Source organism: Dermacentor variabilis, unplaced genomic scaffold (genome assembly GCF_050947875.1).
Source record: "Dermacentor variabilis isolate Ectoservices unplaced genomic scaffold, ASM5094787v1 scaffold_12, whole genome shotgun sequence".
NCBI lineage: Eukaryota > Metazoa > Arthropoda > Arachnida > Ixodida > Ixodidae > Dermacentor > Dermacentor variabilis.
The window spans coordinates 38634851-38706939 of NW_027460280.1; the positions used below are offsets into that span (position 1 = coordinate 38634851).

The following is a 72089-nucleotide window of genomic DNA, read 5'->3' on the forward strand; positions in this document are numbered from 1 at the left end:
GGGCGAAATTCAAAAACAACCTTTTTGCCTTATCTACTAATAATCAACCTATTATTTCGAAATTAACAGCAGTTTTCAAAGAACGCTTTATCCGTCTTAACTGAGCGTTTTGCTTTACCCCTTCCACCTTCCTTTTTTGCTCGTTCTGAGCTGCGCTACTAGACTAAAAAAGTAATGACATACCAACTCGCCCAAACTGCTACGCTTTTGTCCCATTAAAGCCGTGCAGTTTGTTTTCACTGGCGGATTCGCACCGCAAACTTGCATTATGCAGGCCGTTAACATTAATGACGGCACGCTATAGCTTGCGTTTCGAACGCCTATGCCGTGGCTATCGCAATAGTGTCATGTATACTTTAACTTGGCTTCCTGCGCACCACTATTTATCCCGGACAACAATATCGGTTTTATGTAGTGGTTCATCAAATAGTGGATCATTGCAAACCTTTGCGAGCAGAGAACGTCGCTGCATTACTTCAGTATAACAACAAACTGACTCTGCAAATGAATTGGCCGTTTACGTCAAGCGCTTCACAGAGGAAGATAGCGTGTGAACGCAATAACGGCAGCGCGAGACAGACTGATTCGAACTGCACGAACGGCAAGACAATATCCGGTTCCCGTGTCGCATTGCTAGATTCAGCGACATGGCATTGTCGCGTCAGCCACGGGGCGCGCGCACGGACAAGGCCTTCCCGGACGCCAGCCGTACTGCCAGTGCTTCTGGCAGTATTTATTTATTCACATTTTCACTTGCACACAAGACGAAAAGCCAGGAAACGCTCTCTCCGCAACCGAAGGTCCGAGCTAGAATTTTGGCTCGCGCTGTGGGACACGGACAGTGTTGACACCGCCACGAGGGAAATGCACACTACTGCCAATTTAGGGAGGCGCATCTTGGGTCGAGAGTCCAAACACAACAGGAACCAAGTGCAAGCGGCTCCGCGGCGTTGCAACAAAAGGGGCTCTCCGTGCAGGGAACGCTTCCTGTTAAACGCTACGCAACGTCGTCGGTAGCACTGGACGGCCTTTGCCGAGACGGGGCAGAGGGATGGTCGGTTCCGCCCGATTTGTCGGCAGGTCTCGGTGCGTTCTTGTTGGGCTGCTTGCGGCGACGGCGCAAGAGATGCACCGGGCGGCGGCCGGCGGTGACATTGGCGGTGACATCGGCGGCTTCCTCGGCCGCGTCCTGGGCCGACGTGGCGACGGCGAGCACGCCCACCCACGGCGCGAGCGCAGCCTCGGTCTCGGCGCTCTGTCGCGATAGCCAGGCGGCCAAGTGCTGAAGCCAAAGCACGTTGGTCAGCGGCTTGAAGCGGGCAGCCTGGTTGCTGTGGGGTCACCACAACGCGAGGAAAAGAAGAAAAAAGTGAACGTACAAAGTCCATACAAGGCTAACAAAGAGGATGAGATGCAGCCGAAAAGACTTCGAAAAGTCTGCTCGTGCAAAGCGGAGATGTGGGCGACCTTTGCAACAGAAAAGTATACTTCTCCGCTGAAGTTATCAGCGAGGTGACACACACACACACACCTAAATAAATAAATAAATAAATATATATATATATATATATATATATATATATATATATATATATATATATATATATAGAGAGAGAGAGAGAGAGAGAGAGAGAGAGAGAGAAGACCTTACAGAAATACGGAGCAAAGCCAAAAGGGCGGGTAACAACATGGCCATCTAATAAGGAGACTGCCGAAAAAAAAAAACGAACAAATAGCAATGAAAATCTCACAGATAACCTATGCCTGTTCCAAAAAAAAAAAAAATGCACTCGTTGAATTCACAGGAGAAGGCGACACATGCGGCCCCATATAATAGCGGTGTAAAAATATCTGCCTCGATCCCCCTTTTTAGCGCACCAGCAACTCTATCCTCACGTGAAGAGACAAAAAACTCAAATCAGTTCGAACTGTTACTTGAAGCTAAAGCATTCTTCAACGTTGACACAGTTGGGTGGCTTAAGAGGACGCTCTTGTGCAGCTCATCCATACACAAAAGTGCGTGGTCACAAGTGGTCAACGTAGAGGGATACAGAAAACTTAGCCTGCGCTCCATATGGCACTTGTACGAGTGAATGAAACTGGTATGCCCGATGCCAAATACGCATAAGCTAATGCAAATGCAAGGTGCGTGGTATAACTTCTTTATACGTGATTACGTAACAGCGCTGCCTATTCTAAGCTGCTCTGCAAAGATCTCGACTATGAACCAGGCCCCAACGCAGTCGCTGCAGACGTCATCTCTATCTTTCGGGAAACCAACATACGCTTATTGTGACATGACAGAAGGAAGACGTCACTGTTGATACGCGTCTCCTTCCTTGCGTGCTGTCAAAATAAGTGCCGCAAATTTCCCGGAAAGTATGAGTCATCTAGCTCAGTTGAAAACCGTCGTGCGCCATCTCTTGCCAACAGCGAGGCAGTCCAAAAGATGGACGACTTGCCTCAGTCTGGAAGCCATCTTTTCGCACACACGACTCTCTTCTTCACCCACGACGAACTCACGGTGGCGGCTCAGTTCAGTGTACTCCGGTCTTCCGTCTGCGTCAGCGAGACAAGCGGAAATAAAAACGCACACGGCCAGCGGCCATAAGGAATTCGAACCGCTCGGGCGAAAGTGCGGGGCGTATTTGCCTCTGTAGAACAAACGATCGGTGCAGGACCGCACCCTGGAATTATTGTCGGAAAGGGTTTTGAGGGGACCAATGGCGGCTATTTTTGAATATATAAGTTCACCTATTCGCGCGTATGAATCAAGCACATCGCTAACACATGATAGTATAAACATATAATACACACAGGGTGTTCAAAACTAACCTTTATGGTTTTCTTAATATTAGGCACTGGGAGGCACGCGAGGACCACCTGTCCAAATACGTTATGTGGCCAGGGGGACACAAAGTGAGACAATTATCGCTGTCGGCCGCCCAACTAACTAAAATTGAATGATTGACTTTTCGTTGACTGCATTAAGTGGGAATGTTTGTATTAAAACGTTAAGAGGCAGTCGTGTTTCTACACAGTATCAGTTGGAAGAATTCGAGCGTGTCTGTGCTCCGAGATATCAGACTCTAAATTTTATAGGTTGGCGAAATAAAAAAAAATCGAATAACCTGGAACCGCTTTCGTAACAAGCGACCGCGCAGCCTGTAACGATGGCGGAAGCTGCCACGCGGAGATCATGGCGAGGGCAGTGCGCGTGCGTAATGGTGTCTAGACGAGCGGGCATGGTCCTTGCCTGGGCTACGCAAATAAAGTGACTGCTGATTTGCAAGTATTGTAAGTTTTATTGAAATCAAGAGCAACTACTGGCCGGCACACCGCGTTGTCATATGTTGATTTCGCCAGCCGAGAGGACAAAGGGAACAGTTATCATCTTTGCCTCTGCCTCAGCCCTGTTGTCAGGCTAAACGCCGCACGCAACAGCCGCGTCGTGAAATAAAGTTAAATTATAGGGTTTTACGCGCCAAAATCACTTTCTGATAATGCGGCCCGCCGTAGTGGGGGACTCCGGAAATTTGGACCACCTGGGGTTTTTTGACGTGCACCTAAATCTAAGTACGCGGGTGTTTTCGCATTTCGCCCCCATCGAAATGCGGCCGCCGTGGCTGGGATTCTACCCCGCGGCCTCACGTGCTTAGCAGCCCAACACCACAGCAACTAAACAACCACGGCGGGCCATCAGGGAGGAGCCTTGCGCCGATCCTAACTTTCTTACATGCGTAATCATGCGAACAATTAAAAATTGGAGTCGAATATTTCGGAGCACAGACACGCTAGAATCATTCCAGCTGATATTGTGTACAAACACGACTGCCTCTAAATTTTCAATACAAACATACCCACTTACTGCAGTCAACAAAAAGTTAATTATTCAATGTTAAGTAATTGGGCTGCTGACAGCGATAATTATCACCTCACTTTGTGTCCCCCTGGCCATATAACTTATTTGCACAGGTGGTCTTCGCGTGCCTCCCAGTGCCTAATTTTAAGAAAACCATAAATATTAATTTTGATCACCCGGTATATTGACGTGTAGTAAATACAGTTATATATAAATTATGCATGCAGTATACCGCCGCAGTGATAATTTCGGAGGGTTTCAGGGTCCCCTAATTCTTCTCCTGGTTACGGGGCTGGGTTGATGATTTGCCCCCAGGATCATTGTTGTGCAGGATTCGAGAAATGTTTGACCTTAGTGGCGCAACACTTCTCGTTATTCTACTCCCTCGCAAAGTACTGTGAAGCCTCGTAATAGTAACTCAATATATAGACAATGTCCACTAACAGTGAGAACAGAAAAAAGAGCGTTGATTACGAAACATCGTAGTAGTTTTGAAGGAATTCTGAAGCAGTTGTCGCTAGTCCGTTTCCAGTTCTTATGCTACTGCATGGTAACGACTGGCGTGAATTAATCCGCGTGACGCACTCACACTGACGTTAACCGCATGTTACCATTGCAGTTTATGACCTAGTATGCCATTCGTTGAGCAGAAGTACTTTCACTGCCAACTTCGTAACGCGTGTGGGCATTTTTCGTGCACTGCCACCGAGATCGGCTCAGTCTAACGCCGTGGTTTAACACAGCGCCTCAAAGCGCTAGCGGTCACGAGGGAAAAAAAAAAAGTAGCACGTTCGCCCTGGAGGCGAAACATCGATTGCGATAGCAAATTAGTAGACAGCTGTACGAAGTGAGGATAGTAGTTTTATCGGCCGCATAAACTTGTAATCATTCGCTTACTAACTAAATTAACAAGCATGGTGTCACGCGCGCACAAGCAAACATGAACACATCTCACTCGACGACCGTGCACACTCACTGTAAGAACGCTGGAGTGAGAAAGCACGGCAGCAGTAGTGAGCGAATTGACCTTCGTGCTGCCTCTTGCTTCAACGCGAACTAATCTGCGAGAACAGAGCGCACACGAAGCCCTCGGTGCACGTAGACTATGTACTCATCACAGATCGCTTTGAAGGTGGGCTCGGGCGGCCGCGCCATACGCAGCCACCGCCGGAGTAGACCCCCCCCTTTCACTCCCCCCCCGGTGCCCTGCGGGCGACAGTACACGGCGCGCATCCTTCTCGCTTTCCTCCCTTCCGCGCGTGAGAAACCATCGTCGGCTCACCCCTCGCACACTCACTCGCACATACAGCATACGGCGACCCTTCGACTTTATACAGAACATCACGGCGACGGCGACAGCAGAAATGGGCCTGGAGGGTTCATATAATTATTATTACAATAAAATGCCGGAAACTGGAACGTGACGCACGCACCGGACGTCGCAAAGAGCTAGTTGGCTTGGGCACGAGAGAAGTGCGAGTGTGACCTAATGGTTAGAGGTTAACCAATGCGACCATACTGTGTTTCATTATGGCCGCATTTCTCTTCCCCTTTAGATGCTTTCTGCTCTCGTACTGACCTCTCAAGTACATAAAGTGATAAGGGGTTACAATAGGTACGAGGTGCTCCGGGGTATGTGGAAAGGTGTAATGGTTCCAGGACGTACAGATCGTTTCTGATCTCGTATGCTGACCTCTCTTGTGCCTACGCGACCATACCTTTGCGTTACAATTTTGAATCCTTGTGCATAAAGCCTTACTAGGCCTCTCAACTGAATATCTGCAGTAGAGAATAGTGATTCGTGAAGGCAAACAGCCTGAATAACGTGGGGTCGAAAAACAGAGAGAGAGAGAGAAAACCCAGCAAATGCGCGCGGGGACTGATTTTTCCCCCGTCTTGATCTGCATGATTTCGAACCTTAAACACTCAAATAGAAGTCATATATTCCCATATAAGTTTTTGTTGAGAGAAAGAGTTGTATATGGGTACTTCCCCGAAGTAATCTGCTTGACCTTGCAGTAACTCTTTTTACGACGAAAAAAAAAAAAAGATTGAAATGACATACCCAGCTGCTCAGACGCTTTCTGTTGACTGGGGCAGTCTGCATATCTATACATCCTTTTTGTTTCGATGAAGGCTCCACCTTCTCTTTTGATCTTATCTGAAAATCTTAAACGCGAGCATGTTATATTAACCATGCGATCAGGCTAATGTATACACTTATCTCTTCCGTGTAACTCTCAGTGCACTACTTGCAGTGATAGCAGTGTGCATATGTCGCACATCTCGCACAGTGTTTTTAGTTGGATAAACGCAATTTCGTCGTCACTGACTTATTTCATTAGTAAGACATATACTTTTGGTCCTGCTGTCAGAGTGTGCTTCTCATCTGGCGTACGCCATTCGTTGCCTGCCTAAATAAAAAACGTGTTAGCTCTCGCCTTCTTCGCTTTCTTGTCTTTTCGCATTCGTGCGTAATAACGAAAATACGCGTGTAACAAATATAAATTTAAGTTTTAACACACACGTTATAACTGTGCTTTAGCAGGAAAATTTTTTATGAGCCTGTACACGCTCACAATAAAATCAGTCTCTGTTTCGGTCTACTCATATTGTTTGACGTTCTTTTTTAAATACACCTGTAGTAACGACTCTGCCATCAATTGACATGGAGAAATTATATCGCTAAGTATGGACAGCTGGGCTAGTTGGTTGTGATTAGCATTATGGAACATCGTTCCAGCGCACAATTGAACACGGACGAGAAGAGAAAGACAACACGAACGCGTTCGTGTTATCTTTCTCTTCTCGTCCATGTTCAATTGTGCGCTGGAACGATGTTTCATAATGACATGGAGAAATGCGCCTCCAAAAGCAATAATTCTGGCACAATTTGATAAGCACCGAAAGTCATACGTGCGATAGCTCCATAAAATATGCACAGAATATTGGGAACCTAGGCATGCACGAAGTGCATACGGTGCACTTCGTGCATGTCAATGTGTCAATGTGCACTTCATGTCACTTCATATGCACTTCATATGCACTTCACGTGCATGTCATGTCAATGTGCACTTCGTGCAAGTCGTTGTGGTGTGAACCTCTCCTCGTGTCCTTTGTGTTTTTGACTGGTTTTTTCGTTCAAGTATGTACCAACTGGCCCAGATTTCAACCCTTCTGCAAAGCACTTTTGTATACGCAATCGTTAAAATTTTCACAGGCTCATACGTAATCATGACACGCAAAAAACTATTAAGAAAGTATTAAAAAAATTCTGGGTTTTACATCCCAAAATCAAGATATGATTACGAGGCACGTCGTAGTGGTGGACTTCGGAAATTTCGACCACCTGGGAATCTTTAACGTGCCCCCATTGCACGGGACACGGGCGTTTACTTCGAATATTAAGTTTCTGTCGCACTTTAAATTAGGCAGTTTTAGAATAGCGTCTGTCGCCTTACGTACGTTAAACGTAGGCACCTTTGTGGGACGTTACGGCGCGTGTCCTTTCAAGTCTTTTAGTTTACCTTACGGAAACACAAACGTGAAGGAGACGTTATAAAACAGGGCGCCGTCTCGCGTCTCGTGCCAAACATATCCAAGCCAACACGATCCATTAGCAATGATCCTGCTGTTGCTATGTGGACGCGTTTTGGTAGGTGTACGGGCGCCAGAATCGCCGAGCGATCTCAGAAAATTGACTCGCTATGCGCTCACAACTAACCTTTCAGGTGAGTTTAGAGAAAGCGAAAGCTCATTACAATAGTTACTGGCGATCAACCCGAGGGAGAGCGTAGCCATCACGACTATTCACGCTGAAGCGGGAGCCATGGGTGCCGCCCATGTTCGACAACGCTATTTCTTAGCGTCCGTAAACATTACGGACGTTAAATTCGCCAAATAACGTACGTTATCATAGCGCACGTAAACCGCAGAAACCCAATACCCTTCCGAGCATGCGCAGTCAGGACGACGCTATTTATTTACGTACGTAATGCTTTTACGTTCGGTTACAAACGCTAAACTAAAGCTGTCTAAAGAAAGTCAGGCGTTTACGTACAGAAACCGTACAGTGGGTTATGAGGCAAGCCGTATAGCTGAGGGCTTCGGATTAATTTATATATAATCTCGTATTCTTTAAAGTGGACCTAGTAAAGTTTCTTGTGCCACAACAATAATCGCCGTCTGCCTTGCTTGCATTTCCGTTCAAAGATATGCACTCGCTACTTTCCTGTCGAGAATGCTACGTCACGCTGATAACGCGCATGCCGTTCGTGACTTGGATGTACCGGGCTCGCAGCGTTAACGAAAGGAAACGCTATCAAGGCAAGTGACTATTGTTGTGTGACAAGGCAAGCCCCAAAGTGTGGAAACTTTTTTACAGCGGAGCTGTACATCTCTGCCGTCGAAAGAAATTTAAGCAAAAAAGTCCCCATACGTGGGCCGGTCCTGGAGATGGTGCAATGCCGGACCGCCCAGCGGAGGAGGTGAAGCAGGCGTTATGCACTCCCCATACGTGTGCCGATCCCGAAGATAGTGCAATGCCGCGCCGACCGCAGGCGGAGGTGAAGCAGGCGTTGAGCAGTCCCCATACGTGGGCCAATCCCGAAGATAGTGCAATGCCTGCCCGACTCGCAGCGGAGGTGAGGCAGGCGTTAAGAACTCCCCATACGTATGCCGATCCCGGAGATAGTGCAATACAGGGCCGACCCGCGGCGGAGGTGAAGCAGGCGTTAAGCGCTCCCCATACGTGTGCCGATCCCGAAGATAGTGAAATGCCGGGCCGACCCATGGCGGTTGTGCAGTTCGCCATTAAGGGGCCCACATACACAGCTTCGTTGGTCATCCTTCTTCACAGAGTGGAAGGGCGCTGAGTTTTTTTTTTGAGGGTGCATATGTACTACACGAGCGTTTATGCATTTAGACCCCATTAGAACGCGGCCGCTGCAATGGGGAATCGAACCCTCAGCCTCAGCAGCAGAACGCCATAGCCACTGGGCTACCTTGGTCAAGCATTGTTAGGCCCCGATTCACACAGCCGCCAAACGCCCCATGTCGTCATCGTCACGGCGTCGGCGCGTTCGTCGTGAGACAGCGTTTCTTCGCTGGCGCGTGATGAAAAAAATGGAACGCTAGCGACGTCAAGAGCATCGGCCAACGTCACCGGCGCGTTATTTTCAGGACTGTGTTCAACGGCGGTGTGAATCAGTTATGCCTAACACTTTGAAGAAGGCCACAGTGAAGCGGAAGCATGTCGGCGCGTTTATAGTTAGGACAGCAGGCCTTACCTATGGTCATCCTGGCCATCTGGAGTCCCTGCAAGCGGATCTTGAACCCCGCGCTGGCTATCCGTTCGAGACGGCCCCGTAGCGTGAACTCGACGCGGGGCGAACGCGTGGGACGGACCAGCACGGCGCCGACCACTGGCAGCCGGTGTTCGAAGTCGAGCGCGGACTCGGCAACTGCTAGCGCCCAGCATGCCTGCTCCAGCACGCTCTCTGCTTGCACTGGACCGGGCAACTGCGCGCGCGCGCGGCGTGTGTTAGGTTAGGTCAAGTTGCAGGGGAGTGGTGTAATGGCCACGAAACGCGCTATAGCTTCTATAGACACGTCAACTTGCAAAAAGTGTGCACATAATCATCCGTGATAGTAACAGTCGTTCTTTAATTTATATAATGATAAAACCCGCGCGAGGTCGAATGTTTTGGTTATCTTTCGTTACGCCTGGAGGCGGCCGTCGACGTTATTTAATGTTGCCAGGGACATACACTTCAGCCCCACGAGTTGTTAATGAACGCACTTGGCTGTTACCAAAAGTGCGCACAAATCACGATCGACATACGTTGAACATATTTTTTTATATCAGTTGGATTACCACGAATTCTAAAATCAGATGTCTTTCTTCTTTGCAGCTGTTTAATAAAATCTGAAGAAGATATTAACCCCATTCTATGTTAGAATTCGATATATATTATCCATTTCTATTGATCTATATCTTTTATTTATTATTATTTATCTACTATCTATATCTATTTCTGGTTTGGAACTCTTAAACAATATTGTTGGGTTTCGGACAATGTTTACGTGTATGCGGTATTCGTCCTAAGTTGGATTAAACTTCAAATACGGGCAGTAACACGACACTTTCCACATATATATATGGCTCGACCTTGGTAAATTTTACTGGGATGGATATCAACATCGGGCCTGGCGAGATATAGTCAAACATGCGAAGTAGGTCAGATATCAGTGTTATTTAAGGCGGACGTCATTGGTTACCCATAAATTGTAAGAATGCGCGCCTTTATAAAAGTTGTACCCTTATGGACACCCTATTTAGAGTGTACGAAGATAATAGCCACCCGAACGTCGCCGCGTCACAGATAGCGGGCGCGTGCAACTCATCTTTCAGTGCCGCGTCACGACTGCAGACGAACCTCGCAAGATGTGAGCGGACGCCAGCCAGACTGGATCTCGGTCACCAGGTAGTGCGCAGGCTGCTTCAGGTCTGGGAAAAGGCGGGTGCACACGACTCAGTGGGCACGAGAACAGCGCGTGGAATCGAGGCCTGTGCCGCGACGCGCGGGACCCCTCACCAGGAAACAATACATCAGTCGAGAGCGAACCAAACTTAATTTATATTTGGCCGAAAAACGCAGATCCGTAACGAAGAAAATCGAAAGCCGAACCTACCTTTCTTAAAAAAAATAATAATTTCACGCCTAAAGAGCCGTGCTCGTGACGCCAGTGTGCTCATGAATTTAGGATTAGGCCTATATCTTCAAGGAGCGCAATGAAGTCATTACCTTTGAAAAGGTAGCCGCGATAAAACGCAGTTAAAATCCGTGACGTGGTGCTAAGACTGACTTGTTCGGCATTCCGTAATTGCGATCCTTTCCAATCCAGCCTAACGCTTCTCTTAGTGCCCCCTTAAGCCCAAACAAGCGTCAAGCGGAACAAAAGCGCTGTACACTTTAGACGATAACTGGCCAGCTGAGGAGGCTGATGTCGGTATACAGGGTGTCCCAACTATCATGCACCAAGATTTAAATATATGCAAACGTCACGTAGCTGGACAGAACCGTTTGCCGTCGCTTGGAGATACTCAGACTATTTTTTGCATTCCGCCTGATTACATAATTAGTCTTAATTATTCAACTTCTCAAATATTACAATTAGATGAAAAGTGTCAAACCAGAAAATTGTAGAGCAACACGAAAAACTTCCGATATGAGAAACACAATATTCACAAACCTTCGGGCGATGTATCTCCTGCGGCTGGGCCTTCACGGTTGCGCTGGCGCGCGTCCCACAGCAACTTCGGATATGTGTCACGGACAAGGGTGGTTCTGCGAAGCAGGCACTTTCTTGCTTGGTGCACGTAGTCTGTTAGCTACAAAAATCTCCGACGGTAATATATTTTAAGCTTTGCATTAAGCGCAAGCTAATTAATCATAAACTTGGTCTGGTCGGAAGCAGTATCACGAAAGCGCAGTCCAAGTCGGTAATCATGGGACAAGCCAGTGGCGTTTCGGGTGCACTTCCGGTTGTCGCGCGGCTACGGGACAAGTTGACTCATGAACCCTCTTTGAACATTTGTAGACGATGATCGTTATAGGGAACCTCGAATACAAAAGCAGGTGCGCCTTGTCCGACCCGTGCTGTGCTGCTATATCGTGCTTGTTCTGTGAGTGGACTGTGATTTCAACGAAAACCTAAGACGCCGCAGAGCGTATATATAATGTACACCGCCGCGTTAACGCGAGAGCGTTAAGAGCTCCGTGTCGCAGAAATTCCGGCGTCGGCGTCCCGCGTCGACCATCGTTTCGGCAAACATCATTTCGAATCATGCAAACGCAGCCACGCATACCCAACCACGCAGACCCTACGGGTAGCGCAAAGAAGTTACTGAAATAATTGAATTTCTGAAAGTAAAGCGCGTAAGAAAAGTCGTAAAGTACGACTTGCACACAACCTATAGATATGATAGCGTCACATTGTGATTTGAATATACGAGAAAACATAATTCTGTTACGCGGAAACTCAAACACAAACCCCTTTCCAGCGTTTCTGCCATTCATAAATCAGCCACGGCTTCAAAGATTTGCGCGCGCCGGCGCGCGCAAATCTCGCCTTCGTGCTCGCCTTCGTGCATAGCGTTCGCCGCCAGCGTTTCCCTGTAAACATTACGGTTACATACGCTGAAGAACTTGCTGGGAAGCGTGAGAAGCAGTCAGGGATATTTTGAATGCTATCGCGTTCCACTCTTAAAGGCGAAGCTTACGCGTACTCCAAATATTTTCTCGTCTTCTTTAAGGCAACGCCGTCCTGCGAAGCTCTTAAAGCCTACGAACTGACCGGGTAGTTAACTAGATCTTTCTTGCGTTTTCTGAAGTACAGAAAGCCGCGCGAGTCTGTCAGCATTCGTGATGGTAGAGCAACGTATAGAAATGGACGCGTCTATAAAAGCGACACGAAAAAGCGCTGAGTTTGCATGTTCTAAAGTTATTTCTAAACTCAGAAAACTATGGCGCCTTTATCTCGTCGGTAATTATAGACGCCACTCGAAGATGAACCAGGAGGAGCGAAACGCAAGCTAGCATAATGCGACGTGTGGTTTGGGGGAAAGCTGGTTCACGATATTCACGTCTCCGTAATGCGTGAAAGCAGGTCACACGTGAAAAAGTACGGCAGAGGCGCCCACTCGCGAATAAGTGTATTGACAGGAAAAAAAAAACGAAAAAAAAGGAAAAACAACGTTTTCAAAGGTGCGCTGTAAAACTTTTGGATGGCGTTGCTGTATGCATGTGACTCTGAGAATTAGTCTCGAGTGTATGCAGGTTCTCCTATTTCACGCGTGCGTTTTCGCGAGCTTAAGTAGATTGAAGAGGATGAAAGTCCCGGATATCATGTGGGGCATGCCAACGTATGATGTACGGGAACATACGTGTTTATATATGTCAGCGTCATACTTCTATATAATCATATGAAACTTGCCCCATACGATATACGGTGCGTTTCAGCGAACACTTTCAAAAATGTTTAAAAAATTGCCTGTGGCAGATAGGACAATTCTAGTCCATGAGCTGGTCTACTCGAAGAGGCGGACATTACTTGCACAAAAAAGTGAAATGCATAATGAAATAATTGACAAAAATTCATTAAGTTCTAAACTATATAATTACCTTATGGCACATATTGCAATTTACAAATTCTAGCCGGAGAGTTCCCAAGGCTGATCCACTTGGAACGAATTATCAGGACGACACCAGTTTCGAAATAATGATTCCCGAACTTTGCGGAGAAATGCGTTGCCGTTCCAGTCACGTTCGTGCTTTAGTGCACAAAACGACATTTTGTAAAGAAATTGGTACAACAGTGCATTTTTAGCACAAGTTTGGCGGTAGAAAACGGCGCAAATCTCGCCGCCGAACCTCACCCACTTACAGAATTCAGAAACGTTAAGCTGGGTGAAGAGAGAGAGAGAGAGAGAGAGAGTTTGATCGTCTATGTTGTGATCGACTGCTCAGTTTGTACAAGAGGCTCTCATGAGGCTCTCACAAGAGGCTCTTTGTAGAGTGGCGCGAACTGGTACACCGCCGACCAGCACCTTAAAAAAATTGCACGCCGGTAGCTTGGGTAATATCTATACAGCCACTCTTTTCGTATGCGAACTTTGTTGTAAGGGCTTCTGGCTTTCGTACCTGGCATCCAGGAAGAATGCCGACGTCCGGTTCTGGGCGTTATCCTTGAGGCTGCAGAGTTCGCTGTTGAATAGAGAAGAAAGGAATAATTTACGAAATATCGGTCAGCCAGGGATCATGATGCGATTGAAATTTGCTTCTACAATAACTGTTTTGGTACGGTATGCGACCAGATTTTACGAATATGGTTGTATTTCGTCATGTTAATTGTCTGTGTTAGTTGCGCATAACACAAGCTAATACACGCACACAGATTATCCTTAGTGCTTCAGCTTCGTTCTTAAGATGCCTTGACTGCATCTGTTCGGGTAACCATTCATGACAGGCAGCACCCGTCGTTTACTGTGGGTAAGTTCCAACTCACACGACTGGGCAACATTGGGCTGTTCTGATAACGTGGTGCAGCTACAGCTGACACTACTTAGTAAATTGCACTGCCGCTGACACGACTTGTGGTCTTGCCAAATATTATTGTTATATGCTACATGTAGGCAGTGATAGATGTACCGGACTGCTGCGTGTTGCTTTCTCTTCTTAAATATCTAAGGTTTTAGGTGCCAAAATCACGATCTGATTAAGAGGCGTGCCATAGTAGGGGAGCTCCGGACAAATTTTGACTACTCGGGGTTCTTTAACGTCCACCCAATGTACGGTACACGAGTGCTTTTACATTCCGCCCTCATCTGAATGCGGCCGCCGCAGTTGGGATCGAGTCAGCAGCGCAACGGTACAGCCACTGGACTACCGCGGCGTCTACGTTGTTAACTTCAAAATGGCGCATCCGACTGCTATTGCGAAGTTTTGGGCAAGTGCTGTTGATGACGTCGCGAGGTTGTCTTTGGATCTGGACGCGTATTCGACGCGCCACGTACATTTTTTTGCACCGGACTCGCAAGACTGATTTATCCCAAGCCATTGCAGGCTTTTGTTTCACATTTGCCGCATGACCAGTCTTTGCCACAATTTGTCTAGTGGACACGTCACATTGCTAGGACACCCGTGCTACGCTGTACGGCCGCCGTTACGTAGCAAAGCTGGACGGACTTGTAGAAAAGGTTACAAGGTTGGCCATCTATGACGACGGGACGAGAATGGCTTCAGCGGTGGTGCACGGAGCAGTGCGGACATTGTGCACGCGTGCTGGACAGAAAACGGTGGGACAAAACTTCATCTGTCTTGTGCTCATTCCGAACGCGCCCTTTCGTACGCTAAACGAAGGGGTGCCCTTATTAACATCGCAGCGTACAAGACGACACTCCTGATTACCGACGAACAGAATCTTCTACACAGGGTGGATTACTTATTTATTCGCGAGGAGCATATCGCGCGATTCGGCCTGCTCAGGTGGGTTACTTAATAGGCGGACGTTGCTTGCACAACGAATTTCAATGACCAGGTAACTATCTTAAAGAAAAGGTTCAATAATCAACCTTAGTTATTCGTTTCAGGACACATACACCAATCGCGAAATTGAAGCTGAGCAATAATGAAATCTATGTGTGCATAGAAGAAATCATGAAGTTAGGCGAACTTTCCAGATATCCGTGCTTAAAATGCGCTACTAAATTAATTGGTCTTCCAATTACAGTCTCCCAAAGAGCCTCCCAAAACAACAACAATAAAGCGACAAAAAACAGCAACGTATTTCTTGAAGTCTTAACAACGTAAGGAACAACGTATTTTTTCGCACGAGAACGCTGAAACACATGCTTTGTGGCCTCTTATATCTTCAGGGTGTTGTTGCCTGTAATCTAATAAATAATCTGACTCCGTGTCTCCCGTAAGTGGGTGAGCGCAACTTATGAGGAAAAAGCAGGCAATTAAGCAAAACCGAGGTGGTGGTCTTCCAAGGCGAATGCTGCTGTTGCAGTAAATGAGCTCACAGCTAAAGGATCCACTGAAGTATGCTACTTTTTGCATGTTTAATGGTACATTAGCAGGCACCATTTTCTCCAGCACACCGCTCTGACCGCCTGTTGTCGCGGCTTCTGCAGATACTAGAGAGCGTGCGGAAAAACATGGCGCGCTTTCGAAATCAGTGCGGACTCGCGCAGTGTGCAACCGTTTGCGACGTGGCCGTTGTTTCGGATCGGACTGCTGGTACGATCTGTTGGGAACTCGGCGCTGACGCCCGTGGTTGTACCTGGGTCGCAAGCCCCAAGGGTAGCGTTGGCCTGGCGGCCTGGGGTACAACTCGAAGCATCCGAAGGTCCCGGCAAAGCATGAGTCGACTGGTAACAACGAAACAACTTGTTTATTTTAACATCGCAAAGAGTTGGCGGTCAGGTTGACCGAAGTAGAGAGACGGGAGAGCACTTCACTCAACAGAAGAAATCGGAGCCCTCCTTTTGGCGTCCGGGGGCAGCTGTTTTTATACTCTCGCAGTTGAGGGCAAGAAGGAACCCCTCAAAAGACGAGCACGTGAATGTACAATGGGCTAATGGTGACGCACACTGTCGTGGCGCTGCGCACGATCTCGTAGCACCCTGTCGTGGCGCTGCCGGTCGGACACAATGACTGTAACGAGAAGATGGTCCCTGCTTTGGCATCGCCTGTTTCGGGCACAATGACTGGAACGAGATCCCTGCTTTGGCATCGCCTGTTTCGGGCCCAATAACTGGAATGAGATCCCTGCTTTGGCATCGCCTGTTTCGGGCACAATGACTGGAACGAGATCCCTAGGCGGTCGCATCGCCGCAGACGCGCCTGGAAACACCTGGCGATGAGTGTTGCGGTGACGACGATCGGGCCAAAATGTCTGCCGCCCCGCCGCAGTTGGCGCCGGCAAAACCACGTGTCGCAGGTGAAACGCAACAGACCGCCCCGCCGGGGGAAGGAGATCCCGATGGACAGGGGACTGCATCCGCTGTCCGGAGGGATGTCGCTCGATGATGCTCATAACCGAAGTCGGGCGTCCCTCGACGTTTCTTGAGCGCAGCGCACAGAGAAGGCCTCGTTCTCTTGTTCAGGTTCGCACGGGACACTGCAAAGTGACTTCGGGAGAGTTCACATTTTTGTTCTCGTTCCCGGTAAGCGTTAGAACTACGCTGAAACTCAACCGCTCAGTCAGCAAGCACGGCACAACCCTCACTAAGCCCTGCCAGGCTCTTTCCCCTTTTTATACCACTGCCTAGTTCCTTACAGTAGTCTAGCATCACTCAGAACGCGTCCACAAACTGAAAAATTGCACTAGAAAGCATATCATCACTTTGAAACACTAAACAAAAGCAATATGTTAAAAAAAAATCCTGCCTCAGGAAGAAAAACATCAGTAACAAACAATTTTGAGGCTGATTCCTACGTTAGGGGCTTCGACTTAAGCCATCGGCGTTACCGTTGAGACTCCCCTTTTTGTAACGCACCTCAAAGGAATATTGTTGTAAAGCGAGGCTCCAGCGCAGGAGGCGGCCATTTTTGGGAGAGATGGTCTGCAGCCATTGGAGAGGGCAGTGATCCGTCTCAATGATAAACCTCGAGCCGGCTAGATAGCATGACAATTTCTGAACGGCCCACACGAGACACGCACACTCTTTCTCGGTGGCGCTATACGCCTGCTCACGACTGGTCAGCTTACGACTAGCATACAGGACGGGGTGTTCTACTTCTCCATTTTCCCGTTGGCACAGTACAACGCCCATGCCTCGCTCACTAGCATCGCACTGAACAATGAACCCTTTTGTATAGTCTGGCGATCGTAGCACAGGCTGGCTTGTTAGGGCACTCTTTAGGGCGCTAAAAGCTCTTTCCTTGGTCTCGTCCCAGACGACTGTTTGAGGCTCTGTCTTTCTTAGAGCATCCGTCAGGGGAGCCGCGATATCAGAGTACCTAGGGATGTACCTCTGATAGTAGCCGGCGACACCTAAGAACGACCGAATATCGGTCTTGGTGCGCGGTTGCGGAAAGTCTCGCACAGCGGCCACTTTTATTTCAGAGGGGCGGCGACGACCCTGACCAATCACGTGACCGAGGTAGACAACCTCGGCCTGTGCTAACTGGCACTTAGGAGCCTTGACTGTCAAGCCCGCTTCGCGCAGGCGGGTTAGCACTGCCCGCAAGTGTGCCATATGCTCAGACCAGGATGCGGAGAATATCGCTACGTCGTCTAGATACGGTAAAGCGAATTCTTGCTGTCCCCGCAACACTTTATCCATGAGGCTTGAAAAACAGTATGGCGCGTTCTTCAAACCAAAACTCAACACTTTAGGACGGAATGTTCCCATTGGTGAAATGAACGCCGCATACCTACTAGCCTCTTCTGTAAGTGGAACCTGCCAATAACCCCTGACAAGATCTAGGGTGGAAATAAACTGAGCGCTACTAACTTTCTCAAGGCGCTCCTCGATGTTAGGGATCGGATAAATTTGATCCTTAGTGATGGAATTAAGCCTGCGGTAGTCGACGCAAGGACGAGGTTCCTTGCCCGGTACCTCAACTAAAATCAAAGGGGAGGTATAATCACTCTCACCTGCCTCAATAACACCGAGCTGTAGCATTTTCTTTACCTCAGCCTCCATAATATCGCTCTGGCGGGGTGACACCCGATACGCCTTGGATCGTACTGGCTCTGTGGAGGTAAGTTCTATATCATGAGTAAGTACAGAAGTCCTACCAGGCCTCTCAGAGAACAGACCTTGAAACTCTTGTAATAGCTGGTGTAGTTCGGTTTTCTGCTCGGGCGACAGCGGTGCTTTACTGATAAGGTCACTAATGACTTGACCGGTGTCTTCCCTGTTCGTCACTGAGCCTAGTCCCGGAAGCTCGACCGGAAGCTCTTCAGGAACGTTTACCATCATGCACACCACTGCTTCCCTTTGTCTATAAGGTTTGAGCAGATTACAGTGGTAAACTTGCTGTGCTTTCCGCTTTCCTGGCAGACTTACCACGTAGTTAACGTCCGACAGTTTCTGAACAATTCGCGCTGGGCCCTCCCACTGCACGTCTAGTTTGTTGTTTAGCGATGTGCGCAATATCATGACCTCATCGCCAACCTCAAAACGACGGGCCCTGGCTGTCCGATCATAATAAACCTTGGCCCTCTGCTGGGCCTTTGTCATTGCTTCACCTGACAACTCCTGTGCCCTTCTTAAGCGTTCGAGGAGCTTAAGCACGTACTCCACCACGACTGGGTCGTCGCCCCTACCTTCCCAGGATTCTCGAAGCATGCGAAGCGGAGATCGAAGCGAGCGACCGTACACCAGTTCAGCTGGCGAAAACCCCGTAGCCGCATGCGGCGCGGTCCTTAAAGCAAACATCACCCCAGGCAGACACAGCTCCCAGTCAGTTTGATGTTCAAAACACAAGGCTCTCAACACGCGCTTCATGACGGAGTGGAGCTTCTCAACGGAATTCGACTGTGGGTGGTACACTGAGCTGTGTAGCAGCTTTACCCCACACCTTTCGAGAAAAGTTGTCGTCAAAGCGCTAGTAAACACTGTGCCCTGATCTGATTGAATTTCTGCAGGAAAACCAACTCGCGCAAATATGGACAGTAGTGCATTAACTATCTCAACTGAGCTGAGTTCTTTAAGCGGCACTGCTTCAGGGAACTTTGTCGCTGGGCAGATCACAGTCAAAATGTGTCTGTACCCCGTGGCTGTTACCGGCAGAGGTCCCACAGTATCAATAACGAGCCGTCTAAAAGGCTCCGTAATGATAGGTACCAATTTCAACGGCGCCCTCGATTTGTCCCCTGGTTTGCCCACCCGCTGACAAGTGTCACATGTCCTCACGAAATGGTCTGCGTCCCGAAAACACCCTGGCCAATAGTACTCTTGCAAGAGACGGGCCTTAGTTTTCTTAACTCCTAGGTGTCCGGACCACGAACCCCCGTGCGACAAGCGCAACAGATCCTGACGATAGCATTGAGGCACGACCAGCTGATCGAACTCCACTCCTCGGCGGTCTAGATACTTCCGGTACAGGACTCCACCTCTTTCCACAAAACGCGCAGTTTTCCTGGCGATACCTTCTTTGACATTGCAGCGAATGTTTTCTAGGCTGCCATCCTTCTTTTGCTCGGCTATCAAAGCCGACCGGCTGACTTTTAGCAACCTATCAAGTCCGTCTGACGTAGGCGCGATGAGCAAATCAGTAGATAGCTCTTCTAACTTTCCCGTGTCGGGCGTTTCCTCTCCAGTATCTGGCGCCTTTAACGTTACAGACTCAAGTTTATTCAGTTCGGGCGTGCTCGGAATATCAGCTTGCTGCGCCTCTGACCCTTTTTCGTTGTTTGATAACGTCGGCCCCGCAACTACCGCCTTTGCAGCGAGCTCCCGAACCTTCGATCTGGTTAAGGCCTGAACACTAGCTTCACCAAACAAAAGCCCCTTCTCGCGCAGGAGGTGATCGGACCTGTTTGAAAATAGGTACGGGTACTGGGGGGGCAGCATAGATGACACTGCCGCCTCCGTCTCAAGCGCTCCGAAAGGTCCTTCAATAAGCACTTTTGCTACCGGCAGACACACGCTATGAGCTTCCACGGCTTGCTTGATCCACGCGCACTCGCCCGTGAACATATGGGGTTCTACGTAAGATGGGTGAACTACATCCATCGTAGCTGCGGAATCGCGAAGCACTCGGCACTCTTTCCCGTTCACGAGGAGGTCTCGCATGTAAGGCTCGAGAAGCTTCATGTTCTCGTCAGTGCTGCCTATTGAAAAAAACACAACTTTTGGTGTTGTTTCCGGACACTGCGCCGAAAAGTGACCCGGCTTCTGGCACGTATAACAAACGCCCGCTCGCCTCATCTCGAACCGCTTTCTGCGTTCGGCTTCGGCTGCCGTCTCTTTACGTTTGGTCGGATTGCTTTCACTCGCATCCTCATTACGCGTGTCCCCCTTAAATCTCATGGGCGTGAACCTTGGCCTCTCAGACTTGGAGCCAAATTCACCCTTTTGACCGTCCTTAGCTCCGCGAGCTCGACGCGTCACAAACTCCTCGGCTAGCTCAGCGGCTCTAGCCACCGTACTCACGTCTGGCCTATCCAAGACCCAGTATCGCACGTTCTCCGGTAACCGACTATAAAACTGTTCTAGCCCGAAACACTGCAGAACTTTATCGTGGTCACCAAACGCTTTCTCTTCTTTGAGCCACTCCTGCATGTTCGACATAAGCCTATACGCAAACTCTGTATAGGACTCACTTTTGCCTTTCTCATTTTCCCGAAACTTCCGACGGAACGCCTCCGCAGACAGCCGGTACTTTTTTAGAAGACTCGATTTCACTGTGTCGAAATCCTCTGCCTCCTCTCTATCCAAGCGAGCGACTACGTCGGCCGCCTCGCCGGGTAACAAAGTGAGCAAGCGCTGTGGCCACGTTTCCCGAGAGAACCCCTGCTTCTCGCACGTTCGCTCAAAGTTAACCAGGAACAAACCAATGTCCTCTCCAAGCTTAAACGGCCGCATCAGGTCAGTCATTTTGAACAATACTCGTTCTCCTGCACCGTGTGCCTGACTTCCATTACGAGCGCGTTCCATCTCTACCTCGAGACGCTTCATTTCCAAAGCGTGTTCGCGCTCTTCTTTTTCTTTCTGCTCTTTAAGTTCGCGCTCCTGTTTCTCTTTTTGCTCTTTAAGTTCGCGCTCATGTTTCTCTTTTTGCTCTTTAAGTTCGCGCTCCTGTCTTTTTGACCTCTCCTCAATAGTCTCAAGGCATTCCGACAGCTCGTCATCCTCAGCCTCTAACTCAAGAATAGCCTTTAGCAGTTCTGGTTTTCTGAGTTTGTCCGAGACATCCAGACCCAACTCTCTTGCAAGCTCCAACAATTTCGGTTTGCGCAACGACTTCAAATCCATGGCTGCTCTGAATGCTGCTTTCTCTACTGCCTATTATTGTCTTGCCGCAACTAACCCGGCAGCAACGACAACCACAATTACCAGCTCTGTTTCTAACACTAACAAAAGCCTGGCAAAGCTCAGAAGAAGAAAGTCCCGCACTCACCAAACCTCGCAGGCAGGAATTCCGCGCAGTCGTTCCGCTGCAGGCAACCAGTCGTCACACAGGGCTCGTTGCACTGCTCCCGGATCGTCGTTGAGCTGCTCAGCATACAGTCAACTGCATCTCTTTGCTGCTGGCCTCCGTTGTCGCGATCTCGCCGCTGGCAGACAGTTGTTTGAAGTCGTAGGCGATCTCACCGCTGGCAACCAGATGTTTCGGATCGGACTGCTGGTACGATCTGTTGGGAACTCGGCGCTGACGCCCGTGGTTGTACCTGGGTCGCAAGCCCCAAGGGTAGCGTTGGCCTGGCGGCCTGGGGTACAACTCGAAGCATCCGAAGGTCCCGGCAAAGCATGAGTCGACTGGTAACAACGAAACAACTTGTTTATTTTAACATCGCAAAGAGTTGGCGGTCAGGTTGACCGAAGTAGAGAGACGGGAGAGCACTTCACTCAACAGAAGAAATCGGAGCCCTCCTTTTGGCGTCCGGGGGCAGCTGTTTTTATACTCTCGCAGTTGAGGGCAAGAAGGAACCCCTCAAAAGACGAGCACGTGAATGTACAATGGGCTAATGGTGACGCACACTGTCGTGGCGCTGCGCACGATCTCGTAGCACCCTGTCGTGGCGCTGCGCACGATCTCGTAGCACCCCGTCGTGGCGCTGCGCACGATCTCGTAGCACCCTGTCGTGGCGCTGCCGGTCGGACACAATGACTGTAACGAGAAGATGGTCCCTGCTTTGGCATCGCCTGTTTCGGGCACAATGACTGGAACGAGATCCCTGCTTTGGCATCGCCTGTTTCGGGCCCAATAACTGGAATGAGATCCCTGCTTTGGCATCGCCTGTTTCGGGCACAATGACTGGAACGAGATCCCTAGGCGGTCGCATCGCCGCAGACGCGCCTGGAAACACCTGGCGATGAGTGTTGCGGTGACGACGATCGGGCCAAAATGTCTGCCGCCCCGCCGCAGTTGGCGCCGGCAAAACCACGTGTCGCAGGTGAAACGCAACACCGTTTCTGGCCTGCGCCCCTTTGTCGTAGTTCTAGTACGCACATTCAACGCACACCTTAGAATCCATGTGCAGCTTTCGCGAAGCGGGTAATCAAATGCTATAAATATGCCCATTTCATTCCCGCGTTTCTGGCGCAAAGTGGCGTGCGCGCATTCGCTCTCGCGCACCCGTGCTATATGCGCGATGTGATCCACGCAGCGTTCTTCTCAAAGAGCAAGCTGGCGTTGGCAACCATGGAAGCGTACGCGCGCTATTAATTTCACTGAGAATGCAGTTCGCGTTAGAGAGGCGTTCAGGAATCAACCTGATGTGCCAGAGTGTTTGATTATTTGGTAAGACAGTTCAGGAAGCTTTAATACGTGTCAGCCCCCCCCTCCCCCACACGCACGCACGCACGCACGCACGCACGCACGCAATTAAAATGTTTCTTAAGCTTAAGCTATTCGACAAAAATAACAGCAGTACCCAGCAGGCACGGTCAGGAAAATACGGGAGGTTTCGCAAAGAACGATTCGTTTTAAAAGTTAAGAAGTAAGCTAAAAGTTTGTCTTTAAATACACTTCAACATTGCAATGAAGAAAGCTTCCGTGTCATCAGAATTCTCGGATACGGTCTTGCTCATAATTACCACGGCGGAGGTAGTCACCTATAGGTAGATAGTGAAAGATACGTATTGTGTAAAAATTGAGAAATGTAATAAATTGGCCAAGTTTAATTTAATCTAACGGGCAGATTTTCAGGTTTTGTAGTCTCGCTAAAAAGCATTGGGCCGCCCATTCAATTTCAACTCCATTACGGAATCTCGGGCTTCCATTCCATTCTCATTCCATTCGCCAGACTGGTGCCATCATTCCATTCAAATCGTTCCAACTCCGGAGTAGCCACTCTGCAACCCCCCCCCCCCCCCCCCCCCCCCGTGATCGGGACAACCTTAAGTAGACTCCAATGCATTGCTTTATAGCAGGTTCGGAAGACAATATCTTGGAAGTGGTGCCAGTCATAATATTTATGTAAGTGACTTCACTACTGCTCGGATTCAATTTCACTACGGCAATATGTGCCCTATAGTGAATAATTGAAAACGTTTGTGAATGTTTTTCAATTAGCTACCTGAACATTGCGTTTTCTCATGCAGGTAATTCCAGCCTCTACCATAAATCTATCAGAAAAGGCGGAAAACGCAATTAGTCATAGTCGATTAAAGGAAACGAATACTGTTCGAATAATAATAATAATAATAATAATAATAATAATAATAATAATAATAATAATAATAATAATAATAATAATAATAATAATAATAATAATCAAATGTTTGTTATAGTGCCAGGAAAGCTCTGCGGAAGTGAACATTAATTGAAATGAATTATGAATGAGGGTTAAATCTGCGATACGCTTCATGTTTTTAAAGGGGAAGGGAAAGTGGAAAAAACTTTTCGTCGGTGAGTGCCGGGCAGAGAAGCTCCGCATGACGCCTGCTATGCTCTACCATTTGGACCAGCACGTGAATTGCCTGCTCCTTATCATTGTGCACTACGTTATGGCTGCGGTTGAAAGAGTGTTGCACATACGCCGCCACAGTCGTGAGTGGTGCCGGCTATATATGCTCGCCTGGCAAGATTTAATACACGTGTCAGTCGTGGGCAATATGAGCCAGCACACTTAAGGTAGATAACCGGATGAGGAAGGTAGTGACGGCCTCTGCTATTGGTCAGCTTGCCCTTAGCTTGCAGTGGTTGGTCAAAAATCGCGACGGCGTGCAACGGAATGTTAAAAATTCCGCTAAAGCGGATCGTCAGCAAAGAATTGACGGAGCGATCGGCGGCCAGCCATCTTCCATTCCTTTCAGAACGGGGCAGTCTCCGGCTATTCAGAAAAAGATACAGTTTTGTTCGGCATAATGCTGTACACGTCACTTTGACGCGCGAGTTCTCGCGGTTTTGTGACCTCACGTGACAGACAGGTGAAGTGGACGCAGCCCGAAAACACTTAGCCAATGGCGAAAGGCTAATTGCTAAGAAGGCGTCGAATGAGAAATAATTTTTTTTCTGTGTAATCGTGTACAATCAGTGTGTACACGTCATATCAGATGGGGAGTTATCGCGTTTGTCGCGACGTCGCGTGACAGACAGGCGAAGTGAGGGTGGCCCGAAAATTTGTTGACCAATTGTGGAATGCTGATTGCAGAATTGAAACAAAGACAGTTTGAAATAGCCTTACGTTATAGCGCCCCTAATTTGTTTTTAAGCGATATTACTCGTGACGTTTGATTTGGAACGTCGTATGTGAATATTAAGCAAGTAGCTCTCAACGTTGAACATTTACTGTCATTGGACATTTATATGCGAGATGTGTGTGTTCAGCCACGGCGGCGTTTCTTGGAAGCAATTTTGTTGTTTGCCTTCATAGAGGACGTGCACATTTTGCTCAAAGAGGCCCTCACCAGTCCACATAGCAAATTTTGGTTATACGCTGGAAGTTGTTACGCGCCCGCCCTGTAAGGAGTGTTCTACCGCAAGAATTTTTCAAATTATTTCATTAATAGCAGAGATCGAAATATTTGAAGTGGCGCGAACCCACGTTTTCGGGAGGCAAGCGTCACTGCCAACATAGACACTCTCTCCACTTTGCCCCGTCTAACCTCCGCAAGCGAAATTCCTTCCCTGCGTTTTCCCATGCCGGAGCCGGGGGATCGCTTGACGAATGCCGTCACGGGCCCCGCCCTTTTTTTTTTCTCTCTCTCTCGCGTTTTCGCTGAATGGGGCACATCCGGTGACGGTTTCGAGCGCGAGCTGTTGCGTTTGACTCGTTTCGTGCAGCGGACGATTTCGCGCGCTCTGCACGAGAGCACCTGATTAGCGGTGTAAGTCAGTGCCACAATCACGACCACTGACGCGAGAGGATGAAAGAGCATGATCACGGCGCTGGAACAGGGTAGAAAATGACACTTTCGTTCTCTGCGCGCCCGACTGCACCACGTGGGAACAAGCAGACGAAACGGAAGTGCATCCGAGTCTCTGGCTACGGAAAAAAAAAAGAAAAGAAAAGAAAAAACTTGCAGACGTTCGGTCTGTATGTCTTACTATTTCTGTAAAGTTTAAGTCGTCTATTGAAGCGATAGATTAGACAAATAACTGATGTTGCCTCGAATAATTCTTGAAGACACGTGCCACTGTGAGTGACGTCACAGCACTGTCATGTGTTCGTTGGCGCACTTGCGTGATAGACGTCGACTCTCTGGCTGGGAACGCGGCGGCCGCGAGGGGGAGGTCGAACGGCGTTTGGTTTGAAAGTTCTTTCCGTGGCGCGTAGGGGTGTAATGCCTGGCAGACACGATTGTTATAGCGCGCATTGTATGCACCGCACTTGTCAGCTCAAAATGGCCAATACCTGTTGAGGGGCCCTTCAATATAGTAGAAAAAAAATTGTGCTTACCGTTGCTTTGACCTTGTTCAAATTTCCAAGAAAGGTCGATTTTTTTTTTTTTTGCAGATTGTTCAATGTAACACTTGGCAGCTTTACTTGCCGGGTTTCTAAGAAAACAATTCAAAGCTGCCTTCAATTCAAGAAGGTAGCTGCTGCAGAGACTGCGCTATAGCATAAACTTGTGGCGTCGCCTGTCGTAGCAGCCGTTCCGGGATGGTTGTCACGGTTGCCCGCTCCTCTGAAACACGCGACAACCCTCCCAGAAAAGCTGCTTTCCACAGCTGCCGACAGGCGACGGCACAAGTTTAGGCAAGCGCATCCTTGGCTGCAACTAGCTTCCCCATAAACAAATACAACTTTATTTTTTTCTTGAAAACCCGGCAAGTAAACGTGCCAAGTGTTACATCGAACGCTCCCGATGGAAAAATGCTATCTTTCTACAAAATTTGAGCAAGAAAAGAGTAGCGGCCAGCGCAAATTCTTTTTGCCATGATTCTAAGCGAAATATATATGTATTGCTCGAGGGGGCGCACCAATACCCAAGAAAGAGGGACAGCCGGTCGCCGACCCCCCCCCCCCCCCCCCAGCTCAGTTAGTAAAACACTGAACGCGTCATGCGGAGGTTGTGGGTTCGGCTGCCAAGTTGCGTGCGCGTCTTTTTCTCTTCCACAGGCGCAGCATTCCGCGACCGACGTTCCTATAGTTTTGCTAATCCAGGGACGTTGTTTGTGACGGAAAAGCGGGTCCGCCGTGTGGACGCACTGTCGGCACACCTCTCTGCAAAATTGGACAGCGACGCGCACGTACCGTGCCAGCCTGAGTCGGGCGGTGTGCCAGCGGACGTCCTGTGGGCGCAGTCGGAGCACGCGCACCAGCCGCTCCTCGGCTGGGCTGGCACCAAGGCAGAACAGGTCGCCGTCACCGTCGTTACAGCGGACCAGCGCCGCCTTGGAGCTGCGACACACACTGTGGCTACACTCTGACCGGCCTCGCAACTTGCCAAGCACCGTGGGTGCAAACACTGAAGGTGCTGGCGGCATGGAATGGTGGCGGAAGGATTCTGTTATAGCCGCACGAAACGACGCAAAAGCTTACTTGTTTTGGATGACCTGTTGGAATTCGACCGGCTTGGGTTCCGTGCACAATGCCAGGAGCTGAGTCCACGGAGTCGCGTCAGTCATCGTGTAGATGCAGTTTTCCTGCACATAGGCAACAATGTAAGCAGTATACTCGTCACAGCAGCGTAGTTCGCGCGACGAGAGACGCCACAAATATGTCAATGCGGACGTGCGTCGAGACGTTGAACTGCAGTTTGTACAGGGAGTGTGAACCGCCAGAAACGCCACGTGTGATCGTTGCGCGCAGTTCTTTTCAGAGAGTGTGAACCGCCAAGTATGTTGGGCGCGCCCCGAACTGCATCTTTCTTTATATAGTTATATAGTTTATTGCACACGAACACTTAGCCTCACCGCCAATTTAACAGTTTTAACGCATATGCACGCGATTTAGTATCATTATTGTATTTATTTTGCGAAGTGGTAACAGTCGGAGAGTGTAGCTGAAAAAAAAATAAAGAAAAAATGAAAACATTTCTGCGGTTTCGTTTAAAGAAACCCAACTTGCAAAACAAACGAATGCCGGTGTTTGAAGTTACAAAAGTCGGCACCGAACTGTTGCTTACTCGTGCAAGTAAATGCTCAGCGTCTCAAAACCGCGCAGCTTAGCCCATCGCATATGTTCGAAAACGAATGGCGTTAACGGCTGAACAACGCAGCACATTTTTTTTTCCTTCTCTCGTACAGCGGTATTATGCAGCGCAGTACCTCGGGCTTGGTGATGGCGATGGTCTGTGAGCCTAGCTGTTGCAGCCGACCGCGTCGTGCCGACAGGGGCAGCGGGACCGCCTCTCGTCCGACTCCAACCGAGGGCTCAGCAGAGGAGCTCGTCCACAGAGAAGAGACTGCGGCGCTGCCTCTGGTGCGCCAGCGCCGGATGGTCTTGGTGACCGACCGCTGGATGATCGCTGCGACGCCGAGGCCCAAATAAAGCACTCGAAAGAGCGTGAAGAAAGAGCGTGAGACATGTTTTGAGAAGCTTATATGTGATAGACACGGATCAGACGAGCTCTCTTGCGTGTTTTAAAGCGCAGCTTTCTTTGCCTTTTCTTTCGATTTTCCCACTGCTGCTGCTGCTGCTGCTGCTGTCTGGCACACCGCGTCGGGGGGTGGTTAAGAGCGTGCAAGACCGTTTTTTCATGGGCGCCACCATGGATGGATGGATGTAATGAGCGTCCCCTTTGGAACAGGGCGGTGGGTTGCGCTACCAAGCTCTTGCTATTATACTGCCTAATGTCCTACCTAGGTTAAACAATAAAAAAAGAAGAAGAAACGCTATGAACTCCCACAACCAAATTTTCTGATCCCCTATTGCGCACCATATTGCTACGCAGTGGGGCCATCTATGGGCAGTCGGCATGCTGGTTTGGGCGAACGCTCCGTTTTGCATGGCAGGTGTACGCTTGGCGGTAGTTTCTGGCGTTTATTTTCGCGCTCGTCCGGCCTATTTAGTATGACGTGGCGCCTTCTACGTGGAAAGTGGTTCTGTGAGACGTACTGAAGTGGTTTAAGTCGGTATGGCTGGACTTTCCGCTGGCGTTGAGGCGGACGGAGCACGCAGCGCGATGCGCGCGCGCATGTTTGAGCCTACAATCAGCCTCGGAGATCAACTGTATTTCTGAAAGTTCCATTCACTAATGTGACCTTATTGCAGTATTATCCTCTAGTTCTAAGCTGCTGTTTAGGAGCAATGAAACATGCGCGACGATCGTAGCAGCTTGGGTACCGTTCTGCTACGCTAGCAGTTGTGCTGTTATACTTTGACAAGCGTTCAAACTGTTCACTGCAGATTACATTGCGTGACTACTTGGTTCAGTAGACGAGGTTTCCGCCCATGAATAAAATAGTTTTGATTAGTAATAACAGCATACCTTACAGTGTGAACTATACTTGTCCAGCAAAGCGACCGTTTACGAACTGCGCGAGCATCCTAAGCAGTGGTAAGTGCTGGATTACAGATATCTTTGTTATATATAGCGCATGGTCCAAGCATGCGGTATCAACGTTTATAGCTCTATAAACGTTGTGCGGCGTGACTATGCGAGGTCGTACTGCGGCGTTAGCCCGTTCTTTCTTTTCCGAGAAAGAGTATGATAACGGATTATTTATTTTCGGTTGTGTTCGTTCAGTTCTGTACGACGCACTCACACGAATTACGGAAATGTTGTCCTCAACATAGCCATCGCATTCTTTTTATGCGATCCATCTCGGATATTATGGCTTTACAGGGCAAAAACCACATAGCTTATTCATATGTATCATGCTGGTCCACCAACCGCAGTGATCGTTATGTTGAGCAGCGCCATCGGCCTCATGCAGGAGGCTAGCGTAGACATATAGCGTTTTCAAGCCTACTAGACTTGAAATGCGTGAGAACGACACCGGTGTATCACAAATACTTTACAGCGTCTGCCGCTTAAATGTTTCGCGGTTGCCTTAGGTTGGCCGTACACGAGCATGCGCTCTTATGTTTTAGTCCTTACGCCAAGCGATCAGATAGTGAGCAGATTTACCATTTCATGCTGGTAATACAGAGACGCCGGTTCTCTTCGTTGAATTAAAATCTACATGGCAAAATAGTTCACAACACATACACTGCGGCTGATAATGCGCGTCGCATGTTTGCTCCCCCAACATATATTTCCGCGTACTGTAGTTACCGATGCACCGAAAGGCTTCCCTGACGACGTTATATGAACGGACATTGCGTAAATTTCACAAAGTACGATCTAAAACATCTCGAAATCGTTCCGCAGCAAGCGACAGCAATACTTTCCAGCAGTTAGTAAAGCAATGAAGGGGGCTAGTTGGTGAACGTTCATGGTTATATTGCGCTCAGTTTTACAAACACGATACTAAGGAAGGACAGGACGTGGACGGACGAAGCGCAATCCACGTCCGTCCACGTCCTGTCCTTCCTTAGTATCGTGTTTGTAAAACTGAGCGCAATATAACCATGAACTTTCCAGCAGCGTCGCGCCGGATCGCACAAGCCTTAGAGGAGGAAAGGCTCGCCGCGCGCCCTTTCCTCCTCGCCCGATGATGAGGTCTATACATAGAAGGCGCGTGGCAGAGAACAGACGCAAGGAACTCGTTTGGACCGCACCGCGTCGAATTATCCGTGACCCCCCGCAAGTTTTCTACCTTTCTACCAACGTCCAAGTCCAGAGGGAATCTAGATAGGATGGAAGAGAGGAGGGTGGAGAGGAAGCAGAGAATGGGTAAAACCGATCCAGTCGCGAAAGCAGTGAATATAACAACCTTGCCACTCTTCGCTCGCAGTTGTATACAAATACAGGCGGGGGGGGGGATAGGGCAAAGTTGATGTGAGAAGGCACGGAAACGCTGGATAAACGTAAGCTCAAGGTACGGCTATTTCTGAAAAATAAAACAATGCAAATATGTCTAGCGGACAACTTACGTACGGTGTGAAAAAGCAGAGCCGCATTAATTAAAGCGCACCGCAGGGACTAGGTGACGCAACGGAAGCGGTCGCACGTCAAATGAACACTTCTGTGGCCGCTGTGGTAGCTTTGTGGCGGTGGCATTGCTCGAGGTCGCGGATTTGATCCCTACCGAGGCAGCCGCATTTCGACGGGGGCGAAATAAAAAACGGTCGGACACTTTGATTTATGGACACGTTAAAGAACACCATGGTGCCAAAATAATCCGCAGTCTGCCACCACGGCGTGCCTGATAATCCGATTGTGGTTTTAGCACGTACAGCCCCATAATCCAATTAAAGTTTATGCTTCTGCCACGATGAGATGTGCCATGTGAGGCAATGACAATGCTCGACCCTCTCAGAGGTTATGAAATATGGCGCACAACAACGCCTCAAGCAAACACCTCTCCTTTTGTGTTTTGTGTACTACGCATACAAACAGCAGGGGTGCACGTAAGGTGACGTTTAAGAACTCACCACTCTCGTGTTGGACGAAACGTTGAAGAAATTAAACATTCGCCGTCAAAATAACCGCTAATTGTTGTCAGTCAAAGCAACCAGCACAGAAAGCTTCGCTTACATCGATTCCCACAGTGCGTAGGATCTGCATAATTTTATTTTATTTTTGTCTTACGCGTCCCAAAATTAAAGACGCCGAATGTGAACGGTAGATGTCTCTAAAGTAGCACCGGGGGCCTGATTAAATCAAGCAGGCTAGGTGACTATTTGTCACCGCCCCGTTTCAAAGCAGATCCCAATAAATGACCACCACCACTACCATCATCATCGGGAATTAGTCTGCTTAAAAATAATAGGTAAGACAGACAAAATAAGAAAGAGCTTGGAGGCGCAGCCCATCGCCTCGTTTCAAAGTGGACGCTCATAGCATCCATCCATTCATCTGCTATGCACCCCTTTATCAGACCACGAGACACTGCGGGGACTTCGTGTCTTTTACAGACGCCTTGTGAGACTGCCCCGTAGCTAAAAGACTGGTACCAGCATACAGCACTGCATCCCACCTCTGTGGATGACTGGTTCACTCCCTCGAAACCACATGTCTCTTCTTCAGGATCACCTGGTATACAGGCAGTGACAATCTGAAAATAAAAGCTCGGGATTGATGTTCTCGCAGTAGCTAAGACTTGCAAATATAGGGTCCAGGCGTTTGCTACGTAGAGAAAGTATGCTGATAATTACTGGTAAACAAGGCGTGAGCGTTTTCCCAAGCATTCTCTCTCGTTCGGTATCTTACAATTGTCTTCATGTCATTAGACCCAACCTAACGGGCTTTTCTCTTGACGTGGAGTCCCGCCGCTTACTGTATTGGGGCAACACCTTCGGCCCCATCGACATCACTTTAGGCTTCCTAGCCTACAAAAGTGTGAGCGGTCTGTCTGACACCTATTCTAGTTTTTTGGAGGCGATATTGAGTAATATTGCGTGTTATGAGAAACGCCGTGGCGGAGTGCTCCGGATTAACGTTGGCCACGACGGGGTTATTTAACGTGCACCTGAATCTAAATACACGAGCGTTCTTGTGCTGAGTCCCCATCAGAACGCGGCGGCCGCGGCCGGTAATCGAACTGGCGACCTTGTGCTAAGTCTCAGAACTCGTTAGCCATTGAGTCACCGCGGTGGGTTTTTCGAGAAAAGGGTAGATGCACTGCAGCGTACTTTACGGCTGCGGCGTAGCATGAACGCGCTTTTGAGCGCGTGCACATTCCATTTCGGGGAAACGTTGACAGCGCCATCACACCAGCCTGCCCACAAGAAATTAAAAAAAAATAAGAAAAAATATTGGGTTTTACGCGCCAAAACCACTTTCTGATTATGAGGCACGCTGTAGTGGGGGACTGCGGAAATTTCGACCACCTGGGTTTTTTTTAACGAGTACCTAAATCTAAGTACACGGGTGTTTTCGCCCCCATCGATATGCGGCCGCCGTGGCCGGGATTCGAACCCACGATTTCGTGCTTAGCAGCCCAACACCATAGCCGCTAAGCAACCACGGCGGGTAAGAAATAACACAACATGGCCTTGACGAAACGTTGGCTCCACGCTGAGCCGTCCTTCGTTCGCCCACCGTTGATCAGAAACGGCAGTACCATTTAACGCGGTTGACTCGTGCGTTCGTAGTTAGCGAAATCACCCTGGACCGCAAACAGTCGGTTCGCGAAATGAACCGTCACTAGAACGTCGTAAACACGCCCATCGAAACCGCTACTCACTTGGTAGAGGCACAGGACTGGCGCCCGGTGCGAGCCTGACGTCGTCCGAGTAGGAGTACTGATGGTAGTCCTCGCTCAGGTCGACCCCTTTGAACGTCGACGTGGCACTCGTAGGGACAGAGGCGTCGGCATCGCTGTCTGCATTATGCGACCCGAGGACGGCGTTGCAGTGTCCACTGAAACAGAGAAGCTGGACTTACATTACCTTTCTCAATGGCGTCTGTCGGCAGGGGCGAGCCTAGCAACTTCCTGCAGCGCCGGTCAGTTCTAAACTAGCGCGAGCTCGAGCTCGGTCTCGAGGGAAGGCCGAGGCGTATTGTCGTTTTCTTCACTTCAAGAGCCAAGCGACAGCACGCGATAATTGTGCTCTCTTCGTCATCACACAATTCAAATGAAAACACGCAGACCGGAGATAAAACTCATCACACTTACTGGCAGAATCTTACATCTAATGGTGCGATCGCACGGTTTCAGGACTAGCTTTCTAGCGCGGCAAAAAATGCCAGGGTGCGTTTCAGCAAAGATCAGGCATAATGAGTTATTATTCTTTAATAATTCTTGTGTCGAGTGGCATCGAGCTGCGAACATCGACGGCTGTGATAAATAAGATTTTACAGCGAAGCTGTTCATGCGGACCCTGTGACGTCGTTGTCGAAGTTCGCTAAAACTATCATAATCAGCAATGGCTCGAGCGTCGTCGTCTTCTTCCACAGCTGGCTCGCTGGCGCCCCTCGGCGCTACCGCGCGAACGCGCTTGTACCGCTGCTCCCGCATTCGTCGTCGTCCATAGCTGGCTCCGTTGCTTCTTGTCATTCCAGCGTAGAATTTCACTTCTCTTCTGTTGTCGTAACGGGGAGGCCGCGTTGACGGGGGTACGAGCGATTGCTTAAGAAGGTATGAGCCATTCATTGTCTTACGTGACGGACAAATTTAATTTTGAACCAATTTAACTTCGAAGAATCGCAAGCGGTAATGCCGGGCGGATGCTGCTAACCACGTCACCGAGCAAACTCGAGACTCCGAACGCAAGCGACAACGGCGGACTGCAGGCATGCCGTCACTGACGTCGTTCTCTCCGTCGCAGCCGAACGTGTGTGTGTCCTCATTACGAAGTACAAAGACGTCAATCGTCAAACCAATCCAAGCAATGGTCAAAACGATTGCAGCGCCCGCGTGCCCCGTGGTGGGCTTAGCGCCAAATATACGGAGCTTAGGATCAGTGATTCCGCACATTCCATCCCAGCTACGACTATGGGAAGACCACGGCGCGGAGCAACTTGTATGCGAAAAAAAAAAAAAAGCAAGGCATCCAGACAAAAACCTCACGAGCAAAAAAAGAAAACGAGGAAAGAAAGCACTCTAAAGCATGCTCACCACGCAATGCACGCAAAGCGAAAATGAGGTGGAAGAATGGTGAACAGGTTGAACGTGGTTCTTTGTTTGCCTAGTAAAGGAGAGGTGTATCGCACATGCGTACCTGTAAAACACACCTTATTTCATTTCTCTTTTGTGGGTTTACGCGTTTATATATGGCGAATGGTGGGCATTATTCACATTTGCACTAGTAAAGGTACCCCCCCCCTCACTTGCATAGCAAAGTTACCTTGGGTTGCCCCCCCCCCCCCCCCGAAAAAAAAATCCTGGGTACGTGCCTGATGGTGAAACTAAAGATTTGCAATATAGACTGCTTGCGAAGTTTGATTTGCATGCTGTAACACTGGGTGTAACACAGCTTCGCTGTTCGACCATTTTCACGGACTGGAAGGGACGGTGATATTTTGTGATCACACCCAAGGAAATCTTTATGACTTCAATATGGAGTGCAAGCTACATAGAAGACAGCATCCTACGTCGAACGCCATGCTAATCAGGAAGAAAGGTTATCGGGTGAAAATTTAGTCGTCGGTTTCACGTAAAGGCAGGCGAGTATAGCTTATAGGGAACATCGTGGCTAATTGGGTCAGCCCGCTTGCAAGTGACGGGTTGACCGTTTCAAATCGCTTGAATAAGTGCATGTACACGGAGTTGGGTGAGTTTTGGTCAGCCCTATATATACACCTGACTCGACCACCTTGTGTCGAGCACGTGTGAGCGAAACCAGGATCGCTCGTTCCTGCGCAGAGTCAGCAATTTTAGACTCTTGGAAATTTCTTCACTCATTGGGACTTATTTTACACCCCGACAATGACCGTCGCTATCTTGCGTGCGTTTTCTTTCTTTAAAGCTGCGCGCCTGGTAATTACACATCCCGAACGGCATGCGCGTACGAGCGTTCCTGACTGGAAAATAGCGACCGCGCAGGGTGTTGAATAAAGAAAAGGTGCGCAAGCTAGATGGCTATTACTGTTGAGGTACAAGGAAATCCCCAAAGAGTGTCAATATTCACTCCAGTGTAAACATAGGGAATAAAATTGCCCGTGACGAGGCACCTGGGGTCGACGCGGCGCTTGCGACGCTTTCGGCTGCCACCACTTCTGCTCCTCTGCTTTCCAGACTCGTCGCGGTCGCTGCGGTGGACACTCGCCCGTTGCCGATCCGCGGTGTCCGTGCGGACAACGCTGTACGAGCGAAGCGGTAGCAGCGCCTCGTTCGACTTCACGCGAAACAGCTTGCGCCCCTCCGCGGAGCCTGCAAACACGCCTTCGAGGCTTAGCGGCGTCAGGCACTCTGCTGCTGAGAGCAGCAAGGACGTGTTTCATGGTTAGGTTCAACTTTCATCAAAAGTACAATTTTCGAATTTATATAAGAAATATTTGGACCGATAGCCAATAGGCTAGTGAACGGCTTCGTTAAGAAATTATTGGTTAAACGATTTATTGCAGTCAGAAAAGGTACACAGTAAGTACACACTGCTCATCGCCTGCACTGTGCAGTTTTAGCGAGAAATAGGGAAAGAGGGAGGAATACTTACGCGAGGTTCCTCGCACGCGTCGAATAAAGCTAGAAATGTTTAAGTCAACGCTGTGCAGCGTGCAACTTGCAGCGTCCCTAGTAGCTCTCCACGTAGGCGTTTTTGGGGTATGGCTGATCTCGCTACTTCAACTGTCCCTTCCACAGGCTGTTGATGACTGAAACTGACATCCTCCGCGGTCACAAACCGCGGAGGATCTCGGCTGCTGCTCCACTTGTACCCAAGGGGGCTTACCACAACTTGTGTGGTTTAAGTTACAACCATGTGAAGAAAACTGACAACGAGAACAAGCGAGCGTAGGGGAAATTAATTGTTGTTTTATAGTGAAATCTAGAAATAATAAGGCAAAGGCAAATGAAAGCGCACGAAAAGATACCTTGCCGCAGGTGGGAGCTGAGCCCACATCTTCCGCACTACACGTGCGCTGTTTCGCCAATCATGCTAGCGTGGCGCCCATCCTTCCAGTTACTTGTATGTGTACAAGATTAGAAGAGCTTGTAGCTGGGCTAGTTGGTAATTCATCTTGGTATGGTGACAGCGTCAGAGCGCAAGAAAAAAAAAACACTCACATCCACGCACGCGCATTCACGTACACAAATAACACATAAAGCATGCGCGGCGATTGTGAATATGTGTGGGTAGCATTACGGCAAATGAACGTTCGGCAGCGAACGCCTGCGTGAAGTATGGGGGGGGGGGGGGGGGAGGGGGGGTAGAGGGCGTCTTCGTCTTCAGTACGTGTGGAACTATGGTGGTCATGGTCGCCATAGTGATATACGTTCTCAAGACGATGAGTCCTGTGGTGTCTAAAAGACAACGACAAATTTGGAGCTAGCGCTGGCTTTTCACTTGGCCTTTTGGCCAAGTGCTGCCTATTTGTGAATATAGCTGAATATAGTCTCTTGTCTGCGTCTTTGCACGTAACAATATGGCTGTACTTGAATAGGAAGGAACAGCGCCAACTAAGACGATCACAACTGGGGAGAACGACACAGGACAAGCGCCAATCCTACGATAGGCTGTCACATAAAAAAGGGCCCTGTGTTTTCGAAACATAGTTCAGGACAACATTCATTTGGGCTAGATGGTGCATACTTGAATAGGAAAGAACAGCGCCAACTAAGACGATCACAAGTGGGGCGAACGAGCACTGGTCCTGTGTCGTTCTCCCCACTTGTGATCGTCTTAGTTGGCGCTGTACCTTCCTATTCGAGTATGCACCATCTAGCCCAAATGAATGTTGTCCTGAAATATGGCTGTAACTAACAAAAAATCTCGGCCGTCGGATTCCCTTATTCTACTCGCTCGTTGTGTTGTACACATGACATAAAGCGCAGAAGTAACACCATTATTGCCAATTTTTTTTGGCTTCCAGCACGTTTTCGGCGAACGCGGACGTATCGAATAAACCTTGCGTCGCTTCAAGATGTTATAGTACTAGGGCGAAACCGAAAGTCTTTGCCCCTAGGTTTTATTAGCCAAAATAGTGTACATACAGGTAATTACAAATATAACGTACTATTCTACGTACCTTACGCTATTTTCCCACATAATCGCCGCACCGGTTCAGACATTTGTCCCGTCGCAGCACTGAAATTTAGATGCCCCTGTCGTCAGTAAGCAAGTCTTCGCGGCGTTTTGAGAACTCACAACACCACCGCCTCGCACTTCTCAACGCGAAACAGCTCTCCGCATACGCGGGCTGCATTTTCCTGTGGATTTCGATGGGCGTTCGTCCATTACTTCATAGAGACCGAATCACATTTCGTTGCTCGTACGCCGTGGACGTGTGAAGCACAACCGCCATCTTCAACAACTGACCTCAGTGCCGTGTCGCGGAGCTACCGGCAGATAAGGCCAAGCCGGCCCAAGAAAAGTCCACCGTTGGGAATGGGTATGTGGACTTCGCATTTGCATCCGTAATTTGGCAAAAAAAAAATATGTGCAAGGTCTGTCTGATTCGCCCTCGTAATATAAGCATATAACATCACGCAATCACGTTTGGTAAACTTTGTTAACAGATGCGTCGATAATAACAATAATAAAAAAAAGACGCCCACGGGTTTGCGACTGGGGAGAAAGCCGACGCAGTTTCGCATCTGACCAGTGTTCTGCTCTTCTTGTATAATTTGTGCTTTTCAGACAGCCGCAACAACGCCTTACATGCCCCGAACCCAGCTCATGTTGTAACGCATCTCGCCTCTCACAGGGAAAAAGGCCACAAAGATATTATTGCCGTAATGATGCCACTTTAAATACAATCACAGGCATCTCGCCGTTGATATCTGAAGTTCTGGCCTATAGTTATCTTTTAAATTTACTCACGGGTGACTCAAAAAGAATTTGATTGTTCACATATTTCAAAGTCACATGCGACTGCTAGGGCAAATACTGTCTTTCGTTCACCAGTAGCTTGGCATGCGACGCCACCTGGCATGCAATGCGACAGGACTGAGTAAGCAGGCTCACCGTTAGTAACGGCGGGGGAGGGCGTCGCCTTGGCTTCGCTCGACTCGGTCAGCATCGCTGACGGTTGACCGCCGTCTGTCGAGGATCGCGAGGCTTGTCTCTTGCCCAGAGAAGAGGCTCTCTTGGCCTTCGTGCTTCGAAATGCGGGAGCAGACGTCGAGTTCTTCGTGACCTTGCGAGACCAGCGAGCCGTGCCTACTGCGGTGTTCGTAAGCGGCCCTTCGCCGGACAGGTGCCATCGGCCACGCGTTGACGAGGTCGCGGGCGTTGGCAGGTCGGGGTCGCTCGCACTCAGTGTGGCGTACAGGGTCTTATCCCTGGCGCGGTAGCGGGCACGAAGCCACAATGCGGCGATCGCCAGGCACAGGAGAAGGGCCATCAGGACCAGGCACGCCACCAGGAGGCAGAGCGCAGTGCTTCCCAGATGACGCTGCAAAAGCTTCGGACGCTCTTCTGCGGAGGGCGTCATCTCATTCTTGCCATATGTGAGGAGACGGCGCCTGCCTCGTCGCAGGGGTATGCCCGAGGGTATTGCAGCGAGAACGACGCCATCGTTGCTCCTGTACGTTCGAGATACCAGGACCTAAGCTACGCGTTCGGGGACCCTGGTGCCAAACGCAAAGCACGAAAGAACGCAACGAACGAAGAAAGCTGGCGAACAAATAATAACAAGTTACAATGCGTTTTTCAAACCAGAACACTGCATTCATGAAATACGTGTACATAGAAGCCAGGGCAACCAAATATTGCTCGAGATTGCTAAGTGGGTGAAAAGCTGAGTCCATTAGAAGTAGGGTAGATAAGTTTCGTGCACCTAGAATGCTATTTTGCAATTCAGGTGTTCCGACGTACCCACTCAGGTTGCCAACGTTGTTGTGCCTACGCTGCACGCTGCTGTTGAAGTAGTCGACCCGGCTGTCCATCGGCCTCGGGCCCGGCAGGTCTGCGGAGATGACCGACACATAGTACGTCACCGGTTCCGGATCTTCCTGGCTCGAGTCCCGCTGGTTTTTGGCGCAAGCAACGGATACGATGCACAAGAGACGCAAGACGAAGCTCATCGTGCAAATGAGCAGCATCATGCCTCCGTTGCATGGACTAACCGCTGCAGGTTAGTCCTTGCACTCGCAGTGGCAGGTATTCATGTTGAGCCCTTAATGGAATAGTCGTTGATGATGATGGTGGGCCTTCAGAACATGGCATGTAACCACAAATTAGGATAGGCCAAGAATAAAGAGATTTGCACGACCACATAATTGCTTTGCAGGAGCGAATAAGAAATCGGTAATTAGTACATTCGTCTGTGGGGGATCTTCGTTATTATCCCCAACATGAACGGCACATACCCGCAATAAATATGAAGTGATGATGACTTCAAAGATAGTTGCGCATAGCCACTAAGAAGGATTGGCGAAGAATCGGATGGCGTCGGCAAAATGCATTATAGGGAATAACTTAAATAGACATATAAACAAATTAAAAAAAACATGAAGAAAGGAAGAAGCGTGTGCTTGAGCAGTTAGACGAGCGTAATTTCAGTTTTGCGTTTGGATAAACAACAATAAAGAAAAGTATCAAATGGGCGAGAGAGAATTATGAAATTAATCAACCAACAGTGCGTTTAACAATGAAGTCGATGGTATTCGCAAAGGAAGTTTTCATGAAAATGCATATGTAGGATGTTCCTGCTAACATGGATCTAGATTAAAGAAATATCCAGTACCCTTCCACTCTGTGAAGAAGGATGACCAGCGAAGCTGTGTATTTAGGCTCCTTAATGGCGAACTGCACCTTCGCCGAGGGTCGGCCCGTTATCGCACTATCTTCGGGATCGGCCCACGTATGGGTATTGCTTAAATCCTGCTTCACCTCCGCCGTGAGTCGGCCCGGTAGTGCACTATTGTCACGTGGTAGTGACGGTCGAGAAAAGAGTAGAAATAGCCAATGAGCATTGGCGTACGCAGCTACTCGGACAACCCTGAGCCAGTCCGGGACGACAAATCGAAGAGCACCCACTGCGAACTACATTTGGAGGACATACGGGGTGACGGACGTGAATGTTTAAGGTGGTGGCAGCGGTAGGTTGCGACGTCTGCAGCAGCTGTGTCGCTGAAGCAGCAGCAGCCATCGCCATGTTGCGTAATCAGCGGCGGCCGTCGGCGCCGTCGCCGATTCCTTGCCGGGACTTGCCGACGATTCCACCTTTTGAAACGGCGCGCCACACAGAAACACCTACCCATCCCCTCTCCTCCTCGTGGTCTGCGCGGCCTCTCATTGGCCGCCTGCTCCTCCTTCGGCGTCGCTTCTCTTCTTCTTCGGGAGAGAGCACCTTCCTAGGTCTGCCTATCTTATCGGTGGATGGGACACTGATGCCGCCGGTGCACGACGCGTCTCTCAACTTGGAGTGCACGTGTACGTCAGAGCATAGATCACCGCTAGGCGCAGCCAATCCCCCACTGCGCACTTCCTCCCCCAAACACCTGCGCCGCGACGCGCGCTCCTAGCTGTTGCCTCTCTATGTCTCGCCAAGCCTTTCCTCCTCTCCACTCCCCTTTGCATAACTGCACCGAGTTTTGAGCGGTCGCCGGGCACGGCTGGAGCTCAAGCTTAAACAGCTGTGCTGTTAAAAATGATGGATCATTTTCCGGGAACCAAACTAAATAACTGTTGCTGACAGTCAAGTTGAGAAGCCACCAATAATTTTGGTTGTGGACATTCAATAAATTAATTACAGTTTATTATCTAAATGTCTTGACTGGTAAGATGAACATTAAGAAGATGTAGGTAATTATAGGACACAGCGAACTAGGATGTGTTCAGCAAGATACAATTAGCGTGGTTACGTTATTCAGACGGGAAAAAGAAAGCAGGCGAAATGCAATATACCACGTGATTGCGCACCCACTTACCCGAGAAAGCAGCTTTCTCAAGCAGGATCACTGGGGTACGAAAGGTATTGCGGCCCAAACTAGAACGGCGCGCGCCATATTTCCACGATGCGCTAAGAGCTATGGGTGCTCGTTCCGTACCAAAATCCTCCTTCCTCCTTCTGTATATTAACATCTTGTAATCTTTCTAATCATCTGAATAAAACCGATTCTGATTCTGAAGAAAAAAAACACGACGCGCTGTATCGGGAGAGGTGCCACAGCTAAAGCAGCAACTGTTCAATCAATCAATCAATCAATCAATCAATCAATCAATCAATCAATCAATCAATCAATCAATCAATCAATCAATCAATCAATCAATCAATCAATCACTTGCTCGGGAAGAACCATGACGTCTAAGTGCTGGCGCACGCTTACCTTATAAAAGAAGAAAACAAACAAAACAGCAAATGAATAAATAGAACGCTCTTGAAAGGAAGAGAGTACATACAACAAGGTGAAAGGTGAGTAGAAAAGAAAGAGGAGAAGAACGGGAGTTGAGCAATACGTGAAACTATGACACAACAAAGCAAAGTTCAGAAAATAACAGTGACAGGCAGTTATGAAAGATATCAAGATCATCAAAATAACGTTATAATCCCTCTGTATTCTGTAGACGGTTGAGTGTTAGTGATGACAATCAGGAACATGTGAAGTACTATGTTCTCTGGTGATCTTGCGCGGAATACGAAACACTGTGCAACTGAGGAGTTCGGTGCAAGTGAGGGTACCGTGAAGGAGTTTGAAAAGAAACAGGTCGGCGGGATTACGTCAGCAGCTAGGTCAATCCTATGACAATAATCCAACAATGCTAGAACAAAGTCCAGTGTCCAAGCAAAGTGATGACGATATATGCTAAGAAACGTTTTCTGGGACCCGATCTATAATGTCACTGTTGGATCTCGAAATGCCATTCCAGACGACCGACGCGTATTCGAGTTGAGGAAGACGGATTGTTGTGTATAACTTGCGGAACGGTGTAGGAGCATTGAATCCCTCGATAGTCTGCAAACAGCGCCAAGCGGGCACATATCCCGCAATGCAACGCGTTTAGTGTGAGCTGGAAAGTGTAAAGTTGTATCAAAAAAGTAGACCGAGATCGTTGATCTCACAGACATTACACAATGGTACAGAATCTACAGAGTAAGAAAAAGAAATGCTTGTTGTTTTGCGTGTGAAAGTCATGACTTTGGTCTTAGCAGCATTCAAGGTGAGGTTATTATCCTGACACAATTTAGAAAAAGAAAACAGGCCAGACTGCAGGATGCGACAGTCGTCAACAGTATGAATTTCCTTAAAAATCTTGTGGTCATCGGCATATAGAAGGGATGAAGAATTCCGAATAGCGGAAAGAACGCGCCATGAAACAAACGATTAAGAAAAAGGAGTGGTGCTAACACTGATCCTTGAGGGACGCCGCTAGTTACCATGTAAAAAGGAGACGTTTGTCCATTGAAGTCAACATAATATGATGTATCAAGGAGACAACTGCGCAAGAGATTTACAATGGACGAGTCAACACCAAAGTGTGTAAGCTTGATGAGAAGAAGTGAGTAAATGGCTACATCAAAAGCCTTGCTGAGGTCACAATAAATGGTGTCAACGTGCCCCCTTTGAAGTACCAGCGCGGAGATCTGTGCCATGAAACTTGCGAGATTTGGGATAGTGGAGATAATAATATATAAGACAGGATAATTATAGGGTTATTATCTTATACGCTGCTTGAGAGGCATGCATCATGAAGCTAACGAGGTGGGCAGTTGTGGAGTGTCCCGATATGAAACCATGCTACTGAGGAATGATAGTATTTTTAATAGAAGATGAAATCATTCAGTGCAGAGTTGGCTAAAATAATTTAGATGCTGCCCATAGTAGAGAAATAAGCCTGCAGTTACTCGCAGCAGTTTTTACCCCTGACTTAAAGACGGGAACGACCCGCGCTGTTTTCCAAGCCTTTGGGAATATGTTCTTCTTCAAAGCAGAATTAAAATTACAAGTACGCACTGGAACAAGCAATGCCCCATGCGTCTTAATCAAATAAGGTAGAATGTCATCGGTAACACACGAAAAAAGACGGTTTTAAGGGTTTGGTGCTATTAAAAGCAAGTTCTTCTCAGACCGATAAACTCGAGTCCAGGAAAGGGTGATGCATTGTTTTGTTTCCAGGTTCACCTGGGTTTGTGATAGTGACTTAACTCAGGCTCTAAAATGTGCTCCAGCGACTGCTCCATGTCCGAATAAAAACCGGCCACAGAGCAATTACACGTCGCAACTCCATGTAGGTGCGCTTAAAGGGCGTTCTGATTAGTTATTTTTTGTGACTCGTAAAGGAGAAAGGCCCAAAAGCATCATTTCTCAAATCGATGAGGAAAAAAAAACGCATTCCAACTTAGTAACCAACAATAACATACATACACGCGCATAAATTGTTTATGTTTTTGAGTGATCGTTTTTCACGGACCAGCCATTGTTACAATGTCGCTCGGCGCAAGTCGCTTCGTCCGTGTATTCAGAACTCTCTCGATGATGTCGACGATTCTGTAGCGAGGGAACCTTGTCGAAGTATACTGCACGTGCGTCGCGAATAGTGTTGTTCATTCTGGAACTTATGCGAACACCAGCGATTACGCTGGAACGTGCAATGAGTCATGTATAGCCGACGCGTTTGATTCGTGGATCAGAACTTCTGCATGTTGGTGGGGCTTACTAAACATGCTTTTCGGGCGCTTGTGTGTGTGTGTGTGTGTGTGTGTGTGTGTGTGTGTGTGTGTGTGTGTGTGTGTGTGTGTGTGTGTGTGTGTGTGTGTGTGTGTGTGTGTGTGTGCGCGCGCCTTTCCTTTTGTATGTCCCATATAGCGCCCAAGAACCATGTTTAGTAAACCGTGGACCAAATTTTCTACGTTCGATGACTGTGCTCGCCGCATTTGAGTGCCACTTGCTTTTTTTGGGCACAAGCTTGCCCAAAAAGAGTTAGGTTTTGCCATTCAACGCTGAGGGGCCCACTATCTTGTTCTTCAGAGTTACTACAACGGGACACTACTACTACTACTACTACTACTACTACTACTACTACTACTACTACTACTACTACTACTACTATATCAATCAAAGAGAAGGAAGAATGAAACAGCTTGACTCCTGTCAATCGAAAGAACACAATCCTGTTACCCGATAAGAAAAAGAAAGTGTGGGCAGGAAGAAGGCTATGACTGCACTACAGCAAGCCACAACACTACAGTAAGCCAAACACCATTGCAAAGCTTAACAAATAACAGTAACACAAAGGAAGCAAGATATAGCTAAACAGATTTGTTACTTAGCCACATCATCAAGATTTGTTATTTCAACCAAATCACCAGAGATCACCTCTTAGCTGCATTTTCTCCAGTTTTGACTACAATCTAAAAGTTGGCGCGCCCTCCTCATGAACAAAATTAGTTAACGACTCTTTTATTCTGAGAACAAGTCTGGAGCGGAACCGCTTTCCTGCTAGCGTTGCCACCATCCTGGGCACCGCATACTTCAAGACAGCATTACATATAGTAGGTTCTAAAAAGTTATATACATGAGTTGGCATGATGACAAAATTAATCTATAGATTAATTTTGTCATCATGCCAACTCATGTATATAACTTTTTAAAACCTACTTCTGTAATATTTTCAGAACTGAAAACAACAGTTTCTCTGAAGAAACTGCCACCACTTGGATCAGGAGAAGAAAAAAACCACAACGAACCTCTTGCTTTGGTGGTTATCTATTACAGAGCGCGTGCTTTCTGGGATTATGGCAACTCGTGCATATCAACTTGCGCTAGCTTGCTTTTCTCGAACGAAGAATGGCTGCTGCGGTCGGGCTTTCTCTCCGTGCATGCAATTAAGAACGGTCGTTCGGCACCCTCGCAATATGGGGATCCGCACGTGCTTTAATGGAGTTCATCGATCTTGTAGCTGTACTGTATATATATTGAACGAGGGGTGTTAACAAAGAAGTAGTATAGCTGTGTAAATCCGCGCGCGGCAGAAGAGAAGATAAATAAAGAAAGATCACATGGGGAAGGGGTAGGAGAGCGGGGGAGGTGGGCGGGGGTCATTGTGCCTGTATAAAGGTAGGTGCTCGCGAACGAATACGAAAGTCAACATTGTCCCGTCATCGCCAGCGGCTGTGCCTTACTACATTAAGAAGCGCTTTGTGGCGACTGCATACTCAGGCTTTCTGTTCGCCGATCTTGCCATCATTGGCTTTGCTTGAGTCAATCGAGCGATTGGTAGCAGTAGAATGTCAATAAGAACGTCAATGTGCGCGAATGACATCTTCATATGGGTATCAAAGTACCAGCACAGAATCTCTGCACACATTGCCCTGCAGCGTGCAGTTTTCTTACTCCGCGTTCACCTGCCAGCTGTTGACGTGTAAATGTTAGCGTAGAAATCGTCATTTCCCATTCTTGGCATAAGACGACGAGTCAGGTGTTGCAGTCGAGCTGGAGAAATCATTCGTTTCGAGGCGCCAGTGGCGCCCTCCTATGGCGCCCGCTAGTGCTCGCGGTCCGGCCGTCATTCGGGAGAACGGGCGACGTGAACGCAAGAGCCTCTTCAAAGCACGATAGGCACGCGGGGGAAATCGTTGTAACCCATCGTTCAATTTCTTCAGGGCGAAGCTTTCTTCGCTCACACTCCTTGCGCGGAATTCACTAAGCTGCGCTGTTCGTACGCAATTTCTTAGCCAAAAACTTCTTTCGCTACGATAAGCGTGCAACCCAAGTGCCAGCGCACTTAAGGCGTCGTATCAGACCGAGGAGCAAGCAGAAACTCAGATTAAACGACACCAAATGAAAGAACCTGTGGTCAACCTACAGCACGATCGCACGTCATGCATCTGTAGTTGATGCTGTATTCTTATGGCAAATTACTGCACACTCCTATTCGACAGTTTCCTTTTCCGGGCGTCTGCAACAGCGCCGACAAGCGCAACCGCGCTCGTCCGTTCACCGCACCGCCGACAAAAGAATGGCAGCGGCAGTGTCATGCATTCTTCTGACTTTTCTGCGGGAGACAGGACTGATGGACACATGGTAACACATTTGGCGCAGATAGAGACGCGCAAGCAGAGCAATTGCTGGGCAGGTCTGACAGGCTAACTCGACCTGCAGCGTAATCACCACCTCCACCACTACCATATTAGAGGGTGACTAAATGTCTTTATTTCGATACCAATTCCGCAAAGGAAAAAGAAAAGAAAGGTACATAATAAATAGTTCATCTGGCCTCAAGGCAAGGCGACCAGCACCCGTATGTTCATCGGTATGGTATGTAATCGCACTGCACACGGTTTCAGGTACGGTTCTAATGCCGCGCATATCTTCAATATCAGCTCCCTCGGCAGCAGGTACCATCGGGGGTGTTGGTCGACGGTGTCGTCGAGTGCCAACCGATGACGAAACGCGCTTTCCCTTCGCATAGGGTCCCTGTCGAGGGCACAGAGAGCTAATAAAGTAACCCTTAAAGAGAAATGCAGAAAGGAGCCGTGGCTACCGACACTCCCAAAATTCTGACAGAAAACTTCACTATAGGCAATGACCGCACGTGTAAGCTTTGCTGCCTGTCACACTTTGACGTCGGGTCAGCAATCATTTCTTCCTGGCTTCTCCTCAGATGATAAAACACGATCATGCTTCGCAACGGGTCAAGAGTTTGTTTTGCAGGTTCAGGCGGCCGGCATTCCTTCAGAGGCGAAATGCACGAACGAGCGTACACTTCAATTTTGGAGCCAGGTAATAAATCATAGGTTGGGGCCTGGAGCCTTTAACTACACTGTCTGTCATAGCCGAAGTGGCACCTCATAGAAGTCAAGGCTAATCAGTCAATATCACTGCAATGATCAGCCCCAACGTATCCTTAAGTTTGCCAACCTCATAAGAACACACGTTGAAGTGCACGTCAGAATACTGCACAGGACCGTACACAAAGAGCATAACGGTTCAACCTTCTAGCTGGTTTCGGATCAAATCTGTTCAAGTCGACAATTTTGCGACACTGAACTAGATAGGCTTACTCCCGCACAAACTCGAGGCTGACTACCGATCATGAAGTCGTGCTCGCTTGCTAGGCTATCGAACATTAAATTTGTCTTCCGCATATTAATCGTCAACCCACTCTCACGCTACCTCGATTAAGGTCCTCGATCAATTGTTGCAATGTGTACCCAGCGTTGCTGAAAGGACAACGATATCGGCAAGCTGAAGATTGTTGCGACATTCGCCGTTGACAGTCACTCCTAACCCTTCCCAGTCTAACAGCTTGAATATTTCTTCGACGCATGCAGTGAATATTATTGGAGAGACTGTGTCTCCTTGCCTGACCACTCTCATGATCAGTTCCCTCCCCCCCCCCCCTCACACACTTTTCTTGCGGATAATTAAAACATATGAAGCCGGGACTATCACTGAGGCAGAGTCGAACCGAGTCTGAGGAGTTACGGACACGTGCACTGTGACTGAACGTAAATATGGAAGTTACACATAAATGAAATAATTTTTTAGTTGTCAGCCGAATGTTGTAATCACCAGGGCCTTGATGTGAAGCTCCCATTCTGTCTTTCAGTGCAATCCACACGATATGTATTTAGACCGCTAATTACACACAAAAGCCGTAGCTGTGTACAAACGCACTGAATTAAGTGATCGAAAAGTGCGCCGCCTGGAGAGCACAAAAGAAAGCATAATTAGAGCGACGCAAATGCTTATCTTGCTGATACGACGCGTTTTAGTCACAGCTCTTAGCGTCGTGCGCGCTTCGCATTGTTCACTTCACGATATCAAGCCGTTGTGGCCGGATTTTTCATGCCGTCATGTTGACCCGACTACCGAGCAGCAGGCGCGGAGCACCGTAAGACTGCTGCCGGCTGGAAGGAAATTCTTGCGCTTAATTCACAAACGCTTATGAAGGGTTGCTTAAGTGAGAGGAGGAAAGATACGAAGAACAGCGCACGAAGCGACTGTAAGACGTAAGTGACGTCATTTCGCCCAGGACCGATGTTAGTCTGGGGTTTAGAATAAGCATATCTAGCTAATCACAAGACAACGGTGGCTATCGTCTGCAGTCACTAATCTTTGTCGTCTGATCGTTCCATAGCCTGTTATGTTGCCCTGTTACTATACGTGCGCATGCAAAACAACACGCAGTGGCATCTTTATGAGCGTTATGCTGCACGTTTTTTTATCAGTTACAACCTTTGTCAGAAAAGTTCCACGATAAAGGTAGTAAAAATTGAAAATTGCACTTAACAAGTAGTGATCCAAATAGAAAAATTGAATTATGGGGTTTTACGTGCCAAAACGCCTTTCTGATTATGAGGCACGCCATAGTGGAGAAATCCGGAAATTTCTACCACCTGGGGTTTTTTAACGTGCACCTAAATCAAAGTACATGTGCACGGGTGTTTTCGCCCCCATCGAAATGCGGCCGCCGTTGCCGGGATTTCATCCCACGACCTCGTGCTCAGCAGCCCAACACCATAGCCACTGAGCAACCACGGCGGGTGTGGTAATGATCCGAGCTCCCAACAAAGTAGTCCCCTTGGCTATCTATACACAATTGCCAACGTTCCTGGAGGTCTTGGAAGCAAGCAGAGAAATCATTAACAGCGATGCTTGTAAGCGTATTTCTCACAGCCCGTAGGGTGTCTGCGATATCCTTGCTGAAGCTTTCGTTTCAACCGCCTTTTAACGCGATAGCTTTAAGAAGCCCATGTCGCGGAAAATCCCGCGTCGGGGTCCGGCGTCAGGCGTCGTTTCGACAGAAAGATTTTCGGACCACCGATACCCAGGCCCTCCATATGACGTAAGAAACTTAACGAACGAATTGAATGTCTGAAGCTCAAATACGTGGAAAAATCGTACACTACGACCTACACACAACCTGCAGACATGATAGCTCTCGGATTATAACTTGACTATACGAGAAAACCTAATTCTGTTACGCGAAAACTCAAAGAGACCCCTTCATACACACAGACCGACCGCGGCGTTCACAGACCGGCAAAGCGTCCGCGATTTGCGCGCGCCGGCGCAGTCGGTGTCTTGGGGGCCATGGAGCGGCGCGCCCGGTTCCTTGCAATACCTCCAGCTGGCGCTCGCCTGCATCGCATCGTGGCCCACGCAAGAGGCCGCGTTTCTACCACAAACCCCGCCTTCGGGCACAGCGTTCGCGGCCAGCGTTTCCCGGTAAACATTATGGATACATGAGCTCTAGTCGCCGGGAAGCGTGAAAAGCAGTCAGGGATATTTAAATGCTATCGCGTTCCACTCTTAAAACCGAAGCTTAAGCAGCTTAAGCGTCCTCCAAATTTTTCACTCACGGAAACAAGAAAAGAATAACATGGTGGGAGGTCGAGCGAATATGGCGGGTGTGAGATGGCAATAAAAGAATGTCTGGCCAGATACTCGTTAACAGATAAAGCAGTATTGGGGTCTTGCATTATCATGCAGTAAAAAGCGGTCTTGAGACTGCCACAAATCAGGGCGGCGACGTCGAATAGCTTCTTGCAAACGTCTTAAGACTTCGATGTAAAGAGTTTGGTTCACTGTTTGACCTGGAGGAACATACTCATGGTGAACCAATCCTTTACTATCAACGAATGCTATCAATATTGTCTTTGTTCTCGAAGATTATCGTTTGAAGTTTTTCGAGGCTGGTGCTCCATGACTCCGCCTTCAGCACTGTGGCGCTTCGTGTGAGGATCATACTGGTAGCACCAACTTTCATCCCCTAGAATAATCTTTGACACAAATGTGGGATCACGTCTGGCTCTATCCAATAGTTAGCACAAATCCGCTGTCTGTCCTCTTTCTGTTCGTCTGTTAATGAGTGAGGGTCGATTTTTGCATGAAGTTTCCGTTTTCTTAAATCTTCACGTGAAATCTTATGACGCACATCACGATTAAAATCCAGTTCTGATATCATACGCACAGTTACATAACGGTCTTCTTGCAATAACTCCCTTACACGCTCCACGTTTTCATCGGTACGCGCTGTAGACGGGCGACCAGCTCTGGGATCGTCTTGCACTGAATCTCTGCCTTCACGAAACCTTTCGTTCCACTCGAAAATATGACTTCTTGAAAGCGCCTCTCCTGCATATGCTTGCTTAATCATGTTCCACGTTTCACTAGGGGTTTTCCCAAGCTTAACACAGAACTTAATGTTCACTTTTTGCTCACAATCAGCATCCATTGTGTCACCTTAACTAATACGACAGCCCGAACAATGTGTTGCTAAGCACAGCCCTGCCACCTAGTGAGCTTGCGCGGAAACGTGGCCAAGGTCATGTCAAGTAAGAACACATATCAGGTAACACAAAACCTTTGTTCCTTTCTAGTATTGCAAACTCAGAATTAAAAAAAATATGTGTTGGAACTTTTCTGACAAAGGTAGTGTATGGACACTCCAAGCAATTTTTTGCCGTCGTCGTCACCGTGAGGTTCCACATATTTAGGTATATGTACGCTATATGACATGCCCTGATATATTACATGCGGTATATGCGGGTTATATTGTAACAGCATTCTATCACTAAAGTTGCACATACCAAGTCTTACCTTCTTGTCGCCATTATTCCTCAGAATGTTGAGAATGGCAGCCCATAAACAAATGTCATGAAACAAAACACCGACAGAGCATGCCTTTCATCTTAAATCTGCTCAGATATTAATATAAATGTGCGCAACAATAACTGAGCTCTAACCTTAAAATCATGTAATTTAATTGGCGCTGCTGTGCACAACCTCCGGGATCGGCCCACGAAAGAGAGTTGAAACATACCCGATATACGGAGAAGTGGTGATAAATTTGCTAAGGAAGACGTTGGCTTTCATTATTAAACGTTATTAGATCTTGCCGTTGAGTGCGGGAGTTGGCCGACGTTGACGGAGGATTTTGAGAACTGAAGGTTTATTTACATTATTTACAGTAATAACACAAAGTAACGAACAGTCATAAAGTCATCGACGGCCGGCAGCAAATCGGACGCTGCGGCAGGTAGCGAGAAGAACGAAAAACTCTTCTCCCTGTCTCTCGCTTTTGAACCCTTCGGTCTCTCGGGGTCACGTCATCTTCAGCCAATCGTCGAGCCAGCTCAGGCGTCATCACTTTCCTCAAATGGTAGGCGCCCGTGCAAGTGCCGTCACATTCGGCCAATGGGGACGCTACAAGGGCTCCATTGTCCGAGGGCTGACTTGCCTCCGGCGTCGCCTGCTCGCCTGGAAGCGCTCAGCTGGAGGAGACGGGTTGTTCTCGAACGACCTTCCAGAGCCGCAAGACATGTTTGCTCGGGACCAAAATCAAACTACCTGGAACCGTGTCAGCCTCCCGTTGCACTTTCGGGAAGAGTCAAGCAGGGTTGGGGGGGGGGGAGACAATAGCTCGACGCGCGGCGCATGAGGTGGGGGTCGCAAACCTGTCTGACGGGTCCGGTAACGTGGTAGACACGCCCCGGCGCACCATAATTGGAATGCGACGGCGATTGGATGTGGTCGCGGAACTTGAGTGATGCCAGGAAAAGGGTCCGTATCCAACAACGTAAATGAATTTGTCCGATGTCATGATTCAAATAGAGGACCCATGGCTCAACAGCTATTATTTACTTAGCCAGCTTACGTTTACTTAATTCATACTGCCACTAAAGTTACGGGTCTTAAACGCCGTGTAATATTCTAACATGTTGTTATTGCATTCATTGCTTCGCTCGCATGGCGAAACTGTGATTTCTTACCAAAAACGAAGTGTCTCGAGTGATACGCGGCTGCGTGGTTACACGTATATAGAAGTGCGTGTGTTTGCTTTCGTGTGCATGTGACATGCGACAATAATTCGGCCCGATCATGAGGTGTTTTTTATTTCACAGCATCACGCTTGTTTGAGCAATCCTCACCTCACGCTCGCTCAGAAACCGTGGGCACAGGTACTCCATCGCTTCTACTGAGTGCTGAATTGAAAATAAGATGACACTGAACTGTACAGCAGAAACAACTTTTGATAATTATAAACGTATGGGTGTTTTTTTTCTTTACTCATCTCGCATGGAGAATTATAGCCTCAATAGCGACGGGGAAAATAATAATCCGCAGCCCTATAACCCAGCGAAAGCTCAAACTAGACAAAAAACAACTATAGAAGTACTAAAAGCACACCATTGACAAACTTGAGGGTTGTCAGCGACATGCAGTGCTCTTCGATTTGCTGCCACCCAGCAGAGTGTCATGACGAGTATCAAAAGTCAAGCTATTGCGCGTGTAAAGAAACACAGCCTATCAGACATTAAGCACAAGTTCATAACACAACACTTAAGTTACTGTCTTTCACAGCCGCACATGCCCAGTACAATTGTGCACTAAAACTACTCAATGCACTTTGAGGTGACAAGTCAGAACGCGTCACAAATATCCTCGGCTATCCTCCACGCCATCCTGGGCTACCAGTTGTGGCTCTGGCCAATCCACCGCAACAGCTTTTTCCAACGTTTGCCCGCGTCTGCTGGAGAGCAGCGTAGGTAGACATAATAATGTTTGTAAGACTGCTACCCCCCTATCGTAGGAGTTCTTTCCAGTGGCTTAGCCAGAAATTTATTTCGAGGGGGGTGGTGGTCTCTGCCGACAATACTCCTCTCTCTCTCTCTCTATATATATATATATATATATATATATATCCAAGGAAAGTGGATGGGAAAACGGCGCCGCGGTAGCTTCATTGGTTAGAGCATCGCACGAGTAATGCGAAGGCCTGGGATCGTTCCCCACCTGCGGCAAGTTGTTTTTTCATCCCCTTTCATTCACATTAAGTTATAATTTCTTTAATTCACTTAGTAAGTACAAGTAATTTCCCCTATGTTGTCCTGTTGCCCTCGGTGCCTTTGTTTGTTGGCTTCTTCTGATATATATATATATATATATATGTATATATATATATATATATATAACCTCAGCGGTACTTAATTTCAACAGTTTCGACCGGTGGACCGATCTTCATCAGGGTTTACAAGAAAAACCCTGATGTAAACCCTGATGAAGTTCGGTCCACCGGTCGAAACTGTTGAAATTAAATACTTGTTCCGTTTACCTTATATCACCGCTCAAGTTATTCATATATATAGAAATGTATGTATATATACACACGACTTCGAATTTTTCGAATTCGATTCGTATTTCAAAATGTTGATACTCGCCCACTTCTATATTGTACTTGCTTTTTCCGCGGAGAGAACTTTCGTTTATGTTTTTACACTCACTCATTGGAGTGCTCTCAATTTACATTTGCATTGCCCTTCTAATTCTCTATGCTTGTCAGACATTTTCCAGGGGCATTATCGGGTTCTTTGCATAACCGTCTGCCTCTCTGTTCTCGATGAGCGTGCCGCTAAGTCTTGAATCAATTTTTGTCGTCTAATGTGTGCGAATGGTTAGTGCAAGCAAACGGTCACTCCAACTGGCTCCTAAAGTTTTTCAGTATTCGTTGGCATGATTAGGTGCACAAACTTACTCCAAGTTTCAATAGAATTAGCTTTATTTTACAGTATTCTTGCTAATGTCAAAAGCCACATACAGAACATTCTTTTATTCGTTTCTCCTAACTTTCCTATTAACGTGTAACTCCAGTCAGTGGCACACGGCGCCCGTGCACACCCCTCCCCCCCCTCATCCACTGATGGGAGTACGTCATCAGGTCCTTGCATGGGAGCACAGAATTAGTGAGCGTATGCTTTTGATAGCTTGCGCTGTCAGGGAGTTTTCTCCTCTCTCTCCTTATTTTTCACTGTGCATGTAGAAAAAGGCCAGAACTTCTGGCAGGTATAGAAAAAATTCCGAGGACACCTAAGCACTTCTTATGAGTTGTGAATGCGGAAGCATTAATAACCAATCGAACGCCGTTGTGCGGTCCTTCGAGCTTTGCCTTGCGAGTAATGTTTTCGAGTTTTGCTGTGGGGTATGTTATCAAGTTTCGCGATTAAGATGGTGCGGGTTATTTTTTTTGTACAGTGTTTACGTTAGTACGTTGGCAGTAGACCGGAATCATTTGGGCGATATTGCTGTGAAATCAAGGACGCCGCATGCTACCGACGTCCTGCACGACGAGAGACCGAGGAAGCAGCAGCGGCCACCAAGGACGGCAAGCGCGCGCAGCAGCTAAGCCCAGGGGGGTGAGGGGGGGAGAGAGAGAGAGAGCAAAGCCCCTTTAATCTCGGAGAGGTTTTATTGGAGGATACGGACCGCGCGCCGGCTTCCGAGAGCGAGACGGCGTCACGCGACTGCCTCGCCTACGACAACGCGTCTCGCCCCGCGGCGTCGCTGCGATGCCCTCTCCGCTCACGCAACAGCTGGCGCGCTGTTGCGACAGCAGGTGTTCCGATTCGTCCGCTCTGCTCCGTCGAGGCGCGATCGTGACGTGGCGTCACAGCCAATGGGAATTTAGGAGCCGTTTCGCTGCTACAGACGCCGGCTTTTTCGCTCACTGGGCCATTGGATGCGTTCGCATCAATGTACAGGTTGTCCGACCTAACTTTCGCCAAACGTTAAGAATCCGAAAATGCCACGAAGATGGACAGAACCAAGGTAATTTTGTGTGCCGTTGCTTGGAGATATCAGATTATTTTTTTGCATTCCGCGTAATTACATAATTAGTCTTATTTAACTAATCAGCTTCTCAGATATTATATATAGATGAAAAGTGTCAGTGAGAAAATTGTGGAGCGATATGAAAAACTCCCGATACAGCTTTCTGTTGCTCTATACGCGCTACTTAAAAGCGTTTTTTTTTTCGAGCATGAAAGAATCTCGCAAATACACGCAAAGGGCCTCGAACGCCAATAATGCGACAAAGGGTCTCGAGCGCCAATAATGCGACAATTTTGCGTGGATCCTCGGACTTCTTTCACGCTCGAAAAAAACCTTTACGTAGCACGTATTGAACAGAAAGCTGTATCTGGAGTTTTTCATGTTGCTCTACAATTTTCTTATTTATACTCTTCCTCTATTTATAATATTTAAGAAGTTGATTAATTAATTAATTAAGAATAAACATGGATTGGATTGCATACGGCAGGCATTGACAGATCCTGACAGGGAGCTTCCGACTATAATTGAAAAGAAAGGTGTACAATCAATGCATTCTACCGCTGCTAACGCATGGGGCAGAAACTCAGAGGTTGACAAAGTAGCTCGAGAAAAAGTTAAAGACTCTGCAGAGAGCTACGGAACGAAGAATGTTAGGCGTAACGTCAAGACGCAAGAAGAGAGCGGTTTGGGTCAGAGTTCAAACGGGGAAAGCCGATATTCTAATTGACATTAAGAGAAAGAAAATGGAGCTGGGCAGGCCAGTTAATGCGTAGGATGGATAACCGGCGGACCATTCGAGTTACAGAATGGGTGCCAAGAGAAGGGAAGCACAGTCGAGGACGGCAGAAGACTAGGCAGGGTGATGAAATTAGGAAATTCGCAGACGCAAGTTGGAATCGGTTGGCGCAGGACAGGGGTAATTGGAAATAGCTGGGAAGAGGCCTTCGTCCTGCAGTGGACATAAAAATAGGCTGATGATGATGTAATTGGGCAGAATGCAAATATATATATATATATATATATATATATATATATATATATATATATATATATATATATATATTCTGAAAACTTCCAAATGCGACGTGGCGAAGAGGCTACAGGGCTTTCTGTCACGACGTGAGACCAGCCCGCTACGTGCTGTAGTAAAGTTTTTCCATCCATCCATCTCCAAGCGACGGCGAAAATTATCTTGGTTCTGTCCAGCTACGTGGAATTTGCATATTTTTAAAGTCTGGCTAAAGTTACGTGGGACACCCTGTATAGCTTTGCAGCTGTGTTACACCAAAGTTTGATTACTTTATTTCCAAGAAAGGATGATATGCACAAGGACAAAAAATAAAAAAAAGTACTATCTAATGCCCTAGTTTTAACCGTCACGGTACTTATTAAAATGACCCGCTCTTTTTTTCTCTTTCTTTTGCGTTTGAAAATTTCGGGAATCTTTTCGACACCACCAATAAAAGTTGGCGTTCAACTCGAAAGTGCTAAGCTCACTTCAACAAGACCTGACGTGCGCTTCCGACCGCGTTGCTGTTTTTAGTTGCCTGGCGAATAAACAGCGGTCAACTCCATTAGGCGCTCATATTTGATGCACCAACATTAGCATGTCCGTCACCCTCAACCTTGAAGGCAAGGAATGGGGCGCGCCCAGTATCGTATATAACGACTGCCGACGTTCACCTCGGTCATTTCTAACCATGTGCTCGTTGTGCAAGCCTTACAAAGTGCACAAATCTAAATATATGGCGAAAGCAGTGCCTGCTGTCAATTCGCCTCTCTTCTATAGCACTCGTTGGAACGGTGGTGTGCCGCAGTCGGTAGCCTTGAGTGCTGCGTATATACTGTGTTCTACCCGGCGACATACCGCACATTGCAGGTACCGCTCGAGAGGCCGGGCTTGAATAGTACTCGTATATTTGTAGAACATCTATGTGACTTAATTTGCCCTCAAGCGATAAAGAGCAGCTACGCCCGATAGAGTTAGCGTTGTATACGATGAAACACGAAGCACTGGTCTTTCAATATTACAAACTCTGCCTGCAGGCACCACATGCGACGTGTTCGTATGACGTGTTTGTGTATTTAACGATAATTTACCTTTTTTTTCATTTAAGATCACCTTGGCGGTGCTTGCCAGTCTTTCAATGACAGTATTAACAGCTACAAAAACCACTGAACACTATATATATATATATATATATATATATATATATATATATATATATATATATATATATATATATATATATATATAAACGAGAAGAAAGAGGGTCAACCAAGGGGCTAGATTTTTATTAGTCATATCAGAAGAAGCCAACAAACACTGACACCAAGGACAACATAGGGGAAATTACTTGTGCTTAATAAATGAAATAAAGAAACGATAAATTAATGGAAATTAAAGTGGATGAAAAAAACCACTTGCCGCAGCTGGGAACCGAACCCACAGCCTTCGCATTTCGCGAGGTTCTGGGTTCAAAGCTCAAATGGTAAAGCATCGCACGCCAAATGCGAAGGTTGTGGGTTCGGTTGCCACCTGCGGCAAGTTGTTTTTTCATCCACTTTAATGTCCATTAATTTATCGTTTCTTTATTTCATTTATTAAGCACAAGTAATTTCCGCTATGTTGTCCTTGGTGTCATAGTTTGTTGGCTTCTTCTTTCTTCTGATATGACTATATATATATATATATATATATATAGCTCGAAGGCTCGTATCTCAATACATGGGAAAGGAGAAATAGTTTTTCTCGGCAGCCACTCTGCATCAAATTTGATGAGGTTTGTTGCATCTAAAACAACAAGTTAAGATTTTGTGACTGTTGATAGTGAATTTTCTATTTAGGTCATCAATATTCTAATGTTAAATTGTTGACAATCAGAAATTTTCAGACAACGAAACTATCAAGTGTACAACTTGAAACTCAACATTAGAAAAGTGTACCACAATTCTGCAAATTGTATCTAATCGTACGCCGAAAGTGTACAAAAGTTATGTGTTATACATGGCTCTGAAACAGACCACTAATATGTGAGTAGGACTTTTGCGAAACTCTTGTAAACGATGTAATAAATTCACTTAATATACAAATTGATAAATCAGATTTGTCCGCTTTGGACATTCTAACGTATGCAATTTACAGAACTGTGATATCTGTTCTCGTGCAGAGCTACAAACTTGTAAACCTCGTGCTCCTATTATTTTCAAACTTACCAATTTTTGAAAATTGCTTTTTAAGTATTCAGGCCTGAAATAAATATTTTGCTTCTAACAGTCACTAGAATTTAACTTTCTTTCCTAATTCCAACAAATTTAATTCAAATCGGCCCAGTAGTTATCTCCGAAACGCGTTCCAGCGTTTTACAGGCGGCATCGAAGTTGGACCCGAGCGACAGTTGACAGGCGAACTAAAGCCCTGCTCGATATGGATTCATTGCCTGAAGACCCTTCCGAAAAGATAACAGTCATATTTACCCTAATTAAAGACCTTCATACGCGCTCAACTCATTCCGCTAAAGTTCAGAACGAGTTGGCAACTGATGTTAAAGATATAAGGACGAGCCAAAAGAAAATCGAAGCTCAAGTTCCATCAATCCAGAAGAGGCTTGATGAGCTTGAAACAAAAACTAAATCGATTGAGCTCCTAGAGCGCGCTGTTGATCACGTAGAGGACTCAGTCAAGTCGGTTGACGCCCATCTTGGCCATTTAGAATCCCGCCTGAACGAGCAAGAGGACCGCTCCCGGCGCAACAACATAATTCTTCGAGGCATTCCAGATTCTCAAGAATCGTGGGAACAATCCGAGTCCAAGATAAGGTCCATCTTAGCTGGTGCGCTTGACGCCCTGTCGGAGAACGCGATCGAGCGCGCACATCGCTTAGGATCATATTCGCAAAACAAATGCCGCCCTATGACCGTCAAATTTTCTGATTTCAAATTAAAAGAAAAAGTTCTTTCAGCAAGAGCAATACTGAAAGAGAAAAATATAAGCGTTAGCGAAGACTTTTGTGCAGCCACACGTGAAGTGAGGCGCAAACTATTCTAGTTTGCTAAAGATCAACCTGGCGCACCCGCCTACCAAGTGCGTTACAAAAAGTTAACAATAAATAAGAAACAGTATGTCTACGACCCGATAAGTCAATGTGTCAAAGAAAACGAGTTGTCACGAACACGCAGAGCTGCAGACAATACAGAGCATGCGCCTGGGCAGTCGACGTCCCCTGCTCGCTCTGTGAGATAGGAACGCGACAGGGTCAACAAACGCAACCTATCGAATACTTCAGTTCTTTTTACTTACATCCGAAGCATTATCAACAAACGCGTTGCACTGGAATCGGCCATCGGCACGTGCGGGCCGGACATTATCGCGTTAACCGAAACATGGCTTCATCCACAAATCGGAGACCATGAATTATTCATGAACTCGTGCGATTTTTCTGTTTACCGCTGTGACTGCGATACACGCGAAGGAGGCGGTGTACTGCTGGCGATAAATAAAAGGCTCCCTTCAAATTGCATTAAAATTGCATCCAGTTTGGAGATTGTATGGGCAGTCGTTAAACTAGCACATCAAAAAATTATTTTGGGTGTCTTCTATCGCCCCCCGAATTTCACTGCGACATTTGTGAGCGATTTACACGATGCCATTCATAGTGTTTGCTCTCGTCACACCACAGTGCCAATTTTCTTGCTTGGTGATTTTAATATGCCAAATATTATGTGGTACAGTGATCCCCCCACAGTGTATCCTAACTCCTCTATGGCGCAAGACTTCTTAGAATTGTGCAATACCTTTTCGCTGACCCAAATCGTTAAGGAACCGACAAGAATAACCACGTCTGTTTGCAATACACTTGACCTTGTTTTTACTACCCGACCCGATCTTATTTCCGACCTAACATGTTCGCCAGGTATCAGCGATCATTGCCTACTTTCATTTAAAGTTTGCCTCGAGCGACCTAAACCGATTAAAAAGATCAATACATTAAGTAATTATAACAAGGCTGACTTTCTTTCAATTAATAATGAACTCGCAGTGTTCCTTGATGAATACTTGCGTGAAATTGAATGCCGTAATGTTCAGTCAAACTGGAGTATCTTTGTTAATAAAGTGATTGAATTAACAGATAGGCATATCCCTATTGACACGATCACCTCTAATCTAAAGAAACCATGGTATAATCATCAGCTAAAACGCTTGTCTAATAAGAAAAAGCGCCTGTTTAAATCGGCTAAACTAAGCCGTACCAATATTCGTTGGTCAGCCTACAAACAGAGTGCCGATGAGTACGCGCAGGCCCTAAAAGACGCCAAAGATAACTTCCTAAGCAGCACATTACCTTATATGCTTGAAACTAACCCTAAACAATTTTGGCGCACGGTTAATTTTAAAGACAATAATATAATAGCGCTCAGTGACCTTAATGGTGAGGCTATACCGGCCAACCAGTGTCCCGGAGTACTAAATGAAGTTTTCGCAAAACATTTTTCTTTACCCAGCAATTCCACTCCGCCACACCTACGATCATATGACCATGATGTAATGTTCCCTCTCATTATCAGCTGTGATGGTGTCGCAAGCATCATTAGGTCACTAAAACCATCCTCTGTGCCGGGTAGTGATCACATTAATGGGAAATTCCTTCAAAGCACAGTTTGTTACACATCAGTCATCTTAACTAAAATTTTCCAGCAATCATTGCACAATGGTTTTCTTCCATCCGAGTGGAAAGTCGGGAAGGTAATTCCAATTCATAAATCAGGCAATAAGCATTCCCCTCTAAACTACAGACCGATTTCGCTCACAAGTATACCTTGTAAGATACTAGAGCGTATCTTGGCTTCTCATCTTGCTACTTTTTTGGAGTCGAATTCACAGCATGGATTTCGCAAATCATACTCGTGTGAAACCCAACTAACACTTTTTGTACACAAACTAATCACCATTCTTCACAATAGGTCCTTGGCTGACTGCATTTTCCTTGACTTTGCTAAAGCCTTTGACAAAGTGTGTCACAAACTGCTCATCTATAAATTACGACTACTTAAACTCGATCCCTGTCTTTTAATCTGGATTGAAAGTTTTCTTGCTAACCGTTCCCAGTTTGTTTCAGCTAACGGCTCGAATTCGGAAGAATGCACAGTCCATTCTGGTGTACCGCAGGGCTCAGTCCTCGGTCCTTTTCTTTTCCTCATCTATATTAACGATTTACCGTCCTGCGTTTCCTCATCAGTTCATTTGTTTGCCGATGATTGCGTAATTTTCCGAGAAATAACAAGTTCAAATGACGCCGCTCTTCTTCAAGCTGACATTAACGCAGTCTTTGAGTGGTGTAATGTATGGCTTATGGAACTAAACATTAAAAAATGCAAATTCATGCGAGTGTCTAGAAAGATTACTAGTTTACCCACTTATCACTTAAATAATTCACTACTCGACAGCGTATCTTCATATAAGTACCTCGGAGTTCACATCAGTAGCAATCTAACATGGGATACTCACATCTCTCATGTTGTCTGCAACGCTAATCGCATGCTCGGATACCTTCGCCGTAACTTTGAAAAATCACCTTCGTCTCTCAAACTAATGCTATATAAAACACTCATTCGCCCTAAGTTAGAATATGCCGCTTCGGTTTGGGATCCGCATTATAGTACTTTAGTACATACGCTTGAAATGGTGCAAAATAATTCCGTCCGTTTTATACTTTCTAACTACAGTCGAATCGCGAGCATCACGGTAATGAAAGCTAACCTTAATCTACCTACGCTTGCTTCTCAACGTGCGATGCTTCGCTTAAGCCTTTTTCACAAACTCTATCATCATCCCTACCTGCGCGATTTACTGCACTTCCTCCCCATTACATTTCGCACCGTCTGGATCATGCTCATAAAGTTGGCATTCCGTTGTGTAAAACAGAATCATTCCTACTTTCCTACATACCACGCACTTCAAATGACAGGAATTGCCTTCCCAAATTGGTAGTAACAATTTCAGATCATGAAAAATTTGTGACTTCATTAACCAATGCTCTGTAACATCTTGTTTTTGTTTGCCTCTTTATAGCTATTATTGTATAATTAGAAAAACTGGACTGCTTCTTTGTATATATATGGTATTTTTCGTAACATGTATTTTGCCTCTTCATAACTACTATCGCATAATTAGAAACATTGTGCTGCTTCTTGTAGTTAAAATATTGTTTTTCTGTGTTTTGTACCACTCCCCTCTGTAATGTCTGTTGACCCTGAGGATATCATAAATAAATAAATAAATAAATAAATAAATAAATAAATAAATAAATAAAGCTTCCTCTCAAGGCGACCTTCATAGGCGCTAAGAGCTTCTGCTTAATTTTTCTTCGTTTAGTTCATGCAGTCCGTCACTTCTCTGATAAGGACAGAGGGTGTTGGCCATTAAACGCATTTGTTTCGATTTCTTTGATATGCTATATACGCGACTCCTATACATATCTTTGCGATTGTAACACGCGAACAGTATTATTAGGGCTGAATAATATTTTTCCTGGTTACGCCCACTGCAGGGCAAAGGCCTCTCCCATACTTCTCCAACAACCCCGGTCATGTACTAATTGTGGCCATGTCGTCCCTGCAAACTTCTTAATCTCATCCGCCCACCTAACTTTCTGCCGCCCCCTGCTACGCTTCCCTTCCCTTGGAATCCAGTCCGTAGCCCTTAATGACCATCGGTTATCTTCCCTCCTCATTACATGTCCTGCCCATGGGCAGGACATGTAAAAGAAATGGGCACGCATACACATTTCTTTTTCTTGATTTCAACTAAGATGTCATTAACCCGCGTTTGTTCCCTCACCCAATCTGCTCTTTTCTTATCCCTTAACGTTACACCTATCATTCTTCTTTCCATAGCTCGTTGCGCAGTCCTCAATTTGAGTAGAACCCTTTTCGTAAGCCTCCAGGTTTCTGCCCCGTAGGTGAGTACTGGTACTGGTACTGGTACTGGTAATACTACTAATAATACTGCTAATACTAATACTGGTAATGGTACTGGTAATAGTACTGGTAAGACACAGCTATTATACACTTTTCTCTTGAGGGATAACGGCAACCTACTGTTCATGATCTGAGAATGCCTGCCAAACGCACCCCAGCCCATTCTTATTCTTCTGATTACTTCCGTCTCATGATCCGGATCCGCCGACACCACCTGCCCTAAGTAGATGTATTCCCTTACCACTTCCAGTGCCTCGCTACCTATTGTAAATTGCTGTTCTCTTCCGAGACTGTTAAACATTACTTTAGTTTTCTGCAGATTAATTTTTAGACCCACTCTTCTGCTTTGCCTCTCCAGGTCAGTGAGCATGCATTGAAATTGGTCCCCTGAGTTACTAAACAAGGCAATATCATCAGCGAATCGCAAGTTACTAAGGTGTTCTCCATTAACTTTTATCCCCAATTCTTCCCAATCCAGGTCTCTGAATACCTCCTGTAAACACGCTGTGAATAGCATTGGAGAGATCGTATCTCCCTGCCTGATGCCTTTCTTTATTGGGATTTTGTCGCTTTCTTTATGGAGGACTACGGTGGCTGTGGAGCCGCTATAGATATCTTTCAGTATTTTTACGTATGGCTCGTCTACACCCTGGTTCCGTAATGCCTCCATGACTGCTGACATTTCGACAGAATCAAACGCTTTCTCGTAATCAATGAAAGCTATATATAAGGGTTGGTTATATTCAGCACATTTCTCTACCACCTGATTGATAGCGTGAATATGGTCTATTGTTGAGTAGCCTTTACGGAATCCTGCCTGGTCCTTTGCTTGACAGAAGTCTAATGTGTTCCTGATTCTATTTGCGATTACCTTAGTAAATAGTTTGTAGGCAACGGACAGTAAGCTGATCGGTCTATAATTTTTCAAGTCTTCGGCGTCCCCTTTCTTATGGATTAGGATTATGTTAGCGTTCTTCCAAGATTCCGGTACGCTCGAGGTCATGAGGCATTGCGTATAAAGGGTGGCCAGTTTCTCTAGAACAATCTGTCCACCATCCTTCAACAAATCTGCTGTTACCTGATCCTCCCCAGCTGCCTTCCCCCTTTGCATATCTCCCAAGGCTTTCTTTACTTCTTCCGGCGTTACCTGTGGGATTTCGAATTCCTCTAGACTATTTTCTCTTCCATTATCGTCGTGGGTGCCACTGGTACTGAATAAATCTCTATATAACTCCTCAGCCACTTGAACTATCTTATCCATATTAGTAATGATATTGCCGGCTTTGTCTCTTAACGCATACATCTGATTCTTGCCAATTCCTAGTTTCTTCTTCACTGCTTTTAGGCTTCCTCCGTTCCTGAGAGCATGCTCAATTCTGTCCATATTATACTTCCTTATGTCAGCTGTCTTACGCTTGTTGATTAACTTCGAAAGTTATGCTAGTTCTATTCTAGCTGTAGGGTTAGAGGCTTTCATACATTGGCGTTTCTTGATCAGATCTTTCGTCTCCTGCGATAGTTTACTGGTATCCTGCCTGACGGAGTTACCACCGACTTCCATTGCACACTCCTTAATGATGCCCACAAGACTGTCGTTCATTGCCTCAACACTAAGGTTCTCTTCCTGAGTTAAAGCCGAATATTTGTTCTGTAGCTTGATCTGGAATTGCTCTATTTTCCCTCTTACCGCTAACTCATTGATCGGCTTCTTATGTACCAGTTTCTTCCGTTCCCTCCTCAGGTCTAGGCTAATTCGATTTCTTACCATCCTATGGTCACTGCAGCGCACCTTGCCGAGCACGTCCACATCTTGTATGATGCCAAGGTTAGCGCAGAGTATGAAGTCTATTTCATTTCTAGTCTTGCCGTTTGGGCTCCTCCACGTCCACTTTCGGCTGTCCCGCCTGCGGAAGAAGGTATTCATTATCCTCATATTATTCTGTTCCGAAAAGTCTACTAATAACTCTCCTCTGCTATTCCTAGTGCCTATGCCATTTTCCCCACTGCCTTGTCTCCAGCCTGCTTCTTGCCTACCTTGGCATTAAAGTCGCCCATTAGTATGGTGTGTTTTGTTTTCACTCTACCCATCGCTGATTCCACGTCTTCATAGAAGCTTTCGACTTCCTGGTCATCATGACTGGATGTAGGGGCGTAGACCTGTACAACCTTCATTTTGTACTTCTTATTAAGTTTCACAACAAGACCTGCCACCCTCTCGTTAATGCTATAGAACTCCTGTATGTTACAGCTATATTCTTTTTAATCAGGAATCCGACTCCTAGTTTTCGTCTCTCCGCTAAGCCCCGGTAGCACAGGATGTGCCCGCTTTTTAGCACTGTATATGCTTCTTTTGGCCTCCTAAATTCACTGAGCCCTATTATATCCCATTTACTGCCCTCTAATTCCTCCAATAGCACTGCTAGACTCGCCTCACTAGATAACATTCTAGCGTAAAACGTTGCCAGGTTCATATTCCAATGGCGGCCTGTCCGGAGCCAGGGATTCTTAGCACCCTCTGCTGCGCCGCAGGTCTGACCGCCGCCGTGGTCAGTTGCTTCGCAGCTGCTGGGGACTGAGGGCCGGGGTTTGATTGTTGTGTTCATATAGGAGGTTGTGGCCAAGTACTGCACCAGGGTGGCCAATCCTGCTCTGGTGAGGGAGTGCGTTACCGGTTCTGGTCACCTGCATCAGGCCACACTCCAGGCCTGCTTGCGCAATTTTAGCAACACGCGGATTTTTAAAAAAAATCCGGTGGAAAATTGCCGGCACCGGGATTCGAACCACGGACCTCTTGCACGCGAAGCGGGTGTTCTACCTCTACGCCACCACTGCACTGTAAATGCACTATAAAAACGCTGAATAATATGCAGCTTTATATTAAATTACATTACACATTAGACCACTTTTTCAAGGAACGTGAACGTTTCCTAGCGCCTAATACAATTACTCGTTTAAGCCTAAATTGTTAACGGGCGAATGGCGCCGCGTATAAAGCTTCACCAGATATTGACCGACAAATTGAAACGGCGCTTCTATGGCTCGACAGCGGCTTCGGAGCTGATGCCAGGAAATCACCTGTCGAGGATCTTTTCCGTTTTTCACTGGCCTTATCGGGAGTGCCTTCCCCTAACCCCAGCAACAATCAAGCGCTGCGCTTCACAAAGGGCCAAGAACCGAGCACCGCGGCATTGAGTAACCATGCACAAGATTGTGCATGGTTACTCAATGCCACATGGCTGTGTTGTGCATGGTACGCTACAAGAGAACCCTTCTATCCAGCGCACACATCGAGCGAGTTTTTCGTGTCGCTACCAGATGTCTTCACAAGAAAACAGGGAAGATTACGGAGTTCGAAAAACAATTCTTATATAGAGAAGGTAAACAACGTCTTAATGGCTGAAGAGGATGCATTGAAAGAGCCAGGGCAGATTGTTTAATTTACTGCATTTGTTCTATGTTTAAAAAAAGTAAGAAGGAAAGTAACGTTAATGTAATGGATTACCTTTTAGTGATTGCTCAGTTATTTTCGTGGGGCAGTAGGTGGTAACTGTAATCAATTACATTTTTTCAAATAAACAATTTTGATTGTAATTGGTTACTTTTTTTCTGTAACGTGTACAAGTCTGTGATAAACTAATGTAGAAGAGCCCTAGGTAAAGCCTTAGAGCCTCTGTACAGGATGTAAATAAATGAAATTAGATACAGTGATGAGAGCAAAATAAACCAAAATAGAACCTTCGACTGATCTTATGCTACACAAAACGTTTGCAAGTCGATCGTCTGTGGCCGGCGAAAAAAAACTGCTCCACTTCGGATAGATTACTTAAAAGACAAGCATAAACATGAACGCCAAGAAATCGTGTGTAGAGCTAATTATGAGGGTTTTGCAAAATAACTTCGAATTCGAATGTTCATGTTTTGTGACACATGCTCATAGCGAGTGTATATGTCCATTGGACAGAAATGTCCTTTTGAGATGTTCGGCGCCAAAGTGTGTGCTGAAATGTATTGCTGTTCCGTGTGCTGTTCTGTATACATTCATAACGACGCAATGCGGGACAAATGTCGCGACTCCAGCAACTAGGTAGCCTGGCAGGGTTTACTGATCGGTTGCCTGCTTTTTGGAACCCGTTCCACGTGCCGCCTACGCATACCCAGGAATTCTGGACAAGCGTTTGGTTTCCTTTTTCGCCACCACGTGGCGTATCCACCTTAATGATTTGAAATTCGCGCCGTGACGTATGCCATGACGCACAACAAAAGAAAACATAATAAAAAGAAGCGCACCCTGAGACTGTTGCTTCACCTCGGTACTTGAAAACGAGCGCGCTCAAGTATCGGCCTTATCTGCTACTTGCCCGACTGGCAATGAATCGACGATTTTGTTAGACACCTTGCCAGACAGCTCGTTGGCATTCCGTGTGAGATGTCTGGCCGAGATAATGGCTCCCGCAAAGCTTCCCTTTGGTTTCCTTCGTTGTATTTTCCTATTATTTGTACACCACTGCAGCCGTGGGCTTCCATATAGTCAGCTTTGTGTTTCGTGGGTTTCCGGTAGAACCGGAATGATTGAATAAGAGGAAGCTTTAGCTAGGGCCTATCTTCGATGCCGGCCGCTCAAATACATGTAAAAGGCATGATTTTGTGCGAAAACAGTTCAATGACCTGAATGAGAATTGTTGCATTTAAGAGAGAACGTGTAGCATTTAAGAGAGAACGTTAAATCAGTGATTGCAGCAGAAATAATTTTGATTTAGGCCATATAGAAGTATTGACAAGACGTCGGAAATCAGTAAATCTGAAAAAAGAATAGAAGTACGAAGTTTACAAATCCGCTTGTTAGCATCAAAAACTGGTATCACATCTCTATATTGGAGCAGCTCAATCGGGCAAGTTTGACGTATGAATTTATGATGTATGTGAGGTTGTTACAATGCTTGTCAAGGTTTTGCGAATGCCACATTCAGGAATTAGTGGTGTACTTAAGGGTGGCATATGTTATATCATTTTCGTCCGCAATAAATGAAATATTAGGTGCAGCTTAGAGAATTGCGACATTATTTTTTGTTGGTGAGGTGCGGGGTTGTATACTTCAGGTAGCGTTTCTTTAAATTTCGCATATTTTCAGAATTTAAAAAAGTGGAAGTTAAATAAAAATTCGTGGTTTCTGCAATCTCATTTTAACGGTCTCTTGTGAGTTCAACATAACTAATTAATTTCGGTGCAGTGATTGTGAGAAGAAACCATTGTTCATTTCCCATGTAGGAGCTAAAGCTTCCGGTTAGGTTCGATTTAGAATATTATTGCTGAAAGAAGAAGCAAGACGGGTAGCGTATTTACAGTATGGGGGCCGCAATTCGATGGGGGTGAAAATGCGAAAACACCCTTGTACTTAGATTTTGGTGTACGTTGAAGAATCCCAGAGGGTCGAAATTTTCCTGAGTCCTCCACTATGGCGTGCCTCATAATCAGATGGTGGTTTTGGCAGGTAAAGCTCCATAATTTAATTTTTTGTAAGTTACAGAATCAGGAGTAATTTACAGTAATTGGCAAAGACAATTACTGCAGTCTAGTTTCTGAAGCATTGTCTTCTTCAGTCCCAAGCTCCTGCTCATCTTCCTCAGTATTGTGCAGAACTGTGTAACGTATTTCCACCTGGCATGGAAGCGCCATGCCGCTGATTTTTATGCTGAAACGGACTAGTAGCGTTTTAGGCAGCCGACAAGTACGGCGTCATGGGATGCCTGGATGGAGCGAGTAGTAGGTGCGGTCGGAGAGATCTCATAGGTTACGTCGCTTACCTGACAAAGGACCCGGTAAGGCCGGAATAGCGGGACATTAGTTTTTTCGAGCGGCCGAAGCGGCGGCTGGGAGATCGCCGAAGGACAAGATCCCTGGGAACATAATCGGCGTCCCGGTGACTAATGTCACAAATGCTTTTCTGCGTTTTCTAAGAAGCACAAAGGCGACGGTGAGCAACTAGGCATGTTTCTTGGGCTCGAGCAATTACATGGCGGGTATACTGAAACACGGGCTCTTGAGTAGTAGGCAGTATTGTAAAAAGGCAATACTGGATCTCGGCCGTACTAGGAATAAAATGGCGAGTAACCTATAGTGTCGTAGCGTGATTAATTGTAGGCGAATGTGACAAAAGTGAGAGCAATATCTGAATCAAGATGGTTTTCAGAAACACACATGGAGAGCTTGTCCGTTATTGATCGAATAAGCCGCCCCCTAAGATCGTTCGTCTGAGGGTGGGATGCTGCACGAAGTTTATGTTTGGTAGAACAGGAGCGGAGCAAGTAGACCACAACTGTAGAGAGGAAGGAGCGACCCCTGTCGGTAAGAAGTTGACGAGAAGCGCCGTGGTGAACATGATGTTGTGCAAGAGGAAGTAGGCTACGTCTGTTGGAAGGGCTCTGGTGAACCCGAACCAAGTTGTAGAATCAGTTGCGACGGCAGTCCATTTGTTGCATCAGCAAGATGTGGGGAAAGGGGCCAACAGTCGTACACCAACGCGGTAAAAGGGTTCAGTAGGATTGCCAAGAGGTAGGAGTAAACCATCAGTGAGAACAGATGGCTTCTTCTGTAGTTGACGCAACTCACAAGAAGCGACGTAGCGGCGGGCCGATCGGTACAGACCAGGCCGTAAGAATCGTTGCCGGACACGGTCGTACGTACTGATTCCCCGAAGTGACGAAAAGTTGGTAGATCGTACAGCTTGGACAGAAGGATCAACAAGAGAAGGATCACATGATCTAGATGTGAGCTTGTACATGATGCCACGTATACCGGATCTCAGCACTCTTCGGTAGCGAGGTCAGCGAAGCACATAGCGAAAATGCAGAAGCAGAAGCATATCACACAGAAACATCAGGAGCATCGTCTAGGTGGTAGTACTAGCAGTTGGCATGTTGGTGTAAACTCGCACAAGCAACCGTGTACGAGTATTCCTGTAGGCGTAGCGCCCAGTGACCCAGGTGACCGGTAGGGTCTTTGAGGGACGAAAGCCAGCAGAGCGCATGGTGGTCTTTCGTGAATGTAAAGGGCCGACCATACAGGTAAGGGCGAGATTTTGCCACTGCCTAGAGAAGTGCAAAGCACTCACGTTCAGTAATGAACTAATTGCACTCATCTGGAGAAAGCAGACAGCTGGCGCAGGCAATGACGTGGTCGTGGCGTCGTTGACGTTCGCAAAAACAGGCACCGATTCCGTGACCACTGGCATCAGTGCGGACTCCTGTTGGAGCAGTCTGGTCGGAGTGCGCAAGAAGGAATGGAAATGTTAGGAGAGAGATAAACTCCGAGTAGGCAGTTGCTTGTTCAGGACCCCAAGAAAATGAAACGTCTGCCTTCACAAGAGCAGAGGGCGGGTGACCTCCGCAAAATTGTGCATGCGGCGGCGGAAGTACGAGCACAGGCCCACGAAGCTCCGGATATATTTAGCACATTTGGCACGGGAAGCATCCGTACGGCACGAACTTTGCCCGGGTCAGGGCGCGCAACAGATGAATCAACAAGATAACCGAGGATAGTAATTTGACTGCGTCCGAAGTGGCATTTAGAAGAATGAATTTGAAGGCCAGCATTGAGAAAAGCAGAAAGAATGTGCGAGAGGCACCCCAGGTACGTGGCGAATGCAGGAGCAAAAATCAAGGCGTCATCTAAGTAACAAATACAGATGGACCACTTGAGGTCATGAAAGAGTGTGTCCATCATGCGTTAAAAAATAGCTGGAGCATCACATAAGCTGAAAGGCATGACTTTGAAATGATATAAGCCATCAGGTGTTATAAACGCGATGTTCTCTCAATCTATGTTGTCAACAGCAATCTGCCAGTATCCGGAACAAAGATGGATGGAAGAAAAGTACTTTGCAGCGTGGAGGCAATTGGAGGCGTCATCAACGGCTGGTAGAGGATAAACGCCTTTCTTGGTGATTTTGTTGAGGCGCTGGTAATCCACGCAGAAGCGCCAGCTGGCGTCCTTCCTTTTAACTAGAACGACATTGGACGCCCAAGGACTGAATGACAGTTCCACGACTTCTCGAGATCATGTTCCTGACCTCCGTTTGAATTGTTTGTCGTTTGTGCAAGGACCATGACATGGTCGCTTGTGAATAGGGTGTGCGTCACCGGTATCAATACAGTGGGTCGTGAGAGAGGTCTGTCCTAACGGGCGACCCAAGTAAAAAATGTCGCTGAACGAGGAGAGCAGGTGGCATAACTGGTCGGCGTGGTGAGGCGAAAGTTCGGGAGCAACCATGTTTGTTAGGTGAGGAAAGACAGCCGGCAAAGAAGACGTCAACAGGAGATGGCGTAATATCAGAAGTCAAAGTTGAAAATTGCGAAACTTTAGTGAACCGTCTACGAAGCTGGTCGCTCATCGCAGAGATGCACGCGCCTGCATCTAGCAGAGCAGTGAAGGGACACCATCTACGTACACATCAAGTAAATCCGTATCCGTCGGCAAGGTCAGTAGAGCAATTGCAGTCGGGATCGTTCTAGCAGCGTCACTCCAAGGAGCTGCACCCTTCAGTTTCCCGTCGGAGAGCGGTGACGGTAAGCTGGGAATGGAGAGCGACGCAGCTGGGGCTAACGGGAGCGGCGACTATGTGGTGATGGCGATCGGCTGGTCGCGGTGGCTCGAGCGTTGTCAGGTGCGTCTTCAACCTCGGTGGGGAGGGATGGCGGGCGAGGATTCAGTGGCGGGCGGCGGTAGGAGCGAAAGCTTGGTCGAGAGTGGGCTGGCCAGGAACTTCGACAGTGGCGAGAGATGTGGCCCACACGTCCACAGTAAAAACAGATTGGTCTATCGTCATGGGTGCGCCATTCGGCCGGGTTGCGATAGCTCGGATATGGACCGCATTGGCTCCGGTGAACAGGGGCAGTGGCAGCAGACGAAGCAAAGTCAGGACGGCTGGCGGAGCAGATGGACGGAAGACCTACATTGGCAAGTTCTTGGCGAATGACCGACTGAATGAGGGACACAAGCGGCCGGGAATCGTCAAAGCACTGCGTGACTGGCGTGGCAGGAGACGCTGCTTCGATTTCTCGCCGAACGATATGGACGACGTTCTCAGAGGAGGTGGGCTCACGTGGTGGACAAATGTCTTCGCACGTCGATGAAGCTGCGGTATTAGGTAGACGCGTAAACTGTTGAACTATGCGGCGACTCTTCGCGTCTTCAAAGCGGCGACATTCATTAATGATCTCATTGACCGTTGTGATGTTCTTATAAACAAGCAGGTTAAACGCGTCGTCCGCGATGCCCTTTAAGACGTGGCTGACCTTGTCTGCCTCTGCCATATTGTTATCTACTTTGCGGCAAAGAGCGAGGACGTCCTGGATATACGCCACGTAAGATTCAGTGGACGTCTGTACACGGGTCCCAAGGTCCTTCTTTGCAGCACGTTGGCGGCCGACGGGTTTGCCGAACAAATCTCTAAGCTTCTGTTTACACTG

The 72089-nt window shown here is 47.3% G+C and overlaps 1 protein-coding gene across 1 annotated transcript; it reads right to left on the bottom strand.

Moving 5' to 3' along the window:
* Positions 1-681: 681 nt before the first annotated feature.
* On the bottom strand, positions 682-39196 carry LOC142565806 (uncharacterized). Its single transcript, XM_075676344.1, has 13 exons — positions 38966-39196; positions 38114-38673; positions 35163-35406; positions 32734-32909; positions 27766-27965; positions 27038-27141; positions 26750-26896; positions 13567-13629; positions 11117-11211; positions 10300-10370; positions 9151-9382; positions 2463-2559; positions 682-1331 (listed from the first exon to the last, which is right to left on the bottom strand). The coding sequence occupies exons 1-13, from the start codon at positions 39193-39195 to the stop codon at positions 998-1000; spliced, it is 2553 nt and encodes an 850-aa protein (XP_075532459.1). The 5' UTR covers position 39196; the 3' UTR covers positions 682-997.
* Positions 39197-72089: the final 32893 nt, after the last annotated feature.

Bases quoted from the DNA above. Each gene is read 5' to 3' on its own strand.
- LOC142565806 (XM_075676344.1), bottom strand. From the start codon at position 39,195: ATGATGCTGCTCATTTGCACGATGAGCTTCGTCTTGCGTCTCTTGTGC. The intron at 9,383-10,299 runs GTTCGTCTGCAG...GCGCGCGCGCAG, and splicing joins GTCCGCTCACATCTTGCGAG to TTGCCCGGTCCAGTGCAAGC. The intron at 2,560-9,150 runs GTAAGGCCTGCT...TCGCTGACGCAG, and splicing joins GATGGCCAGGATGACCATAG to ACGGAAGACCGGAGTACACT.